At 44.3% G+C, this 72,089-nt stretch overlaps 1 long non-coding RNA gene and 1 pseudogene across 1 annotated transcript; both read right to left on the reverse strand.

Moving 5' to 3' along the window:
- Positions 1 to 469: 469 nt before the first annotated feature.
- LOC132817799 (ferritin heavy chain A-like) lies at positions 470 to 1,000 on the reverse strand (annotated as a pseudogene).
- Positions 1,001 to 12,215: 11,215 nt separating this feature from the next.
- LOC132817800 (uncharacterized) lies at positions 12,216 to 36,842 on the reverse strand. The gene is made up of 3 exons (XR_009644923.1): positions 36,806 to 36,842; positions 30,334 to 30,462; positions 12,216 to 12,706 (listed from the first exon to the last, which is right to left on the reverse strand). It is a non-coding gene; the product is annotated as an uncharacterized LOC132817800 (long non-coding RNA).
- Between the last annotated feature and the right edge of the window lie 35,247 nt (positions 36,843 to 72,089).

The raw sequence follows: 72,089 nt of genomic DNA on the forward strand, positions 1-72,089 counted from the left end.
TCCAGGTTCCCATGCCCCTGCAGAGTTAGTTTAAACCCTCCCAAAGAGCACTAGCAAACCTCCCCCCAAGGATACTGATGCCCCTCAGGTTCAGGTGTAGACCATCCTGTTTATAGAGGTCCCACCTTCCCCAGAAAGAACCCCAGTTGTCCAGAAACCGGAATCCCTCCCTCTTGCACCATCCCTGTAGCCACGCATTTAACTGTTCTCTCTCCCTATTCCTCGACTCTCTATCACGTGGCACGGGTAACAAACCAGAGACAACAACTCTGTTCGTTCTAGCTCTGAGCTTCCAACCTAGCTCCCTGAAAGCCTGCCTGAAATTTTTTTAAAGTGCAATATTGAGCAGTTTATTTAAACTTGGCATTTTCACAATAGAGGGCTGGTCACTTTTTAAAGAAAAGTGACCTTACTCTGCACATCTCCCATTAATACCAAAAAGTTACACAGCTTGCTCCCTGCAGTCATTTCAGTCACTCCCCCCCAGGGTGAGCCTGTCAAACAGGTACTCTCCCAGGCCATTCTCAGGGGCTCCCAGTCTCTTCAGGTTGGTGATGTGATCTCCCAGCTTCTTGATCATCTTCACTTGCTCATCCAAGTAGTGCCTCTCCAGGAAGTCACAAAGATGAGGGTCCGTGTGGTCAGAGGAGAGTTTGTGCAGATCCAGCAGACTCTGGTTCACATCCTTCTCCATCTGCAGAGCTCTCTGCATTGCCTCCAGACCATTGCCCCACTCATCCTGCTCTGGCTTCTTGACATCCTGCAGGAGAACTCGGCCTCCATGTTTATTCTGGAATGCCATCAGTTTCTCAGCATGTTCCCGTTCCTCATGGGACTGCTCCTTGAAGAACTCAGCAAAGTGACGCAGGGCAACATCGTCCCGGTCAAAGTAAGAGGACATAGAGAGGTAAACATGGGAGGAATAGAGCTCCAGGTTGATCTGCTTGTTAACAGCATCCTCACAGTCCTTGTGGTAGTTCTGACATGCTTAGGAGGCCATCTTCACTATTCCTGCTCACTATCACTAAAACTTTTTATAAGTTACAGTTTTATAAGTCTTTGGTTAGGCCAGACGTCAAGTATTATGTTCAATTCTGGTCACCACATTACAGGAAGGATGTGGAGGCTTTAGAGAGGGTGCAGAGATTTTCCAGAATGCTGCCTGGATTAGAGGGTATGAACATATAAAGCGAAGCCAGAAAAACTTGTATTGTTTGTTCTTGAGCAGTGAGGCTAAGAGGAGACTTGATTGGAGACAACAAATTATGAGTTACATTGATTTGGTTGACAGTCAACATCTTTTTGAGAGTTTAAGTGTCTAATACTAGGGGGCATACATTTAAGGTAAGAGGAGAAAGCTCAAAGGAGACATGAGGGATAAGTCTTTTAACACAGAGTGGTAGAAATCTGTAACCCACTGCCAGGGTTGGTGGTGGAGGCAGATCCAAAGGGTATTTAAGACCTTTTTAGACAAGCAAATGAATATGCAAGGAATAGAGGGATTTGGACTTAGGCAGAAGGGAGTGATTTCATTTAGTGACTTGTTCAGCACAACATCGTGGGCTGAATGACCCATTCCTGTGCTGTACTGTTCTAGTTTTGGGCATAGGCCTGACATTACTGATTGCCCATCTTTAATTGCCCTTGAACCAGGTGGCTTGCCAAGTACACCAACTCAAAGTCAAACACATAGCAATATACAGGGTAGGAGCAGGAGTAGGCCTGCAGTCTTTCCAGCCTGATCCTCCATTTAATAGGATCATGTTTGATCTAATTATGGTCTCATCTTCACTTTGTTAAATCATCCTCCCACCCACACAACCCCATGATGCCCACATCCTTTTCTCTCATAAATCTATTATACACACACCATCCTTCACAAAACTCTGAGAAATAGAACTCTCTAACCACCCTCAACTCTGACTTAAAAGGGACACTTACTCTTAAACATTGTCACTTAGTTTTAGTTTCCCTCTAAGAGTAAACATCCTCCAGGGTCTACCCTGTTAAGTTTCTTGGCGATCATAGGTGCTGGATATTTGGTTTGGGGGGCTGGGGTGTGCGCCAAGTCTTGGGAGGAGCGTATCAGCAAAGTGAGGCAGAAACTGGGCAGATGGAAGTTGCGGTCGCTCTCCATCGCGGGGAAAAATCTGGTCATCAGGTGTGAGGCACTGTCATTGCTATTATACGTGGCACAGGTCTGGCCTATTCCCAGAACCTATGCTGCTGCAGTCACCCGGGCCATCTTCCAGTTTATATGGAGTTCAAAGATGGACCAGGTCTGAAGGGACTCGCTGTACAAAAATCTGGGCAACGGGGGAAAAAAACACTCCCAATGCCATCCTCACCCTGATGGCCACCTTTGTGTGCGGCTGCATCAAGCTGTGCGTGGATCTCCAGAACGCAAACACCAAGTGTCACTACGTACTGAGGTTCTACCTGTCCCCGGTGTTGCGAAGGATGGGCCTGGCCTCGCTGCTGCGGAACGCTCCGAGTAGTTGGATCATTCCATATCACCTGTCCTTCGTGGAGAAGTTTATGAAGAAAAACACCTTTGACTACAAGTCCATCAGGAAGTGGTCAGCACGTAGTGTCCTCGAGACCCTTCGGGGAAAGGAGAGGGCGGATCCTATCAAGCGGTTCCCTGAGCAGACTGTCAAAGCCATTTGGCAGAATGCCTCATCGCCAGAACTTTCCAACAAGCACCAAGACATGTCTTGGCTGGTAGTGAGAAGGGCTCTGCCTGTGAGATCCTTTATGAACACCCGGACTCTCAGCCACACCGCACGCTGCTCTCGAAGCGGCTGCAGGGGGGACGAGACTGTCATACACCTCCTTCTGGAATGTGCCTATGCAGAGGAAGTCTGGAGATGAATGCAGTGGTATTTGTCGAGGTTCGTCCCGAGCAGCGCCGTGACGCAGGACTCCGTGCCTGTTCCCCGGGAAGCACATTGAGACGAACGTCAACTGTGCCTGGAGGATCATCAACTCAGTGGAGGACGCTCTCTGGGTAGTCCGAAACCTGTTGATCTTCCAGCTGAAAGAGTTGACCCCGACTGAGTGTTGCAGACTGGCACATTCCAAGATCCAGGACTACGTGTTGAGGGACGCGCTGAAGCTTGGGGCAACTGCCGCCAAGGCGCGGTGGGGAAAGACCACCGTATAACATCTGCCTGCCTAAAGAAGAACAGGGGGCCCATGCAGTCATTTGGGCTCTGCTGACACCTCAGCTAATTATATGGGCATATGATTGAAAAATGTACAGACCTGTGTTAAAATGATAAATTCTGATCTCTGTATGTAAATGTTTACATATGTATGGCATGACCAACTGTACAGACTATCAAATTATTTTATGAATAAAGTATATTTTTGAAATAAAAGAAATACTTTGCAATAAGATGAAATTTCATTTTCCTAAACCTAGTCTCACCTTTTCAACTTTTTCTTCATGAGTCAATCACCCCGGGAGGAGTTAAATGGACTTTCTCTGAATTGCTTTGGACACAATTATATCTTGCCCAAATCCTGTCTAGGCAGTCCTCCAGATGTGGCCAAACCAAGGGCATGTGCAGCTGCAGTAAAGCTTCCCTATATTTATATTCCACCCTGCCCACTGTCAGCAACATTGCATAATCCTTCCTAATTACTGTCCATAGCTACATTCTGACTTTGTGTGATTTATGAAACTCTTCATTTAAGCCACTTTCCTGTTTTTCCTACCGCACACTCTTCCATCTTCCCATTCATTTAATCTGGCTATATCCCTTCACTAGTTCATCTTGACAACTCCCTTTCCCATCTCTTGGTTCTCATTAACAACCTGGATACCGTATCGATAGACGTATGGCTGGAAAAGCACAGCAGGTCAGTCAGCTATCGAGGAGCAGGAAAGTCAATGTTTCAGACTGAAACCCTTTGTCAGCCCTGGGGAGGGGGACCGAGCCTAGAGGTATGCAGAGGGAGGGGATTAGGGCAGGGGGAAGGGTCGGTGGGATGGTCATAGGTGATGCAGGTGGGGGTTTATTGTAATTGGTCAATGAGAAAGGTGCTGAACATGTCCATTTTCCATCTTGTCTATCCACTCCACTCTTCCCACTAACCAATCGCAATAACTCCCCCCTACCTGCCACCTGCATCACCTACCCATCTTCACATTCCCCAGTCCCATCCCACCAGCACCCATGCTGTACACTTCTGGGCTCCCTACCCCCAATCCCCAGTCCTGACAATACGTTTCAGCCCGAAACATAGGCTTTTCTGCTCCTCTGATGCTGTTTGACCTGCTGTGCTTTTCCAGCTTCACACCCTCCCACCTACCTAAGGGTAGGTTGTGCCTCACAAACCTTATTGAGTTCTGTGAGATGGTGACCAAAACAGGTGGATGAGGGTAAAGAAGTTGATGTGGTGTATACTGATTTCAGTGAGGCACTTGATAAGATTCCAATGGTAGGCTATTGCACAAAATACGGAGGCATGGGATTGAGCGTGATTTTGTGGTTTGGATCTGAAATTGGCTTGCTGGTTGATGGGAAATGTTCATCCTGGAGTTCAGTTACTAGTGGTGTACCGTAAGGATCTGTTTTGGGGCCACTGCTGTTTGTCATTTTTATAAATTACATGGATGAGGGTGTAGAAGGATGGGTTAGTAAATTGGTAGATGACACTGAGGTCAGTGGAGTAGTGGATAGTGCTGAAGGATGTTGCAAGTTACAGAGGGACACAGATAAACTGAAGAGTTGGGCTGAGAGTGGCAAATAGAGTTTAATGCGGAAAAGTGTGAGGTGATTCACTTTGGAAGGGAAAGAGGAATACAGAGTACTGGGTTAATGGTAAGATTCTTGGTAGTGTAGTTGAGAGAGAGATCTTGGTGTCCATGTACATTGATTCCTGAAAGTTGCCACCTAGGTTGATAGGGTTCTTAGAACATAGAACGTAGAACATAGAACATAGAACATAGAACAGTACAGCACAGAACAGGCCCTTCAGCCCACGATGTTGTGCTGACCATTGATCCTCATGTATGCACCCTCACATTTCTGTGACCATATGCATGTCCAGCAGTCTCTTAAATGTCCCCAATGACCTTTCTTCCACAACTGCTGCTGGCAACGCATTCCATGCTCTCACAACTCTTTGTGTAAAGAAGCCGCCTCTGACATCCTCTCTATACTTTCCTCCAATCAGCTTAAAACTATGACCCCTCGTGTTAGCCATTTGTGCCCTGGGAAATAGTCTCTAGCTATCGACTCTATCTATGCCTCTCATTATCTTGTATACCTCAATTAGGTCCCCTCTCCTCCTCCTTTTCTCCAATGAAAAAAGTCCGAGCTCAGTCAACCTCTCTTCACAAGATAAGCCCTCCAGTCCAGGCAGCATCCTGGTAAACCTCCTCTGAACCCTCTCCAAAGCAGCCACATCTTTCCTATAATAGGGCAACCAGAACTGGACGCAGTATTCCAAGTGCGGTCTAACCAAAGTTTTATAGAGCTGCAACAAGATCGCATGACTCTTAAACTCAATCCCCCTGTTAATGAAAGCCAAAACACCATATGCTTTCTTAACAACCCTGTTGACTTGGGTGGCCATTTTAAGGGATCTATGTACCTGCACACCAAGATCCCTCTGTTCCTCCACACTGTCAAGAATTCTATCCTTAATCCTGTACTCAGCTTTCAAATTCGACCTTCGAAAATGCATCACTTCGCATTTATCCAGGTTGAACTCCATCTGCCACCTCTCAGCCCATCTCTACATCCTGTCAATGTCCCGCTGCAGCCTACAACAGCCCTCTATACTGTCAACGACACCTCTAACTTTTGTGTCGTCTGCAAACTTGCTGACCCCTCATCCAAGTCATTAATAGAAATTACAAAGAGTAGAGGCCCAAGGCTTTTTGTCATTTACATAAATGATTTGGATGTGAGCATAAGAGGTACAGTTAGTAAGTTTGCAGATGACACCAAAATTAGAGGTGTAGTGGACAGCAAAGAGGGTTACCTCAGATTACAAAAGGATCTGGATCAGATAGGCCAATGGGCTGAGAAGTGGCAGATGGAGTTTAATTCAGCTAAATGCGAGGTGCTGCATTTTGGGAAAGCAAATCTTAGCAGGACTTATACACTTGGAAGCAGATGTTCGCAGGTAAAGGGACGGCTGGAAAATGGGAAGCCTTCAGAAATGAGATAACAAGAATCCAGAGAAAGTATATTCCTGTCAGGGTGAAAGGGAAGGCTGGTAGTTATAGGGAATGCTGGATGACTAAAGAAATTGAGGGTTTGGTTCAGAAAAAGAAGGAAGCATATGTCAGGTATAGACAGGATAGATCGAGTGAATCCTTAGAAGAGTATAAAAGAATTAGGAGTATACTTAAGAGGGAAATCAGGAGGGCAAAACGGGGACATCAGATAGCTTTGGCAAATCGAGTTAAGGAAAATCCAAAGGGTTTTTATAAATATATTAAGGACAAAAGAGTAACTATGGAGAGAATAGGGCCCCTCAAAGATCAGCAAGGCGGACTTTGTGTGGAGCCACAGAAAATGGGGAAGACACTAAATGAATATTTTGCATCAGTATGTGAAAAAGGATATGGAAGATATAGACTGTAGGGAAATAGATGATGACAATCTTGCAAAATGTCCAGATTACAGAGGAGGAAGTGCTGGATGTCTTGAAACAGTTAAAGGTGGATAAATCCCCAGGCCCTGGTCAGGTATACCTGAGAACTCTGTGGGAAGCTAGAGGAGTGATTGAAGGGCCCCTTGCTGAGATATTTGTATCATCGATAGTCACAGGTGAGGTGCCGGAAGACTGGATGTTGGCAAACGTGGTGCCACTGTTTAAGAAGGGCGGTAAAGACAAGCCAGAGAACTAAAGACTGGTGAGCTCGATCTCAGTGGTGAGCAAGTTGTTGGAGGGAATCCTGAGGGACAGGATGTACATTTGGTGGCACGGTGGCACAGTGGTTAGCACTGCTGCCTCACAGCGCCAGGGACCTGGGTTCAATTCCCGCCTCAGGCGACTGACTGTGTGGAGTTTGCACGTTCTCCCCGTGTCTGCATGGGTTTCCTCCGGGTGCTCCGGTTTCCTCCCACAGTCCAAAGATGTGCGGGTCAGGTGAATTGGCCATGCTAAATTGCCCGTAGTATTAGGTAAGAGGTATATGTAGGGGTATGGGTGGGTTGCGCTTCGGCGGGTCGGTGTGGACTTGTTGGGCCGAAGGGCCTGTTTCCACACTGTAAGTAATCTAATCTATGTATTTGGAAAAGCAAGGACTGATTCAGGATAATCAACATGGCTTTGTGCGTGGGAAATCATGTCTCACAAACATGATTGAGTTTTTTGAAGAAGTAACAAAGAAGATTGATGAGGGCAGAGCAGTAGATATGATCTACATGGACTTCAGTAAGGCGTTTGGTAAAGGTTCCTCATGGGAGACTGATTAGCAAGGTTAGGTCTCATGAAATACAGGGAGAACTAGCCATTTGGATATAGAACTGGTTCAAGAAGACAGAGGGTGGTGGTGGAGGGTTGTTTTTCAGACTGGAGGCCTGTGACCAGTGGAATGCCACAAGGATTGGTGATGGGCCCTCTACATTTTATCATTTACATAAATGATTTGGATGCGAGCGTAAGAGTTTCAGGTAGTATGTTTGCAGATGACACCAAAATTTGAGGTGTAGTGGACAGCGACCTCAAATTACAAAAGGATCTGGACCAGATGGGCCAATGGGCTGAGAAGTGGCAGATGGAGTTTAATTCAGCTAAATGAGAGGTGCTACATTTTGGGAAAGCAAATCTTAGCATTATACACATAATGGTAAGGTCCTAGGGAGTGTTGCTGAACAAAGAGACCTTGGAGTACAGGTTCATAGCTCTTTGAAAGTGGAGTCGCAGGTAGATAGGATAATGAAGAAGGCATTTGGTATGCTTTCCTTTATTGGTCAGAGTATTGAGTACAGGAGTTGGGAGGTCATGTTGCGGCTGTACAGGACATTGGTTAGGCCACTGTTGGAATATTGTGTGCAATTCTGGTCTCCTTCCTATCGGAAAGATGTTGTGAAACTTGAAAGGGTTCAGAAAAGATTTACAAGGATGTTGCCAGGGTTGGAGTATTTGAGCTAAAGGGAAAGGCTGAACAGGCTGGGGCTGTTTTCCGTGGAGCGTTGGAGGCTGAGGGGTGACCTTATAGAGGTTTACAAAATTATGAGGGGCATGGATAGGATAAATAGAAAAAGTCTTTTCCCTTTGGTCGGGGAGTCCAGAACTGGAGGGCATAGATTTATGGTGAGAGGGGAAAGATATAAAAGAGATCTAAGGGGCAACCTTTTCACGCAGAAGGTGGTTCGTGTATGGAATGAGCTGCCAGAGGAAGTGGTGGAGGCTGGTACAATGCAACATTTAAGAGGCATTTGAAAGGGTATATGAATAGAAACAGTTTGGAGGGATATGGGTGCTGGCAGGTGGGACTAGATTGGGTTGGGATATCTGGTCGGCATGGACGGGTTAGACCGTAGGGTCTGTTTCCGTACTAGCCATCTCTATGACTATATGACATAGGCTTCAGATTGGTTCCACAGGTCGGTGCAACATCAAGAGCCAAAGGGGCCTGTACTGCGCTGTGATGTTCTATGTTCTATGTTCTGCCTATTGACTCTGGCTCCAGCATCTGCAGTCCTTACTGTCTCCTGGTTCTGTGTATTCTGTCTTCCCCAACACATTAAACTAGATTGTAAACAGTAGCTAACCCAACACTCCCCATTTCTCCTTACTCTCTGCTTCCTGCTATCTAACCAATCCTCTATCCATGCTACACATGATCTCCTACACCATGCATCTTGAACAGAACACATGGCATGTTCTCAAACATATTTTGGAAATCGAAGCAAATCTATCAGTTCCCCTCAATTCACCATGGATCTTACACCATTTGAAATTCTAATAGATTAGTTCTATAAATGCCTGGTAAACTTAAACATTGCTAAAAGGAATGTAGAAATTGAATATTTTCATCTTACATTCATCAGGACACAAGACTTGAAGAAAGACAAAAAAAAGGTACCATTTAGAACAAATCAGAAGAGAGTGCTGAATGGGTAGGCTATAATTGCCAAGGAGATGCAGCAAGAAAAGTGAACTGTCAATCATAATTCTCAGAACTGGCAGGAGATTCTGATTCATCAGAGCATTGCCATGGGGATACAGCAGGGTTTGGCTGTCTCCATGCCCCTTTTTATTTGTAAAAGGCACATTCAATTAGTAAAACATGACCTCCTTTCACAAAAACATGTCAACTGGGCCTGATCACATTTGTGATTTTTTAAAAATTATCCTGCTACGACCTCTTTAATAATGGATTAGAGCAATTTCCTGACCACAGACATTAGGCTATTAATGGTGTCCAGCTTTTTCTCGTTCTCTTTTCATGAATAAAGACTACATTTGTTGTTTTCCAATCCTTTGGGTACCCCCTTCAAGAATCTGAGGAATTTTGGGGGACATTACAATCAATGCATTCACTAGCTGTGCCACCATTTCAAATATAATACAATATGGGCTTCCAACCTTGGAGATGTGTCAGCCTTCAGGTCCAATAGCTTTGCCAGCATTTGTTTCCTGGTGATGGTATGGCTCTGGAGTCACATATAAGCCAGCCTGACTTGCAAATATATCGCTGTTCCTTCAGTGTCGCTGGATCAAAATCATGGAATTCCTTCCCAACAGCACAAGGACTGCAGTGATTCAAGACGGCAGCTCACTACCACCTTCTCAAGGGCAACTAGGGAATGGGCAAAAAATGCTGAATCAGTCAGTGATGCCCAGATCCCATTAGTGAATGAATAGAAAGGGACACAATACAGATATCATGCTCCAGGAGAAGAATTGTAAAATTATTGACATAAACATAGATGGAGATGAAATATTAAGGGATTTAGTACTTTTGAGATTTGAATATGCCACCAAGCTCAGTTATGGGCGGCACGGTGGCACAGTGGTTAGCACTGCTGCCTCACAGCGCCTGTAGACCCAGGTTCAATTCCCGACTCAGGCGACTGACTGTGTGGAGTTTGCACGTTCTCCCCGTGTCTGCGTGGGTTTCCTCCGGGTGCTCCGGTTTCCTCCCACAGTCCAAAGATGTGCGGGTCAGGTGAATTGGCCAAGCTAAATTGCCCGTAGTGTTAGGTAAGGGGTAAATGTAGGGGTATGGGTGGGTTGCAGGTCGGTGTGGACTTGTTGGGCCGAAGGGCCTGTTTCCACACTGTAAGTCTAATCTAATCTAATAAAGTTATCTTAGGCTATGAAGAGGAACATGGGATGGAACAGTCAAAGTAATGGCCATTATTTTCCAATATTTTCTGCTTTAGTCCTGGTGCTGAGGGACTACAGCAACAAGTAAAGGCAAGTCAAGATTGAACCCTCCGCTCTGGGAAAATTACTGGGAAACACTCTGAAAGAGGATTAATTTTAACTTAAAAATTAATTGTAATAGTCAGCATGGATTTAATGGAAGGCTGAGTTAGGCTAACTTGACTTGACTTTCTGAGAGGGATCAAGGAAGATTGATGAGGATCAAATGGTTGGTGTAGTCTCCATGGTCTTTAGCAAGGTCATTGACAGGTCTCCACATAGCAAACTGCTCAGAAGATGAAAACTCATGGGAACCAAGGAAAAGCGGCGAGTTTGATCCAAAATTGGTTGGTCACAGGAAATAACGGCTCATGATTGATGGTTGTTTTTGTAATAGGAAAGCTGTTTCCAATGAGGTCAGCATTGAGTGCCTTGTTGTTCACAGTATAAATCCATAACTGAGACTCAAAATGTAGGTGATCTTCTCCCAAGATTCTATAGACTCTGGATTGGAGAGTAACTAATGTGACTCCTCTAGTTTAAAAAGTAGCTAGTGAGAAACCTAGGAATTATAGAACAGTCAGCCTGAGGTCAAGTCAAGTTAGCCTAATGCTAAAGATTATTATCAAAGATTTAATAGTAGAGTGCTTAGAAAGTAGTGGCAAGATCAGACAGTCAGCGCGGGTTTACAAAGGACAATCATGCATGACCAAAATAGTGGAATTCTTCAGGGATGCAACTTGTAGAGTTGATCAGGGGAGCCAGATAGATGTGGTTTACTTGGGCTTTCAGACGTTTTTGATAAGGTACCACCTAAGACATTCATGTGTAAAATGCGTGGCACGGTGGCACAGTGGTTAGCACCGCTGCCTCACAGCAGGTTCAATTCCCGACTCAGGCGACAGACTGTGTGGAGTTTGCACGTTCTCCCTGTGTCTGTGTGGGTTTCCTCCGGGTGCTCCGGTTTCCTCCCGCAGTCCAAAGATGTGCGGGTCAGGTGAATTGGCCATGCTAAATTGCCCGTAGTGTTAGGTAAGGGGTAAATGTAGGGGTATGGGTGGGTTGCGCTTTGGCGGGTCGGTGTGGACTTGTTGGGCCGAAGGGCCTGTTTCCACACTGTAAGTAATCTAATCTAACCTAAAGCACATGGAATTGGGAGGTCATGTATTGACATGGAAAGAGAACTGGTTAGCAGATAGAAAACAGTGTGTAGAAATAAATGGGACATTTTCTGAATGGCAGCCAGTGACCAGTGAAGTGCCATTAGACCCAAACAATCACAATGGTTTAGATAGGGAATTAAAGGTAATATCTCTAAGTTTGTAGGTGGAGGAAGAGCTGTGATGTGAATGCAGTGTGATTTGGACAGGCAGAGTGAGTGAGTGAAATAACTGCACAGAGGCCGGTGTTCCATCACCGAATCACCCTTTATTTCCATGTGCACAGAAAATGGACTCTGACCAGCCAGCTCAGAGCCAGACCCCGGGCCTTCCTGAAAAACGTTTGGGCATTTATTTAGAACTCCACTCAGGCAGGCATTTTCCAATTGAAAAACGTTGAGCCAATCAAGATGAACCTTTTTTAAACACTTCTGCCTCAATAGGGTTGGTGACGATTTGCCACGGCACATTCGCCGCCGATGATTAGCCACTGCCGGTTCACCACCAGCGTTTCTCCACTGGGGTCATTTGACTTCTGGAGACTATTCTCCACCGGGAATATATACATGTACTGATTGTTTTCCCTCCCGCCTGTTCGTTCATACTTCTCAGACCCCTTTATTTATACAACTATATACTACATATTGATAAAAAAGTGGTAAAATAAATATAATTTTATTAGTTTATATATAAAAATGAGTTACAAACTTTAACCAGAAGGAAATATATTTTAAAAATCTTTATAATGGCAGTAAAATCTCACATTGATATTAAACAATGAAATTTCAGTTCATTTGATAGTTATGCGCTATTCCTCTAAGACATTTCAAACAATCTCTTTCACTGTATTCAAGAACAACGCAACACAAACACTACATTAACCAATATAACGACAATTTTATGTAGTTTAGATATGCTTGTTCTCTAACATTTTGAACATTGTTAAATTTTTAAAAATCTATTAACAAAAATAAATGGTTATTAAAACAAGTAAACGCTACCAACAATATTCAAAATATATGACTTATTTGCATTGGTGAATTGGCTTCAGTGGCCAATGGGCGTTGGCTAAGCGTCCTCAGTGGTCAAAGAGCAGTGGCTTTTCGTCAGCGGCGAATCTGCTGTGGCGAATGGTCCCATCCTGGCCTCAATAGGCCTGAGCTCAAGCCTCTTACTACAATCAGTGGTAACTTCACCATCTGCGGAATCAAAGTTATACTCTTAATCTGTAACCAATGTACCTTCTCAGTCTAGCTGTGGTCTTGTGCAAACTTAAGGGTTGGAACTCAGAAGGAACCTTGTTAAAGATTTGTTCGGCAACCACTGATACAGTTGGATTGCCAACAACCTCCAGAGAACCAGCTGAACATTTAACGATCCTTGGCATTTATTTTGATGGGTTCTGATCTGGATATTGCTAACACGTGTAGGTGGATTCTCCAGGGTGTACACTCTCCTGGATACTGACCTATGAGGTCTCTTACTTAAGTCAGATCTTTGCTGTTTCAAGTCCACATGCTGGCAGCAACCACAATGGCTTGCTGACCTCGAACCTGAATCATTTGGCCTAGGCTCAGCTTTGGTTTGGGATTTGAAGCTAGCAGAAAACAGCTTCTTGTGCCTGGATCAATACCCAAACCCTCGCATAGAGGACTTGTACGCACAAGCAGCTGGTGGGGGGGGGGGGGGGGAGGGGGTGGCGCTGTCCTTCTCAAAGCTGGACGTGAGCCAAGCATACCTGCAATTGTGACAAGATGAGGGGTCCCAAAAGTATGCCACAATATACACTTAAAAGGCTTTGTACAAATATACAAGGCTACCATTCAGGGTATCATCAGCCTGCGTCTGTTCCCAGTGCAATGGAGAACATTTTATGAGGTCTGACCCAGGAAGTCAAGTGGTAAGTGCAGATGTCTTGAGTCATCTCTCACTAGTGGATACATCACCAGTGGTCCCTCTCCTGAAAGTATCCATTCTGATTTCAAAGTTTCTGGACACCCTTCTGGTGACCACTGACAATATCCTACAATGGGCACAAATGGATCCCACCCTGGTAAAACTAAAACAGCTGGTCACCACATGGGAAACAAAAGGGCCATCCCAAAAAGAACCTTCCTTCTCTATGTTAGTGTATTTGCAGTTGGCATCATGTGAAGTCTGGGAAACACATGATGTACGGAACCAGCGAGACCCAATCACTATAGAGAATGGCATATTATTATGGGGAGCAAGAGTGATTGTCCCGAGTAAAGGTCGCAACCAAATACTGGCTCAACTTCACCAGGGTCATCCAGGGGTTTCCAAAATGATGATGTTGTCAAGAAATTATGTCAGGTGGCAGGATTGGATGCCAACACAATTGGTAGGGCAGTGTCCAGAGTACCAACAAGGACTAAAATTACTGCGAACAGCACACCCCCATCTGTGGGAATAGCTGACTATAGCCTGGACTCCATTATTCGTCGACTATGCCGGTCCTTTCATGGGCTCAATGTGTGTTTGAATTGTGGACGCCCATTCAAAGTGGTTGGATGTGCATAGAGTTCATTCGGCAAACTCAAGAATGATGATTGAAAAGCTACAAGTATCATTCACAGCACCAGGGCTCCTTGATTGGCCCAATTTAACAACCTGCAATCAAGGATCTCATAATCAATAAGATCCAACTACCCTTATTCGAATCACCACATTGGGCAAATGCTTGGCAGATGCAGTATACTATGGATACGATCATATAATTATAGAATCATAGAGTACAAACGAAGCCATTCAGTCCTGCACTGATGAAAGTCTCTAAATCTCTCCTAGTCCCACTTTCCCACACAGGGCTCACAGCCTAGACATTTTAAGTGCTGTTTTGTGTAGATTTCTGCCCTTTGCTACCCATCCCAGATTTCCAACACCCCCGGGCACAAAGCCATTTCCTCTAATCCCATCTAAATTTTCTGCTTTTCACTTTAAAATGATATCACCTTGTCACTGATCCACCTTTTTTGTTCACCTAGTCCATGCCCCTCATAATCTTAAACAGCTTTTATCATGTCCCTCTCAACCTTTTCTTTTCCAAAGAAAACAACTCGAGCTTATCCAGTCTCTCTTCATTGTTGAAATACTCCAACATCCTGGTGAATCTACTTTGCACCCTCTCCATTGCAATCACATCCTTTCCATAGCGTGGTGACCAGAACTGCATACAGTTATCCAGCTGTGGCCTAACCAAAGGTCTGCTCTTATAATCTATGCCTCAACCGATAAAGGCAAGCATCCCCACTGCCTTCTTAACTAACAGTCCAGCCATCTTCAGGGATCTGCAGACAAGCACCCCAAGATCTCTCTTTTTCTCTGATCTTCCCAATGTCTTTTCTTTCATCATGCACTCCCTTGTCTTGTTCCTTCTTTCAAAGTGCATTATCTCACATTTATCAGGCTTAGGGACTTAAGGAAAGGCTGAGGGACTTGAGGCTGTTTTTGTTATAGAGAACAAGGTTGAGAGATGACTTAATTGAGACATGTAAGATAATCAGAAGATTAGATAGGTTGGACAGTGACAACCTATTTCCTCAAATGGCGATGGCTAGCATGAGGGGACATAGCTTTAAATTGAGGGGTGATAAACATAGGACAGATGTCAGAGATGATTTTTTTACTTGGAGAGTAGTAGGGGCATGGAACTCCCTGCCTGCAACAGTAGTAGACTTGTAAACTTTAAGAGCATTTAAATGGTCATTGGATAGGCATATAGACGAGAATGGAGTAGTGTAGATTCTGAATGCAAGTTTGTTCGCTGAGCTGGAAGGTTTGATTTGAGAACGTTTCATCACCATACTAGGTAACATCATCAGTGAGCCTCCGGATGAAATGCTGGTGGCATGGTCTACTTTCGACTTTTGTGTTTAGGTTTCCTTAGGTTGGTGATGTCATTTCCTGTGGCTACATCGTTTCCTGTCCTTTTTCTCAGGGGGTGGTAAATGGGATCCAAGTCAATGTGTTTGTTGATAGAGTTCTGGTTGGAATGCCATGCTTCTAGGAATTCTCATGCATGTCTCTGTTTGGCTTGGCCTAGGATGGATGTGTTATCCTAGTCGAAGTGGTGTCCTTCCTCATCTGTATGTAAGGATACTAGTGAGAGTGGGTCATGTCTTTTTTTTTGTTACAAGTTGATGTTCATGTATAGTGCAGGTTAGATGGGCTTCAGATTGGTTCCACAGGTCGGTGCAATATCGAGGGCTGAAGGGCCTGTACTGTGTGGTAATATTCTATGTTCTACGTTCTAAATGCTATTTGCTATTGATCTACCCATCTGACCAATCTGCTTATATCCTACTGTAACCTAAAATCTTTCTCTTCACTGTCAACCATACATGCCAATCTTTGTGTCATCCATAAACTTGCTTGTCAACCCTCCCACATTACCATCTCCACCATTTATAAATACTGTAGCCAATAAGGGAGTCTAATCCTGTGCTACACCATTTCACACCAGGCTCCAGTCAGACAAACAACCTTGTCTCACCACTTTCTGTGTCCTATCTCTGAGCCAGTTTGGATCCAACTTGCCAAACTACCCTGGATCTGTATCAGTTTCTCACTGAGACCTTGTCAAAAGGCGTGTGAAATCCATATAAATTATATTAACTACCCTAATCTCATTTTGGTTATCTCCCCAAAAACTTCCATCAGATTTGTTCTGCATGCCCTCCCTCTGACAAAGTCATGCTGAGTAGTCCTGATCAAACCTTGCCTCTCTAAATGGAGATTAGTTATCTCCCTCAGAATTTTCTCCAATAGTTTCTACTGATGTAATTCCCATGTTTATAATTCCCTGGTTTATTTTCACCACACTTCTTGAAAATCTCATCTCACCCTCAACTTCGCATGCCTTTAACCTGTTACTGATTAAAGCTGAGAGTCAGCACAAAGATGAAAGCAAGAGGGCTGTATTTCCATTCTGCATGACAGGGAAGGATTGATTGCTCACCATTGTCCTTTGAGTTGTTCCCTTCCAAACTTATCTGCTCAGTTATTTGGGAGAGGTACTCATTGAGAGGCTGTCTGCTGTGCAGAGTTATGTTCAGCCTGCTTTTGATGATTTGTAACCTATCTGCCTAATGGGCGGCATGGTGGCTCAGTGGGTAGCACTGCTGCCTCACAGTGCCAAGGACCTGGGTTTGATTCCTGCCTGAGGCAACTATCTGTGCACATGTACATTCTCCCTGTGTCTGTGTGGGTTTCCTCTGGGTGCTCGGGTTTCCTCCCACAATCCAAAGATGTGCAAGCCAGGTGAATTGGCTGTGCCAAATTGCTCAAAGTGTTAGGTGCATTAGTCAGGGGTACATATAGGATGGAGTTATGGGTCTGGGTGGGTTAGTCTTCAGAGGGTCGGTGTGGACTTGTTGGGCCGAAGGGCCTGTTTCCATACTGTTGAGAATCTAATCATCAGCTCTCCAGAGAGTGTGGTGCCTGAAAACAGGGGGGGAGAGGAGAACATAGAGATAAGCCATTCAGCCTGCACCGCTGTTCGTTTTGATCACGGCTGATCACCCAACTGAATAACCTGTTCCCATTTTTTGCTCCTTTGATCCCTTTAGCCCTAAGAACCATGTTAAATTATTCTTGAAAACATTCAATGTTTTGCCTCGATTGTTTACTGTAGCAGAGAATTCTGCAGGCTCACCTCTCTCTCTGGGTGAAGAAATTTTACCTCACCTCAATCCTAAATGGCCTGCCCCATATTTTTCAACCGTGACCTCGTTCTGTCTGGTCCTGTTAAAATTTTATCAGTTTCTCTGAGACCTCTCCTCTTTCTTCTAAACTCCTGTGAGTGTAGTCCTAACCGATCTAATCTCTATATATCAGTACTTCCAAACCAAACTTCATTGTACTCCCTACATAGCTAGAAATCCTTCCTCAGATAAGGAGACCAAAACAACACAAAGTACTCCAGGTGTAGTCTCACCAAAACCCTGTACAATGTTAGATCAATGATGCAAGTCTATATGACCCCACGTAAACACATGGAGAGGTTACCAAGGCAGGGAGCAACAGGAATCAAAGTTGAGAAGATCAACGACATGAGGTACAGAAAGAGGCCATTCAGCCCCATATGTCCTTATTGGTGTTTGTAGCCATGGGAGTCTTTTTTCTCCCGCCAGGGAACCCTATGGGACCAAGAAACGTCAGATGTGTCAACATATCTTAGAAATGAATAGGAATTAACGTAATGACAAAATGATGTTGTAGTAAAAGCAAGCTGTGATGCCAGAATGTAGGAAGTGGAAGACTGGGGTGAGGCTGCAAGGATATGTGAGTGTCTAAAGCAGAATAACTGGTGTGGTCGGGGATGAGAATGGCACAGAGCTTATACCTTAATCTGTCTTAATGATTGATGAGCAGAGAAGATGGTACAACAGTCCATGTTCTCAGTCACAATTTCCTTTCTGCACAGTTGCTGCCTCACCTCAGGTAGGCAATGGCCTCGTTGTATTATCACAAAGCTATTAATCCACAAACTGAGCTGAAGTTTCAGGGATCCAGGTTCAAATCCAATCATGGCAGATGGTGGAAACTGAAATCAATAAAATATCTGGTATTAAGAATTCCTGATGGTTTCATTGGGAAAAATTCCATCTCCCTTGCTAATGTCCTTCAAGGAAGGAAATCTGCCGTCATTACCTGGTCTGATCTACATGTGACTGCAGACCCACAGCAATCTGATTGACTTTTAAATGCCTTTAAATAGTAGCAAGCCATTCAGTTGTAACAATCACTACAAAGACTCAACAAAGGAATGAAACCGGATGGATCACCTGGCAGAAACAGCCCTGTCAACCCTGCAAAGTCCTCCTTATTAATATCCTGGGGTTAGTGTCAACATTGGGAGAGCTGTCTCACAGACTAGTCAACCAACAACCTGACCTAATCATACTCACGGAATCATACCTTACAGGCTATGTTGGGGACAGCAACATCAGCATCCCTGTATATGTCCTGTCCACTGACAAGACAGACCCAGCAGAGTTGGAGGGCAGAGTTGGATATCCTCAACGTTGACTTCCTGACCACATGAAGTCTCATAGCTTTGGGTTAAATATGGGCAAGGAAACCTCCTGCTGTTACCATGTACCATCCACTCTTGGAGGAATAACAATTGGAGGAAGCACTGAAGATGGCAAGGGAACAAGATATATCCTGGGTGGGGGATTTCAATGTCAGAGGTACCAAGTGGATAATCCATCTTGGCCTCCTCCAGTGATCCCCAGCATCACAGATGCCAGTCTTCAGCCGATCACCCTGTGATATCAAGAAACAGGTGGAGGCACTGGATTCTGCACAGGCTATGGGACTGAAAACATTCCAGCAATGTAACTCCAGAACTTGCTGCACACCGAGCCAAGCTATTGCGGTACAGTTACAAAAGTGACATCTATCTGACAATGTGAAATATTGCTTAGGTATGTCCTGTACATGAAAAGCAGGACAAATCCAACTTGACCTTTTACTGCCCCATCAGTTTTCTCTGAATAATCAGTAAAGTGATAGAAGGAGTCATCAACAGTGCTATCAAACATCTTATAGAGTCATATAGCATAGAAACAGACCCTTCAGCCCAACTTATCCATGCTGGCCAGGTTTCCCAAACTAGCCTAGTCCTATTTGCCTGCATTTGGCCTATATTCCTCTAAACCTTTCCTATTCATGTACCTATCCAAATGTTTTTTAGATATTGTTACTGTAGCTACATCCACCTCATCCTCTGGCAGTTTATTCCAAAGAAAAACCACCCTCTGTGTAAAGACATTGCTGTTGAGACCCTTTTAAATATTTACTCTCTCACCTAAAGCCTATGCCCTCTGGTTTTCGACTACCCTGCTGGAAGACCTTTGCTATTCACCTTATCCATGCCCCTCATGATTTTTTAAACCAATATAAGGTCACCCCTCAGCACTCCTATCCTCCAGGGAATAAAATCCCAGCATATCCAACCTCTTGTTACAAGTCAAATTGTCCAGTCTTGGTAACATCCTTGTAAATCTGTTTTGGACACTTTCCAGCTTGATAACCTCCTACGTATAGCAGGGCAACCAAGATTGTACTCAGTATTCTAAATGTGACCTTACAAATATACAGTCACAATATGGCATCCCGTCTCCGATACTCAATGCAGTGACCAATCAAGGCAAGTGTACCAAATGCCTTCTTCATAGAAACACAGACAAAAGGAGCAGGAGGAAGCCGTTTGCCCTTTCAAGCCACCACCATCACAATTATTGCTGATCGTCCAACTCAATAGCCTAATCCTGCCTTCTCTCCATAACCTTTGATCTCAGGTGCTATGGCTAGCCGCCTCTTGATTACATTCAATGTTCTGGCATCAACTAATTCCTGTGGTAAAGAATTCTACAGACTCACCACTCTTTGGGCGAAGAATCCATGTAAGATTCTGTAAATCCATTTTTTAGAATAGAATTAGTCTGAACATTGTGGCACAGACAGTCTCACACAGGGCACCTCACACCTTCAATGCATTATCTGGGCCGACATGACACCATTTGTTAAAATTCACTTGAGGATATAACTTCTAAATGTTTTGCGATTTCCATATGAAAGAACTGAAACCGACATGTTCATTCTAAAAGATGAGATATTTAACAAACAATCCAGGTCTTTTTCAATATATAATTTCAGTTCCACCACACTGTAAACCTTTGCTATAAATTCTGTTTCGTACAATCTTATACTCCACAACCACCTGATGCAGGAGCTCCAAAAGCTAGTGCTTCCAAATCAACCTGTTGGACTATAACCTGGTGTTGTGTGACTTTGTGCCCCTGCTCCTGTATTTGCAATGAAGGAAACGTACCACGTGCCTTCTTTACATTCTGCTGCACCTGCATACTTGCCTTCACCAACTGGTGGACAAGGACAACAAGGTCAAAATGCACTTACTCTTGTCCGAATTTACAGCAATTCAGGTAATAATCTGCCTTCTTGTTTTTTTGCTTCCAAAGTGAATAACTTCACACTTATCTAAATTAGATTGCCCTCGCTACCTGTGACTCCACTTTCAAGGAATTATGAACCTGCACCTCTTTGTTCAGCAACACTTTCCGGGGACACAACCATTCAGTATCCAAGTCCTGTCCTGATTTGCCTTACTGAAATGCAGCACCTATCATTTATCTAAATTAAACTCCAACTGCTGCTCTTTCGCCCACTGACTGCCCAGTTGATGAAGATCCTGTACTCTTAGATAACCTTCGTCCACTGTACCACCACTTGTGGTGTCATCCACAAACTATGCTCACTATATTCTCATCCAAGTCGTTGATGTAAATGATGAACAACAGTGGACCCAGCACTGAATATCATGACGTGCTGGCCCTTAGTCTGAATAACAACCCTCAACTGCCACCCTCTCTCTCCTACCATCCAGCCAATTTTGTATCAAATTGACTAGGTCTCCCAGGATCACATATGATCTAACCTTACTAACCAGTCTACCATGTAGAACCTTGTCAAAGACCTTGCTAACATCTACCACTCTACCATCATCTAGCTTCTTTGTCACCTTTTTAATAAAATCATGCAAAATTGAGAGACATGATTTGCCACACACAAAACCATGCTAACTGTCCCTAATCAGCCCTTGCCTTTCCAAATTTATGTGAATCCTGTCTCTTAGGAATCCTTGCAAACTCCTACCATCACTGACGTCAGGCTCACCAGTCTGTAGTTCACTGGCTTTTCCTTGCAGCCTTTTCTTAAATAATGTTACAACATTAACCACCCTGCACACTTCCAGCACCTCATCAGTAACACAAATATCTCTGCCTGAGATATAATCTGGACAGGGATTGCTTTTCTCTGTGATGTAGCAGGGCCTGCCATTCTCTACCATAGACAGAGGGTCCAATACAATTTCACAGGGCCTGCCGTCCTCTACAATATACACATCAACTGCTGTACCCTATAATGTACACGGGAACTGCTGTTCTGTGCAAAATACAAAGGAATTGCTCTTCTTTGCATGATGCAATACTCTGTTTTCTGTAATATATACAGGGACGTTTGTTCTCTGTAAAGTACACAGGGGCTGCCATTCTCCACAATATTCACAAGGACGTCGGAATGCATCTTGGAAAAATTAACAAACAGCAAAATTCACAGCTGACCTTGCAGGAGAGCTCACAGCATGGGAAAGCTGAGTGTATAGTTTTTGAGTATAACTTTGTTGTATATCTGCAATAGTGAGGAGAGTGAATTCTTTTTGATTATATATTTTATTAAAATCTGACTCGATTAAATTTTAAAAATATAATACATAAATATTACGTTAGCCTGCAGCGGTGCCTTTTAGAACAATATGCTATTGTGTTATTTTCTGGGTCTGTAGATTGTTAAGTAGCAAAGATGGTCTTCAGTAGCGTGATGTGTTCTTCCTATTGGATTAGAGAATTTCCATGTTACTGATGATTATGTCTGTAGTAAGTGTGTTTGGTTGCAAATCCTAGCAGATTACATGGATTGGATAGAGTGGCATTTAGAGGCAATAAGGAAGTTAGAGGAGCCGGGAGTGTGCTGGATGGCAGTTATAGGAAGATAGACACAGATACAGTCAGGTAGATGGGTTACCTCCAGGAAAGGTAAGAGAGGGGGGGCAGGTAGTGCAAGAGTCTCCTGAGGCTATCCTCATCTCAAACAAGTACGCTATGTTGGAAAATGGGGAGTGGTGGAGATGGTGATGGACTCTCAGGAGAATGTAGCATGAACAGCCAACTTTCTGGTAATGAGAATGGCTCTAATATAAGGAAGGGTACATCAGGTTCCAAGCGATTGATTGTGATGGGGGCTTTCTAGTCAGAGGCACAGATAGACATTTCTGCAGCCAGCAGCGAGAAATCAGAATGGTGTGTTGCCTCCCTGGTGCCAGGATCAAGGATATCTCAGAGAGGGTGCAGAATGTTCTCAAAAGGGGAGAGGGACCAGCAAGAGGTCGCTGTACACATTGGAACTAATGACATAGGAAGGGAAAAGGATAAGATTCTGAAGGGAGAATATAGAATGATCTGCAGGCATTTAAAAAGGAGGTCCTTGAGGGTAGTAATATCTGGATTACTCCTGGTGTCAGTGAGGAAAGGAATAGGAGGATACAGCAGATGAATGCGTGGCTGAGGAGCTGGTACAGGGGACAAGGGTTCACGTTTTTGGATCACTGGAATCTCTTCTGGGGTAGAGGTGACCTGTACAAGAAGGACGGATTGCACCTGAATTGGAAGGGGACTAATATACTGGTGGGGAGATTTACTCGAGCTGCTCAGGAGGATTTAAAATAGTAAGGGAGGGTGGTGTGGGGGGGGTGCGGTGTGGACAGTAGTGGGAGGGGGAGGGGGAGAGGATGTTTGGGGGGGCGTGGTGATGGAGCTCAGGGAGATGGTGAGGAAAAAGATCAATCTGAAACTGGTACAGTTGGGAAAATTAGCAAGTCAAATAGGGCACACAGGGACAACGCAGAGAATGAGGTAGGATTGATAAATTAAACTGCATTTATTTCAATGCAAGAAGCCTAACAGGGAAGGCAGATGAACTCAGGGCAAAGTTAGGAACATGGGACTGGGATATCATAGCAAATACAGAGACTTGGCTCAGGGATGGACAGGGCTGGCAGCTTAATGTTCCAGGATACAAAGGGTGAAAGGAGGGGTGTGGTCTTTTTGGTAAGAGATAACATTATGGTTGTAATTAGGGAGGATATTCCTGGGAAGTTATTTGGGTGGAACTAAAAAATAAGAAAGGGATGATCACCTTTTAAAATCCAGGGGATTTCAACTTTCCAAACATAGGCTGGGAGGATGGAGAGGAATTTGTCAAGTGTATACAAGAACACTTTCTGATTCAGTATGTGGATGTACCTATTGGAGAACGTGCTGTAATGTGCAAAACATGACCTACTCTTGGGAAATAAGTCAGGGCAAGTGACTGAGGTGTCAGTGGGGCCAGTGACCATAATTCTATTAGTTTTAAAATAGTGATGAAAAATGGATAGACTGCATCTAAAAGTTGAAGTTCTAAACTGGATGAAGGCCAATTTTGATGGTACTAGGCAAGAACTTTCAAAAGGAAAAAGTGAGGACTGCAGATAATGGAGATCAGAGTCAAAAGGTGTGGTGATGGAAAAGCACAGCCGGTCAGGCAGAATCTGAAGAGCAGGAGAGTCAATGTTTCGAGCATAAATTCTTCATCAGGAATGTGGGGGAGGGTAAGAGATAAATGGGAAGGTGGTGGGGCTAGTGGGGAGGTAGTTAGAAATGCGGTAGGTAGATGAAGGTGGGATGAAAGTGATATGTCAGGGTGGAATGTGGAGCAGATAGGATAGTTCAAGAGAGAAGTGCCGATTTTGAGGGTAAGATCTGGGATAAGATATGGGGAGGGGAGATGAGGAAACTGGTGAAATCGACATTTGTTGAGTGTGGTTAGAGGGTACCAAGGCAGAAGATGAGGTGTTCTTCCTCCAGTTATTGTGTGGCTAGGATTTGTTGGAGGGTCCCAAGGCAGAAGGGTTGATTGGGGGCAGATGTTCGCAGTTAAAGAGATGGCTGGAAAAGGGGAAGACTTCAACAGTGAGATCATGCAAGTCCAGAGACAGCATATTCCTGTAAGGGTGAAAGGTAATGCTGGTAGGTGTATGGAATGCTTGGTGACTAGAGAAATTTAGATTTTGGTTAAGAAAAAGAAGGAGGCATATGTCAGGTATAGACAGCAGAATCGAGTGAATCCTTAGAAAAGTATAAAGGCAGTGGGAGTATACTTAAGAGGGAAATCAGAAGGGCAAAAAGGGGACATGAGATAGCTTTGGCAAATAGGGTTAAGGAAAATCCAAAGAGATTTTATAATAAGGGCAAAAGGGTAACTCGGGACTTATTGGGCCAAAGCGCCTGTTTCCACACTGTAGAGATCCTATATGTAAAAAATTCTATAATTCACTCTATGGGATCTGGTATTCTATGAGTCAAGCATTGTGACCACCTTGATCAATTCCACTCTGTAACTTGCTCTGGAATGTCAGTTATTCTATACTTAATGTACCCCAATCCCCTCTGTTACTCTATGAATAAACACCTCAATCCCCTCAATAAAATTCCAGCCTGTAACTGAATCCATTTATCTGTTATTCCATATGTAAACCACCCTGAATCCTTTGATTAGATTTCAGGCTGTATCTCACCCCTGAGTATCTGTGATTTTGTTTATAAATACTCCAAACTCCTCAATGAGATTTCAGTCTGTACCTCACTCAGTGTACTCACAGCATTGGTTAATCAAAAAGTGAACCAAACTGTATCCCTTGATAATATTCCTGTCAGGAACTCAATCTGTAAGACTACCTGTTACTCTATCTTGGAATCAAGATGCTGTGTTTGGGAACAGAGTATGGCACATGGGATTAGGACAACTGTTCATGTGGACATTTAGAACCAGCAATCTAACAGGTAAGCAAAACAGAACAGGTGGAGTCAAACAAAGAACTTGGTGTTCAGTTTTTGGAGTAGTTCCGTGGGGATAGTCGAGAGTGTGTTTAAGTCGGCCTCTGTTGTCACAGTGTACCTGACTTGACAATTTTTGATTATGACATCCTGAAGGCAGCTTTACTCTGCATCAAACCCAATGCTTTAACTGTCCATGGAGTGGTTTTTGGGGGCAGTGTAGAAGGAGATTTACTCTGTATCAACCCTGGCCTGGGAGTGCTTGAAGGGGATACAGTAAATGTACCTTTTCCACATATCTAACCCCTTACTGTAAGTGTTGTAAAAGTGGGGACAGTGTAGTGGAATATTTATTTTGGAACATGAATATACAATACAGCCCCTCCAGCTGTTCCATCATTCTCTGGGATCATGGCTGGTCTGTAACCTAATCCCACATTCCTTCCTTTGGCCCATATCTGTCAATACCTTAATTTAACAAAAATGCATGTCTCTCAGATTTAAACAGATCCAGCACTCACTGTTGTTTGTGGAAGAGAGTTCCAAACTTCCCCCACCCTTTGTACATCCAAGTGCTTCCGAACATCTCTCCTGACCACTTTGGCTCTCATTCTCAGAGTCTGCTCCCTTGTTCTAGAATCTCCAAACAGTGGGAATCATTGATCTTGATCTACCCTGTCTCGTCCTGTTAATCTCTTGAAGACTTTGATCAGATCACCCCTTAACTTTCCCAGTTGTAGAGGAAACAGGCCTCATTTGTATAATTTGTCCTCAGAATGTTACCCCTAAAGTCAATGATCATTCTTGCAAACCCCCCTAATACACCTTCTGTGGACTCCAACCTGTTAACCACTGCCTCAGTGTTAGCCAAATCTATTTACACAAAGCCATTCAAGGTGGCTATGGATGGGTGCCAGTGCTGTGCTCTTGCAGGAAGACGCCGAGAAGATAGAAACACCTATCAGGTATTTCTCCAGGAATCTGAACAGTCATCAGCAGGAATATTCGACAGTTGAGAAGGAGACTTTGAGTTTGGTGTTGGTGTTACAATGTTTAAATGTTTATGTTACCAGTAATGTATCTGAGACAATCATGTACACTGACCATAAACTGAAGTTTGTAGAGAAATTAAAGGACAAAAATGCCAGACTGTTTAGATGGAGCTTGTTGTTACAGCCATTCAATTTAAAAATTGTGCAAATGAGAAAATCTGATTGCTAATGCATTGTCGAGGCTTGATTGAAAAATGGAAGCGTTAGACGGTAGGAGTACAACAGACTGAAACAGAATGTAATTGTACATGTTTGCATGTTGATAGTCAATGCAATGTAATAAGAATTCCTGAACACCATCAAAGACAACAAGATTGAAGAGGATGAAACACTGGTCTCCTTTGACGTTATGGCCCTTTTCACATCAATTAACATCGACCTGGCCAAAGAAACACTGACATCACTACCTGGAAAACCAGGAGCACAAACACCAGACAGCACCAACTTCATCAGCAAAGACAACATCCTCTAGTGGACGACATCAGACTAGTGGACCTGTGCCTCACCATCCACTTCACATTCTATAACAAAACATACAAACAAGTCAAGGGGACACCTATGGGATCACCAGTAGCAGGGCTCATAGCAGGAGTAATGCAGAGAATTGAACAAGCTGCCCTCCCATTTCTCCAACCCAAACTTTGGGTCTACTACATAGATGACACCTTTGTCATCACAAAGCAGAACAAATTAGAGGAAACATACAACACCATCAACAATATCCTGACAGGCATAAAATTCACAAAAGAGGAGGAGAACAACAACAGACTCCCATTCCTAGACGTGACAGTTGAACGTACAGTTAACGGAGAGCTTCAAACCAGTGTCTACAGAAAAACAACAAACACAGACTAATCTCAGAAGCAATCTTCCCAACACCCACAAATGGAGCTGCATCAAGAGATTATTTCAACAAGCTACATCTCACTGCAGCACTCAAGAACTACAAAAAGCAGAAGAAAAATATCTATACATTTTCCAGAAAAATGGATACCCAACAAAAGCACAATCTGCCGATTCCTCGGACACAAACCCAAACAAGCAGACACAATGCAACCAAAAACTATAGCCAAATTACCTTACATCAAAGACATATCAGAAATGGCTTCCAGACTACTCAGACCCCTTGCATTATGGTAGCCCATAAACCTACCAACACACTTACTGAGCAACTAATGAACCATTAGTCAGGGTTCCATACTTCTATGTTCCCAGCTTTCTCTCCCACATCCCTGCTTCAATCCACATCTCTCCCATCCTTCATGTCTCATTTTTGTTCATCTTCCCCTGTAGATTCCTTTTGTACCACTCTCTGCCTCTTCAATTTTTCTGATTAATCGTTCAATCTCTCCAATCTCCAACCTCCATGCTCACATTCCTCCACACACCTCTCTCTCTGCCCTGTGGGATCTTGCTATTCCTGGCTGAGGATCATTCTATCTGCCTACATCATCACTTTCACTCTCTCTCACACCCTGTCTTCACTCTCTGAATCCCTATTGCTCTCTGACTGCTTTTTACCCATTATCTCCCTTGATTGGTCTCTTTCTCCCCCTTTCCTTCCTGCTCCCTCTCTGGCTGTCTTTTCTCCTTGGGAATTCACTCCAAGTCTTGCCATTTTTGTCACTCTCCCTGACTTGTTCTCTCTCTCTCCCACCCTGTGCCTGTCCTTTTGTCTGCCTCTCTGTGTAAGTTCTCTCTCTCTCTCTTCCTGTGTTAGTCCTTCTGTCAATGCCACCCTCAACACCAACCCCCCCCAAGGGTTTCTTATAATGTATGTCTTGTTCTCTCCCTGGAGAAGGCAGATATGTGGAGTAAGGATTATCAGATCGCGACCTTGATCTCATTCAATGGTGGAACCAACTTGATGGGATGAATAGCCTGCTTCTGCTCCTAAGTCTTATGGTCTTAAGACATGATATAGAGGAGCTAGTATTGGACTGGGGTGGACAATGTTAACAACCATACAACACCAGGTTATAGTCCAACAGGTCTATTTGGAAGCACTAGCTTTCGGAGTGCTGCTCCTTCATCAGGTAGTTGTGGAACAGGACCATAAATTCTGTATATTCTAGAGCTGAACATTATATATTGATGATGGAAGGTGTGAATATTGAAGGTGATAAATAAGGGTGCCAATCAAATGTCGAGCTTACTTGAATGTTATTGAAGTTTTACTCATGTTAGTTATCAAAATTGAGGATCATGGCATAGGAGAAAAAATGGTTGCCTTAGATTTAAAAAATGGTTTTAAGGACATGAACAGACAGATGTTTTAAATATTTGATTTTCAAACTGTAGGCAGTTGTCTTGTGCAAGGTTCATTTCCAGGGTCATTGATTTTAGTATACATTAGACATGGATACTGGAGTATAAAGCAATATTGAAAACATTTCCAAAGATGCTAAACTTAAAAGTAAGGCAGACAACGAGGATGTGAATTGCAATAGGATATAGATTGGCTAGCAAAATGGGCAAATAATGAATGGGACAGATAGAATTCAGTACAGAGAAATGTGAGGTATTGCATTTTGGAGAAGAAAAGAAAGAAATTAGAGACTTGATGGCACATTCTAAAGACTTTGCAAGAAAAGAAGAACTAGAGGTTAAAAAAATATTCAGAGAGTGATTACGGAAGGATTACGGAAGGCTTCATAAGTAGAGCTTTAACTACAAAAACAAAAAAAGTAGCAGTAAACCTTTATGGAGCCCTGGTTAGGCCCACTACTACAGAATTGCATCTAATTCTGGTCAACATACTTCAGAAAGGAGGGTTCTTCAAGGGTGTACAGGAAATTCCCTGTACACCTCCATCCCCCATCACGAAGGACTCAAAGCCCTCCGCTTCTTCCTTTCCCGCCGCACCAACCAGTACCCTTCCACTGACACCCTCCTTCAACTGACTGAACTGGTCCTCACCCTGAATAACTTCTCTTTCCAATCCTCCCACTTCCTCCAAACTAAAGGAGTTGCCATAGGCACCCTCAGGGGCCCCAGCTATGCATGTCTCTTCGTAGGATATGTGGAACAGTCCATCTTCCGCAACTACACTGGCACCACCCCCCACCTTTTCCTCCGCTACATCGATGACTGTATTGGCGCTGCCTCGTGCTCCCACGAGGAGGTTGAACAGTTCATCAACTTTACCAACACCTTCCATCCTGACCTCAAATTCACCTGGACTGTCTCAGACTCCTCCCTCCCCTTCCTAGACCTTTCCATTTCTATCTCGGGCGACTGACTCAACACAGACATCTACTATAAACCGACTGACTCCTACAGCTACCTGGACTACACCTCCTCCCACCCTGCCCCATGTAAAAACGCCATCCTATATTCCCAATTCCTTTGTGTCCGCCGCATCTGCTCCCAGGAGGACCAGTTCCAATACCGTACAGCCCAGATGGCCTCCTTCTTCAAGGACCGCAGATTCCCCCCAGACGTGATCGACGATGCCCTCCACCACATCTCCTCCACTTCCTGCTCCTCCGCCCTTGAGCCCCGCCCCTCCAACTGCCACCAGGACAGAACCCCACTGGGTCTCACCTATCACTCCACCAACCTCCGTATACAGCGTATCATCCGCCGTCATTTCCGTCACCTCCAAACGGACCCCACCACCAGGAATATATTTCCCTCCCCTCCCCTATCAGCGTTCCGCAAAGACCCTTCGTGACTCCCTCGTCAGGTCCACACCCCCCACCAACCCAACCTCCACTCCCGGCACCTTCCCCTGCAACCGCAAGAAATGTAAAACTTGCACCCTTACTTCTCTCCAAGGCCCCAAGGGATCCTTCCATATCCGCCACAAATTCACCTGCACCTCCACACACATCATCTACTGCATCCGCTGCACCCGCCTCCTCTATATTGGGGAGATGGGCTGCCTACTTGCGGAACGCTTCAGGGAACACCTCTGGGACGCCCGGACCAACCAACCCAACCACCCAGTGGCTCAACACTTTAACTCTCCCTCCCACTCCACCGAGGACATGCAGGTCCTCGGACTCCTCCATCGCCAGAACATAACAACACGACGGTTGGAGGAAGAGCGCCTCATCTTCCGCCTGGGAACCCTCCAACCACAAGGGATTAACTCAGATTTCTCCAGTTTCCTCATTTCCCCTCCCCCAATCTTGTCTCAGTCGATTCCCTCGAACTCAGCACCGCCCTCCTAACCTGCAATTTTCTTCCTGACCTCTCCGCCCCCACCCCACTCCAACCTATCACCCTCACCCTGACCTCCTTCCACCTATCACATCTCCATCACCCCTCCAAGTCCCTCCTCCCTACCTTTTATCTTAGCCTGCCTGGCACACTCTCCTCATTCCTGATGAAGGGCTCTGGCCCGAAACGTCGAATTTCCTGTTCCTTGGATGCTGCTTGACCTGCTGTGCTTTAACCAGCGACACATTTTCAGCTCTGTACAGGAAATTAAACAGAATGGTTCCAGAGATGAGGGATTTTAGCTGCATACAAAGAATAAGGTGAACACAAGTCAAACAGGAAACAGCAGTGAATCTCAGTTGACAGAAAGATCTGATGAAGATGTAGAAGGATTAGGTTCAGCCTCATTCATTTTCATTTGCGTCACCTGATTAAAATATCATACTCTTGTTTCAAAGCCCACATGTTTAAGACAAAGTTAGGATTTAAAATGTGATCCAAAGGTTCTCAGCTAAAAACTTGGTGTAAAAATTGATATCTTGGTGTGTCTTAAAATCATTTAAACTGGTATGTGAAGTGGAAGAGAATGGACGATGAGAATATAACAGGAACCATTTATGTCCTGAGCATGCAATGATTTAATATTGTTGTGATTTCACATAGAAAACTGCATTAGATTTCTCTGTACTATTATGTTGTGGCAGTCAAATGACTCACAATGGGTACAGTAACAGAACACACTGTGGGAACAATGGGAGCAAAACACACAGAATGCTGGGACACACAGGGGAACTGCTGATTACAGGAATGAGAGACTGGGGAAATAATCACAGTGGTGAATAGCAGAGTATGGGGGCGATTTCTAATACAGAGATGGGTACCTGATGCCTCGTTCATATTTGGGTCTCAAGCCTGGGTTGCACCTGCCTTGCTGAGAGGTTTTAATTCTATTGAGGTTGCCATAAATGGATGTCTGGCAAGTTTGGTATCCAATTAGAGTGCTGCCAGGTGTCACAAACTGATGGCTGAGCACACTTGGTAAAATTGATACTGATTTGTGAAGCACAGAAGGCCAGGCCTGAGAGGGTCAGCAGCTTCACAGCACAGAGAAATGACCAAATCAACATTCCAACATGTCAACAGCTTTCATCAGGCTACAAGGGATATTCACTTTTTAGAAACTTGGCTACTTTTCTTAGAATATGTAATAATTGTTAAACAAAATGCTTTTAAAATCTGGAGAGTAAAACTCAAATACAGCTTCCCAGCCCAGAGGCTTCAGAGCACACAGACTTCTGATCAAAATCTGAGTCAAAACCAGTTCAGTCTATAGTTTATCAATCTTTTTCACCATTCTCTGGGATTGGCTGGCCAGCACTGGCCTCCCTCTGATTAACCAATGCAACATCCAATCAGCTGCCAGTCCATGAATACAACACATCCTATTGCTGACATGCCTGCAGTGTTATAAGAACAGTAATTAATCTGCAATTATTTTCCCAGGCCAGTTCCCAAAAATAAACATTAGTTTATTTGCTCTCTCTACATTTCCAAAACAGGTTGTTGCTCTCAGTTCAAAGTTTGGTTTTCAACTTCAGCACAAAGTTCCAAACCAAAAATGAGAAGAATGAAGAAAAGCAATGATGGTCTCAACACTAATTTATAGTTAATAGGAAGATGAAAGTAAGATGAAGTTAAAGTAGGTAAAGTGATTTGAAAGTTTAAGGTTAAGACATGATAGGATAATTGAACTAAGAAGCATGTCCATCATGTGGCACTGTTCTTTACACAGACAGACCAACTGAGGGAAATGTCACTGGCTGCACAACCAGGAACTCTAGGTTTTGGAGCTCAAACACTGGCCAAAGTCACTGAGATGTATCCAACAGACAGAGAACTACATAGATACCCTGTTCAGTGAGATGTGGGTTAGGGACAAGCAGGCAGAGAGCACTGAGGTCCCACTCACTAACTAGCTTTTCATTCTGGATATCAGTGAAAGGTAATGGATCCTTGGAGAAGCGTAGAAAGAGCTCAATTCCTATAGCCAAGGATGGCTCAGCTGTCCAGGGGAGAGGGAATACAGCACAAGGGTGGTACTGTTTGGGGTATGACTTGCATTGAAAGGGAGGCACAAACTGTTCCTAAGTACTACAATGTCAAAAATGAGTCATAATAATGAAATGGAGATGTCCTTACAGACACACCAATGGAGAATAAACAGTGATCTACCAGGTGAAGGCACTCCTGAGGTACCTTGTGACATCATTTGGCTGGGTCACGAAATTATGAATGCTGGTCTTTTTTTATGTTCACTTTTGGGACATGGATGTTACAGTATTTATTCCCGTTCCTAACTGCCCTTGAGAAAGTGTGTGTGAGTTGCCTTCTTCATGAGCTACAGGTATACCCACATTCGTATTTGCAAAACACAAGCCAGCATCAGCCAGCATTTTCTCTGGGGATTGCTCCCCAGGATGTACAGTAATGAGGTTTTTCAGCAGCTGCTAAGCTGTGAGAAAACACCAAATTGTAGTAAGATCTGCACTTATTGTTGTTCGGTTTTGGAGAAGAATTCAGAAGTTGTTAGTGGACCAGCAGAGATCCAAACATCCTTAACCCAATTGTTATACCATCATCAAAGTGAGCATAGAATACATTAAGCACATCAGACAGTGATATACTCTTTTCCAATATTCTGCCTTTTCTATGCTGAGAGAGTCCCTACAATATGGAAACAAGCCATTTGGTCCCATGAATCCAGACTGACACTCTGAAGAACAGCCCATGCTGACCCTATCTCTGTAACTCTGCATTTCTCATGTCTAAAAACTGAAAATGTGTTGCTGGTCAAAGCACAGCAGGCCAGGCAGCATCTCAGGACGTTTCGAGCATAAGCCCTTCATCAGGAATGAGAGAGAGTAGCCAAGCAGGCTAAGATAAAAGGTAGGGAGGAGGGACTTGGGGGAGGGGCGATGGAGGTGGGATAGGTGGAAGGAGGTCAAGGTGAGGGTGATAGGCCGGAGTGGGTTGGGGGTGGAGAGGTCAGGAAGGAGATTGCAGGTTAGGAGGGCAGTGCTGAGTTGAGGGAACCGACTGAGACAAGGTGGGGGGAGGGGAAATGAGGAAACTGGAGAAATCTGAATTCATACCTTGTGGTTGGAGGGTTCCCAGGCGGAAGATGAGGTGCTCCTCCTCCAGCCGTCGTGTTGTTATGTTCTGCCGGTGGAGGAGTCCAAGGACCTGCATGTCCTCGGTGGAGTGGGAGGGAGAGTTAAAGTGTTGAGCCACGGGGTGGTTGGGTTGGTTGGTCCGGGCGGCCCAGAGGTGTTCTCTGAAGTGTTCCGCAAGTAAGCGGCCTGTCTCCCCAATATAGAGGAGGCCACATCGGGTGCAGCGGATGCAATAGATGATGTGTGTGGAGGTACAGGTGAACTTGTGGTGGATATGGAAGGATCCCTTGGGGCCTTGGAGGGAAGTGAGTGTGGAGGTGTGGGCGCAAGTCTAACTCACCTAACCAAGATTTGGAGATGCTGGTGTTGGACTGGGGTGTACAAAGTTAAAAATCACACAACACCATCACACAACACCAGGTTATAGTCCAATAGGTTTAATTGGAAGCACACTAGCTTTCGGAGCGATGCTCCTTCATCAGGTGATAGTGGAGGGCTTGATTGTAATGTCACCTCTCCTGACAGCCTCTCCTTATTTTGATTTGAAGTACTTACCTGCTTCAAGAAGACCACCATCATCCCAGTGCCAAGAAAACTCACACTATATACCTCGATGACTACCGCCTTGTGGCGCGGACATCCATAATTATAAAGTACTTCAAGAGGTTAGTCATGGCTCACATGAACACTAGCCTCCCAGCCTGCCTTGGTCCATTACAATTAGCCTATCATTTCAGCAGATTCATAACAGGTGCATCTTCCTGGCCTTACATTCATCCCTGGAATATCTGGTTAATAAGGATACCTACATCGGCCTCCTATTTATGGACTACAGCTCTGTCTTCAACACCATAATTCCAATAAACTAATCTCCAAACTTCCTGACCAAAGTCTCTGTTCCACCCTCTGCAACTGAATCCTCAACTTCCTGTCCTACAAACCTCAATCAGTGAGAACAGGCAACAACACCTCCACCATGATCATCCTCAACACTGACGTCCTGCAAGGCTGTATACTCAGCTCCTTACGTGTACACTCATGACCATCTGGCCAAATTTTGTCCTATCTGTATCTACAAGTTCGCTGATGAGACCACCATTTTCAGTCAGATCTCAAACGATGACAAGACAGAATACAGAAAACAGATGCAGTGCTTAGTGGAATAGTGTAAAGATAACAATTTCTCCCTCAATGTCAGCAAAACAAAACAGCTGGTCATTGACTTCAGGAAGCAAGGTGGAGGGCACACCCCTTGTCTACATTAATGGTGCTGAGATGGAGATGGTTAACAGTATCAAGTTCCTATGAGCGATGATCAACAACAATCTATCCTCCACCGAGGTTGATACAATGTTCAAGAAAGCGCAAAACACCTCTACTTCCTCAGGAGGCTAAGGAAATTCAGCATATCCATGAAGACTTTTACCAAGTTTTATATATGCACCATAGGAAGCATCCTGTCCAGATGCATCGCAGCTTGGTATAGCAACTGCTCTGCCCAGGACCGTAGGAAACTTCAGAAAGTTGTGAACACAGCCAACATAACATCATGCAAGCCAACCTTCCATCCATTGATGCTACCTATATTTCTCGCTGTCCCAGGAAGGCAGCTAACATAATCAAAGATTTATCCCACCCTGGTTATAACCTCTTTCAACTGCTTCCGTTGAGCAGAAGATACAAATGCTTAAGCACACATATTAACAGATACAACACGAACAGCTTCTTCCTCCCTGTTACTAGCCTTCTGAAAGGACCCCTCACATTTTAAACTTTACGTTGATCTCATTCTTTGTGCACTTTCTCTGCAGCAGTAACGTTGTATGCTTTGCACTGTTCTAATGCACTTGATAAAGTATGATCAGCCTGTATTGCACAGGAAACAAAATTTTTCACTGTACCTAGGTACATGTAACAATAATAAATCAAATGAAAATGGGACCCCCTAAAGCAAATGGGGGCTACCAATATAATCATGTCATCATGGACATGGCAACTCATTTCCCAGAGATTGTTACCCTCAGAACTATATGTGTCAAAGCTTCAGCGTATCACCCACAGGCCTGTGACAAGTAGAGTGCCTCAGGAGTCAGTGCTGGGCCTGTTACTGTTTGTTCTCTATAACGATGATTTGGATGAGAATGTACAAGGCATGATTAGTAAGTTTGCTGATGACATTAAAATAGGTGATATTGTGGATAGTGAGGAAGGTTGTCAGAAATTGCGGCAGGATCTTGATCAGCTGGGGAACTGGGCCAAGGAATGGCAAATAGAGTTTAATATAGATAAGTGTGAGGTCTTGCCTTTTGGAAAGTCAAATCAGGTAGGATTTCCATGGTGACCGGTTGGGCCTTAAGGATTGCAATTTTGCAGAGAGATCCTGGAGTTCAGCTCCACGCTTCAGGGCATTGAGTACAGAAGTTGGGAAGATATGTTGCAGTTATACAGGACATTGGTGAGGCCGCACTTTGAGTAGTGTGTTCAGTTTTGGTCACCTTGGTATAGGAAGGATGTTATTAAACTGGAAATACAAGAGAAATTTACAAAGATGTTGCCTGGACTTATTGGTCTGAGTAAAAAGGGAGAGGTTGGACAAGCTAGGACATTATTCTTTCGAGCGTAGGAGACTGAAAGGCAACTTAATAAAGATGTATAACTCTTTACAAAAGTCTTCTTTCAGCCTCTGACACTCTAGGGAAAACAACCCCAGATCCTTCAGCCTCTCCCCATATCTCAAACCCTCCAACCCCCACAAGTTTCCTGCAAATCTTCTCGGTGTGAAACACTTTCAGGTTTTACAGAATCCTTCTGATAGCAGGTGGTTTATATATAGAACATACACCCAGGAGGGACTTACAGAATGGAATTTATTCGAGGGGTTTGGGGTGGTTTACATCCAGAATAACAGATATCTGGGAGTGAGTTCCAAACTGGAGTCTCACTGAGGAGTTTGGGGTGGTTTGTATACAGAATAACAGAGATACCTAGGTGTGAGTTACAGGCTGGAATCTAATCAAGGGGTTTGATGTGGATTACATACAGAACAAAGGATACCTGAGAGTGGCTTACAGACTGGTATCTAATCGAGGGGTTTGATTTTGTTTATATACAGAACAAAAGATACCTTGGTGTGAATTACAGACTGGAATCTAATGGAGGGGTCGGGGTTATTGATGTACAGAACAAAAGACACCGAGAGTGAGTTACAGACTGGATTCTTATCAATGGGTTCAGACCCAATGGGTGGTTTATATATAGAATAACAGATATACAGGAGGGAATTACAGACTGGAATTTAATTGAAGGTTTAGGTTCGTCTATGTATACATAAAACAATTGATACCTGGACTGAGTTACAGACTGGAATCTAATCGAGAGGTTCCAAGTAGGTTTATATATAAAATTAAGTAAAAAAGTACGCTTACATGCTTATTTCCGTCACGACGCATGACCCCGCCCCCACGTCGAGCAACGTCACCACGTCTAACTCCGCCCCTACTTCGATCTCTGTCCCCGCCCCCAGCTCCAGTCCCACACCAGGTCCTAGCTCCCAGCCTTGCCGGATTTTACCCCCACGCTTATTTCCGTCACGACGCATGACCCCGCCCCCACGTCGAGCAACGTCACCACGTCTAACTCCGCCCCTACTTCGATCTCTGTCCCCGCCCCTAACCCCGCCCCCAGCTCCAGCTCCAGCTCCAGTCCCACACCAGGTCCTAGCTCCCAGCCTTGCCGGATTTTCACCATCCCTCCAGATCTCCCCCTCTCTGAGGATGAAAGATCAGTCCTCAGCAGGGGCCTCACCTTCGTTCCCCTACGCCCTCGGATTAATGAGTTCAACACGCGGCGAGATATTGAACAATTCTTCCGCCGCCTTCGCCTCCGTGCCTACTTTCACAACCAAGACTCCCGCCCACCCTCTGACGACCCCTTCTCCCGCCTCCAACACACCCCATCCACCTGGACACCCCGTGCTGGCCTCCTACCCGCCCTCGACCTCTTTATAGCCAACTGCCGCCGTGACATCAACCGACTCAACCTGTCCACCCCTCTCACCCACTCCAACCTCTCACCCTCAGAACGTGCAGCCCTCCACTCCCTCCGCTCCAATCCCAACCTCACCATCAAACCCGCAGACAAGGGAGGCGCGGTAGTAGTTTGGCGCACTGACCTGTACACCGCTGAAGCCAAACGCCAGCTCGCGGACGCCTCCTCTTATCGCCCCCTTGACCACGACCCCACCTCCCACCACCAAACCATCATCTCCCAGACCATCCAGGACCTCATCACCTCAGGGGATCTCCCATCCACCGCCTCCAACCTCATAGTCCCACAACCCCGCACCGCCCGTTTCTACCTCCTGCCCAAAATCCACAAACCTGCCTGCCCCGGCCGACCCATTGTCTCAGCCTGCTCCTGCCCCACCGAACTCATCTCCCAATACCTCGACACGGTCCTGTCCCCTTTAGTCCAAGAACTCCCCACCTACGTTCGGGACACCACCCACGCCCTCCACCTCCTCCAGGATTTTCGCTTCCCCGGTCCCCAACGCCTTATTTTCACTATGGACATCCAGTCCCTGTACACCTCCATCCCCCATCACGAAGGACTCAAAGCCCTCCGCTTCTTCCTTTCCCGCCGCACCAACCAGTACCCTTCCACTGACACCCTCCTTCGACTGACTGAACTGGTCCTCACCCTGAATAACTTCTCTTTTCAATCCTCCCACTTCCTCCAAACTAAAGGAGTTGCCATGGGCACCCGCATGGGCCCCAGCTATGCCTGCCTCTTCGTAGGATATGTGGAACAGTCCATCTTCCGCAACTACACTGGCACCACCCCCCACCTTTTCCTCCGCTACATCGATGACTGTATTGGCGCTGCCTCGTGCTCCCACGAGGAGGTTGAACAGTTCATCAACTTTACTAACACCTTCCATCCCGACCTGAAATTCACCTGGACTGTCTCAGACTCCTCCCTCCCCTTCCTAGACCTTTCCATTTCTATCTCGGGCGACCGACTCAACACAGACATCTATTATAAACCGACTGACTCCCACAGCTACCTGGACTACACCTCCTCCCACCCTGCCCCCTGTAAAAACGCCATCCCATATTCCCAATTCCTTCGTCTCCGCCGCATCTGCTCCCAGGAGGACCAATTCCAACACCGCACAGCCCAGATGGCCTCCTTCTTCAAGGACCGCAGATTCCCCCCAGACGTGATCGACGATGCCCTCCACCGCATCTCCTCCACTTCCCGCTCCTCCGCCCTTGAGCCCCGCTCCTCCAACCGCCACCAAGACAGAACCCCACTGGTTCTCACCTACCACCCCACCAACCTGCGCATACAACGTATTATCCGCCGCCATTTCCGCCACCTCCAAACGGACCCCACCACCAAGGATATATTTCCCTCCCCTCCCCTATCAGAGTTCCGCAAGGACCACTCCCTTCGTGACTCCCTTGTCAGATCCACACCCCCCACCAACCCAACCTCCACCCCCGGCACCTTCCCCTGCAACCGCAGGAAATGTAAAACTTGCGCCCACACCTCCACACTCACTTCCCTCCAAGGCCCCAAGGGATCCTTCCATATCCGCCACAAGTTCACCTGTACCTCCACACACATCATCTATTGCATCCGCTGCACCCGATGTGGCCTCCTCTATATTGGTGAGACAGGCCGCTTACTTGCGGAACGCTTCAGAGAACACCTCTGGGCTGCCCAAACCAACCAACCCAATCACCCCGTGGCTCAACACTTTAACTCCCCCTCCCACTCCACCGAGGACATGCAGGTCCTTGGACTCCTCCACCGGCAGAACACAACTACACGACGGCTGGAGGAGGAGCGCCTCATCTTCCGCCTGGGAACCCTCCAACCACAAGGTATGAATTCAGATTTCTCCAGCTTCCTCATTTCCCCTCCCCCCACCTTGTCTCAGTCGGTTCCCTCAACTCAGCACCGCCCTCCTAACCTGCAATCCTCTTCCTGACCTCTCCGCCCCCACCCCACTCCGGCCTATCACCCTCACCTTGACCTCCTTCCACCTATCCCACCTCCATCGCCCCTCCCCCTAGTCCCTCCTCCCTACCTTTTATCTCAGCCTGCTTGGCTCTCTCTCTCTTATTCCTGATGAAGGGCTTATGCTCGAAACGTCGAATTCTCTATTCCTGAGATGCTGCCTAACCTGCTGTGCTTTGACCAGCAACACATTTGCAGTTATATATAAAATTACACATACAGAGGAACCTCGATTATCTGAAGGACACGGGCAGGAGTATTTCATTCGGTTAATCCAATGCCAGATAACTGATGCCAGATAACATAGCTTAGCCATGCATCTGGACCTTGCGATCTTGTTTGGATGATAGGAAATTCAGTTAATTGGAGGATAGATAATCAAGGTTCTTCTGTACTCAGAAAGGTGTTACAGACTGGAATCTGATCAAGGGTTTCATGGTGGTCTATATATAGAATAACAGATATTCAGGATTTGGTGGTGCCAGTGTTAACTGTGGTGTAGAAAGTTAAAAATCACACAACACCAGTTTATAGTCCAACAGATTTATTTGGAAGCACTCACTTTTGGAGTACTGCTCCTTCATCATGTGGTTGTGGAGTATAAGATTGTAAGACACAGAACATATAGGAAAAGTTCCCGGTGTGATGTAACTGAAATTATATATTGAAAAAGAGCCAGATTGTTTATTAAGTCTTTCATCTTTTAGAATAAACATGTTGGTTTCAGTTCTTACATATGTAAGTTGCAAAACTTTTTTAAAAGTTACATTCTCAAGTGAACTTTAACAATTGGTGTCATGTCAGTCCAGATAATGCATGAAGGTATGAACTGACCAGTGTGAGACTGTCTGTGCCACAATGGTCAGACTGATTCTAATCTAAAAAACTGATTTACAGAATCATACATAAACTCATGCAGTCTTTGAGCAAAGTAAAATGTAATTCTGCAAGTTCAAATTCATCCCACAAACTTATATGCGTATGTGTGCATGTGGGGGTGTGTGTGTTTGGGAGGGGGGGTGTTATGAGTGTCTGTGAGAGAGTGTGTGTATGTGTGTGAGTGTGAAGGGGTATAAGTCTGTGAAAGAGTGCATGTGAGAGTGTGAGAGTGCGTGTGTGAGCCTATGAGAGAGGGTCTGCATGAGTGTATGGGTCTGTAGGAGAGTGTGTGTGTATGTAGGAGTGAGTGTGTATGTGTGCACGCACGTCTGTCTGTCTGTGTGTGTGCAAAGTGCAATGGGGTCACATATAATGTGACATGAAACCAAGGTCCTGGTTGAGGCCCTCCCTATGGGTACTGAACTTGGCTATCAGCCTCTGCTCGGCCACTTTTCGCTGCCTCCTGTCCCGAAGTCCGCCTTGGAGGGTGGTCACCCGAAGGTCCGAGGTCGAATGTCCTGGACCGCTGAAGTGTTCTCCGACTGGGAGGGAACAGTCCTGTCTGTTGATTGTTGTGCAGTGTTGTGCGATTGTTGTGCGAGATATTCAGGAGGAAGTTACAGACCAGAATCTCATTGAGGAGTTTGTTGTGGTATATTTGGTCGGAATAACAGATACGAAGGAGTGAGTGACAGACTGGAATCCAGTAAATAGGCTTCAGGGTGGCTTGTATAGAGAGTAACAGATACCCAGAAGTGAGTCACAGACTGGAATCTAGTCAAGGGGTTTGAAATGGTTCCAAATCTCTTCCACCCTTTATCTAACAAGTGCTTCTTAACATTTTTTCTGAAAGCTTTGGTCCGAATTCTGAATCTCTGCTCCTCTCATTCTCGAATCTTCAACCAGTTGGAATCATTGAATTTGATCTGTCTCGTCCTGTTAATATCTTGAAGACTTTGAACAGATCACCCCTTAACCTTCCCAATTCTAGAGGAAACAGGCCTCATTTGTAGAATCTCTCCTCAGATTGTAACCCCTAAAGTCCATGATCATTCTTGCAAACCTCCTTTGTACTCCCTCTTTGTACTCTAACCTGACAACCACACAGTTGCGTGCACTGAAGTCCATCTGACACATTCACCCAGACTATCAATATCCCTTTGTAATTTTATTGTGCTATCTGTACTTTCTACAATGCTGCCTACCTTTGTACCTGTCCTGGGAAGGTTCGATGGGGACAGTGTAGATCTTTACTCTGTGTCTAACCCCAAAAGATTTCAATGGGGAAGACTTAATTGGTGACATCTTAATGGGAGCTTTAGATTAGAAGATAGAACATAGAACATCAAACATTACAGGGCAGTACAGGCCCTTCAGCCCTCAATGTTGCACTCACCTGCAAAACCAATCTGAAGCCCATCTAACCTACACTATTCCATTCTTGTCCATATGCCTATCCAATGACCATTTAAATGCCTACTTGCAGGCAGTGCATTCCATGCCCTTGCTACTCTCTGAGTAAAGAAACTACCTCTGACATCTGTCCTATATCTATCACCCCTCAATTTAAGGCTACGTCCCCTTGTGCTAGCCTTCGCCATCTGAGGAAAAAGGCTTTCACTGCTAAACATATTTAACTCTCTGATTATCTTATATATCTCAATTAAGTCACCTCTCAACCTTCTTCTTCCTAACAAAAGCAGCCTCAGGTCCCTCAGCCTTTCCTCATAAGACCTTCCCTCCATACTAAGCAACATACGAGTAAATCTCCTCTGAACCCTTTCCAAAGCTTTCACATAATGACCGGAACTACATGCAATACTCCAAGTGCAGCCACACCAGAGATTGGTATAGCTGTAACATGACCACATGGCTCTGAAATTCAACCCCTCTCCCAATAAAAGCTAACACACCATATGGCTTTTTAACAACCTGGGTGGCAACTTTCAAGGATCTATGTACCTGGACACCGAGATCTCTCTGCTCATCTACACTACCAAGAATCTTACCATTACCCCAGAACACTGCATTCTTGTTACTCTTTCCAAAGTGAATCACCTCACACTTTTCCACATTAAACTCCATTTGCTATGTCTCAGCCCAGCCCAGTAGCTTATCTATGTCCCTCTGTAACCTGCAATATCCTTTGTCACTATTCACAACTCTACTAAGCCCCAGTGTCATTCGCAAATTTACTAACCCATCCTCCTATGCCCTCATCCAGGTCATTTATAAAAATGACAAACAGCAGTGGCTCCAAAACAGATCTTTGCCATACACTACTAGTATCTGAACTCCAGGATGAATGTTTCCCATCAACCACCACCCTCTGTCTTCATACAGCTCGTCAATTTCTGATCCAAACAGTTAAATCACCTTCAATCCCCTGCCTCCATATTTTCTGCAATAGCCTACCATGGGGAACCTTATCAAAGATCTTACTGAAATCGATATACACCACATCAACCACTTTACCTTCATCTACCTGTTTGGTCACCTTCTCAAAGAACTTAATAAGGTTTGTGAGGCACAATCTACCTTTCACAAAACTGTGCTGACTATACCTAATCAACTTATTCCTTTCTGAATGTGTATAAATCCTCTCTCTTATAATCTTTTCCAACACCTTGCCCCCAACCGAAGTAAGGCTCACTGGTCTGTACTTGCCAGGGTTGTCTCTACTCCTCTTCTTAAACAAGGGGACCACATTTGCTATCCTCCAGTCTTCTGGCACTATTTCAATGACGATATAAAGATCAAAGGCTCAGCAATCTCCTCCCTGGCTTCCCAGAGAATCCTAGGATAAATCACATCCAGCCCAGGGGACTTATCTATTTTTACACTTTCTAGAATTGCTAACACCTCCTTCTTGTGAACCTCAATCCCATCTAGTCTAGTAGCCTGTATCTCAGTATTCTCCTCAACAACATTGTCCTTTTCCTGTGTGAATACTGAAGAAAAATATTCATTTAGCGCTTCTCCTATCTCCTCAGATTCCACACACAACTTCCCACTACTGCCCCACTCAGATTTTATGTTCCCTCGACTACTGCTCCCTGACTATTTTTTGCACCTCTTCCCAAATGTTGTGATTCCCCCAAAATTTCAGCCCTCCCCCTACATCTGGTGTAATTTCCCCTCCCCCAAACTGTCCCCTTTTTATTGTTCCTCCCTGACCCCCCTCCCACTAGATATAAAATGTCCCCTTCTGTGTCTCCATCATGAACAATATCCCCTCCTTTGCTGAGTCCCAGTCCCACACACTGAGAGAGGAAGACAGATAAACCTTGGGGGGGAGGAGTGCGTGGGAGAGAGAGAGAGAGAGAGAGAGAGATGTGAAGGATGGGAAAGATGGGAATTGAAGCAGAGATTTGGGAGAGAAATGGTAGTATGGAACCTGGACTAATTATTTTACCGCAGATGTGTTATGGACCATGCCAGATCCCCTCAAAAAATTTCAAGAAAATAGCCCAGACCCTGACTTTGATGGTTGTTTTAAGCAGATATAATGTGGATATTCCAGGAGAGATGCAGTTGGTCAAACCATTCCGTTTTAAACAAAACAGAATTTGTTTAAAAGATTACCGAATGAAACAAATAAAAAAGAACAGAATACAGAATACCTTAACCTATCTGAAAACCCAACAGATCATCCCAACCTATTGATGCTGTTCCAAATACTTGGAACATAAACACCCTTTGGTACAAAAGGTAAAATCAATCACAGGGTCTTACAGGAAAGAAGTCAGAGAAAGATCAGCATAGATCTGGTTCTTTTGGGTCCAGCAGCTTTTTTAAGATTACTGTGCTATAACCAAACCAAACCAGACAAAAGCTGAGCTGGGAGAACTGGCCACTCCCCTTTCACTGTACAAGTGCTTTTTTAAAAACTTGGAACTCTTTTGTCTGAGGCAGTACCTGTTAGCTATAATCAAATTGGCCCTAAAACCCTTCAACTTAGACTTTGCAGAGTCTGTGTCTTTTATGATCTGTCTGTAAAAAATAAAATAGCCTTGTGAAAGGAGCAGCTTCATCACACCTCCCCCCTTAAAATTAAATGAACCATCAATATCCATTTTAAAACCCCATTACACTGAATTGTTAATACTCTACAATTAACTTTGAGCTCCAACAATGCATCGACAATGACATTTTCTTGTCCTGCCACATGCACAATTTTAAAATTAAATATCTGTAACAACAAGCTCCATCTGAACAGTCTGTCAAGTGAAGATATTGAGGGATATGGGCCATGTAGTGAATGTGGAGTGAGGCTACAGATCAGCTATGATCCCATTGAATAATGGAACAAGCTCAAGGGGCTGAATGGTCTACTCCTGTTTCTATGTTCCAAAATAAATATCCAGCCACCTGTCAATCATTTTCAGGACAGTTACAATGAGGGGTTTGATACAATGGAAATGTGCATTTAGCCCCAAAAACCACTCCCAGGGGAAGGACAGCATAGGGTTAGATACAGAGTAAATCTCCCTCAATGCTGTTTGTTCTTAAATTTCTCCACAAACTTTGATGGGTTATGGTCAGTGTATATGATTATCTCAGATATGTTACTGAAATGTTGTAATGCCAATACCAAGCTCAAAGTCTCCTTCTCAACTGTTGAATATTTCTGCATGATGAATGTTCAATTTCCTGGATAAATACCCGATAGGTCTTTCTATCTTCTCAGAGCCCTTCTGCAAGAGCACAGCACCGACACCCACATCACTTGCATTGATAGCCACCTTGAATGGCTTTGTGTAACACAATTACTGTGGCTAATTCTGGGGCAGTGGCTAACACAACGTTCAGTCTCCTTACAGTCGGCTGTCCCTAACCTGCAGTATGATGGTCAACTCTTTGAACATGCTGTCCATGTAGTTCTCTGCCTCATGTATCCATCTCAGTGACTTTGGCCAGTGTTAGAGCTCCAAAACCTAGAGCTCCTGGTTGTGCAGCCAGTGACATGTCCCTCAACTGTCTGGTCTCAATCATGAACAGTGTCACTTGACGCGCATGCTTCTTAGCTCAGTTATCCTATCATGTCTTAATTTTAAACTTTCAAATCACTTTACCTACTTTAACTCTAGCTTACTTTCATCTTTCTATTAACTATAAACTAGTACTAAGACCATCACTGCTTTTCTTTATTCTTCTCATTTTTGGTTTGGAAGTTGAAAACCAAACTTTGAACTGAGAGCCACAGCTTGTTTCAGAAATGCAGAGAGGGCAAATAACCTAATGTTTGTTTATGGCCACTGGCCTAGAAAAATAATTGCAGATTAATTACTGTTCTAATAACACTGCAGACATGTCAGCAATAGGATGTGTTGTACTCATAGACTGGCAGCTGATTGGATGTTGCATTGGTTAATCAGAGGGAGGCCAGTGCTGGCCAGCGAGCTACAGAGAATGTTGAAAAAGATTAATAAACTATAGACTGAACTGGTTTTGACTCGGATTTAGATCAGAAGTCTGTATGCTCTGAAGCCTCTGGGCTGGGAAGCTGTATTTGAGTTTTAAGCTCTTGATTTAAAAAAAATTGTTTAACAATTATTACGTATTCTGAGAAAAGTAGCCAAGTTTCTAAAAAGTGAATATCCCTTGTAGCCTGATGAAAGCTGTTGACATTGAGCGGTGACTTTGGAATGTTGATTTGGCCATTTCTCTGTGCTGTGAAGCTGCTGATCCTCTCAGGCCTGGCCTTCTGTGCTCCACAAATCAGTATCAAGTTCCTGGTTGCTGTCTGATTTTACCAAGTCTGTTCAGCTATCAGTTTGTGACACCTGGCAGCACTCTAATTGGGTACCAAACTTGCCAGTCGTCCATTTACGGCAACCTCAATAGAATTAAAACCTCTCAGCAAGGCGGGGGATTGTTGGCATGGTGGCTCAGTGGTTATCTTTGCTGCCTCACTGTGCCAGGGATCCAGGTTCGAATCCAGCCTCCATGTCTGTGTGGAGTTTGCACATTCGTTCTGTGCCTGCATGGGTTTCCTGCCACAATCCAAAGATGTGCAGGTCAGGTGAATTGGCCAAGCTTAAATTGCCCACAGTGCATTAGTCAGTGGGAAATGGCTCTGGTGGGTTACTCTTTAGAGGGTTAATGTGGATTTGTTGGGCCAAAGGGCCTGTTTCCACACTGTCATGCGACCCAGCTTGAGACCCAAATATGAACTAGGCATCAGGTACCCATCTCTGTATTAGAAATCAAACTCCTAACATCTCCCCCATATTCTGCTATTCTCCACTGTGGTTTCTCCATACCAACCATTTTTCCAGTCTCTCATCCCTGTAATCAGCAGTTCCCCTGTGTGTCTCAGTATTCTGAGTTACCCAGTGCGTTTTGCTCCCATTGTTCCCACAGTGTGTCCTGTTACTGTACCCATTGTGAATCATTTGACTGCAACAACATGCCAGTAAAATCTAATTCAGTGTTCTATATGAAATGCACAACAAAATTAAAATCATTGCAAGCTCAGGGCATAAATGGTTCCTGTTATATTCTTACCGTCCAATCTCTTCCAGCGCACAAACCAGTTTAAATGATTATAAGGCACACCAAGTTATCAACTTTTATAGCAGAAAATGTGTTGCTGGAAAAGTGCAGCAGGTCAGGCAGCATCCAAGGAGCAGGAGAGTCGACGTTTCGGGCATGAGCCCTTCTTCAGGAATCATTTGACTCTCCTGCTCCTTGGATGCTGCCTGACCTGTTGCGCTTTTCCAGCAACACATTTTCAGCTCTGATCTCCAGCATCTGCAGTCCTCACTTTCTCCTATCAATTTTTATACCATGTTTTTAACTGAGAACTGTTGGATCACATTTTAAATCCCAAATTTGTTATAAATATGTGGGCTTTGAAACAAGAAAGTGATATTTTAATCAGGTGATGCAAATAAAAATGAATTGGGCTGAACCTAGTCCTTCTACAGTTTCATCAGATCTTCCTGTCAACTGACAGTCACTGCTGTTTCCTGTTTGACTTGCTGTGTTAACCTTGTGACTTCCATGCCATTTTATAATATTTCAATGAAGACTCACAAGTTTAAGTCACTATATCACAGAAGAAGGAGCATTGAGCACATGACAGCTTTTTTTTGGTGGATTCAGTCAGTCTGATTTCCAGGCTCTATCAGCATCATTTTCTTCAGGTTCCACACAGATTTCTTCCAAATCATTGATTGTCGCTGCTTCCGTTACCCTTTTGAGTGGCAAATTCCAGGCTAGAACCATTACTTTGCTCTCCTCCTTCACATGCATCTCATACCCTACACCTTAAATCTTTGTCCATTTGTCCTTGAAGTATACAATAACTGTCTCTCCCTACTTTATCTGAATATTTCATAATTTTGCACATAGCTATCAGTATTCCTCAAAATCTCCCTTGTTTTGAGTTTCTCTAACTATATAGCTAAAATTCCTCATCCCTAGTACCATTCTGTTTTATTTTCTGTATACCTTTGAAGTACCCTTCTTTCTAAAATATGTTGACCAGAATTAGATGCAATTCTGTAGCAGTGGGCCAACCAGAGTTTCACAAAGGTTTGGTGTAGCTTCCTGTTTTTGTACTTAAAGCTTTATTTATGAAGCCTAAGATCCCATATCCTTCCATAACCACTCTCTCAATATCCTTTCAATCCTCAAGGTTCTTTTTTTCCTGCAAAGTCTTGAGAACTGTACCATTAAGTCTCAAATTCCTTTCTTTTTGTTCACAATATTCAACACCTCACATTTCTTTGCATTGATTTCTATCTGTTTAATGGAATGTGCATTATTTGCACATTCCATTAGCCCATCTATATCCTGTTGCAGTTGGCATCCTCACTGTTTGCCTTACTTTTAAGTTTGGCATCTTTGGAATTATTGCTTAATATTCCAATATCATTATCTAATGTACACTAAAATCAATCACCCTGGAAATGAGCTTTATAGAAGACAACTGCCCACAGTGTGAAAATCAAACATTTAAAACATTTGTTTGTTCATGTCATAGAGTCATAGAGATGTACAGCACAGAAACAGACCCTTCAGTCCAACCCGTCCATGTGGACCAGGTATCCTAAATTAACCTAGTCCCATTTCCCTGCACTATCCTATCTACCTGCAACTCTACTTTGAAGGAGCTAATAACCTGCACTCCAAGATCTCTTTGTTCAGTAACACTTCCTAGGACCTTACCATTAAGTGTATAGGTCCTGCTAAGATTTGCTTTTCCAAAATGCAGCATCTCGCGTTTATCTAAATTAAACTCCATCTGCCACTCCTCAGCCTGTTGGCCCATCTGGTCAAGATCCTGTTGTAATCTGAGGTAGCCTTTTTCGCTGTCCATGACACCTCCAATTTTGGTGTCATCTGCAAACTTACTAACCATATAAATCAGCCAAATCATTTATATAAATGACAAAAAGTAGATGACCCAGCACCAATCCTTGTGGCACTCCACTGGTCACAGGCCTCCAGTCTGAAAAACAACCCTCCACCACCACCTCTGTCTTTGAGCCAGTTTAGTATCCAACTGGCTAGTTCTTCCTGTATTCTATGAGATCTTGTCTTGCTTACCAGTCTCCCATGGGGAACCTTGTCGACTTTAAAACCATTCTTTTTAATCTAAGGTAACACTTGATTCTCCTATTCCATGATTCTCAATTTTGATAACTAACATGAGTAAAACTTCAATAACATTCACAAAACTTGACACAATGCAGGTCAAAGCATTCCACTTGATTGGCACCCTTATTCATTACCTTCAATATTCACACCTTCTATCACCAACATATAAAATTTAGCTCTGTACAATGCTGTAGACAGCAATGTTTGCATCAGCAAGATGCATTGTAGCAACCTTGCAATGCTTCTCCAGTAGCACCTTCCAAACTTTTGATCTCTATCACCTAAAAGGACAAATGTAACAGAATCGTGGAAGCACCACCACTTGCAATTTCTTTTCCAAGTCACACAGTATTCTGACTTAAGTCCATAAGACATGGTCCATAAAGCAAGAAGCAGGCTATCCATCCCATCAAATTGGCTCATTCCACTCAATGAAGTAGAATGGTTGAAGATCTGATAATACTCACTCCACTTTTCTGTCTTTTCCCTACAATCCTTGATATCTTTGCAGATTAAAATATTTCTATCTCAGCCTTGAATATACTTAATGACCCAATCTAAATAGTTCTGTGTGGTAATACATTCCACAAATTCACTGCCCTCTGGGAAACAAAATTTCTCCTTATCTCTGTCTTAAAAGGGTGACTCATCATTCCAAGGTTATACCCATGGTCCGAGACTCTCCCACAAGGGGAAACAATATGCATCTACCCTGTCAAGTCTCCTAAGAATCTTTTCTTTCAATGAGGTCACTTTGATTCTTCAGAACACTGATTCCTGAGGCATTCCACAGTTGTTAGCTGTCATCCCTGAAAACACCCCCCTTATCTGAACTCTCTATCTTCTTTAAGGGAATAAAATTGAGAAACATATCAGCCATGATTGAATAACACAGCAGATTCGATGGATTGAATGGCTTAAATCTGCTCCTATATATTCCGATCTTTTTATCTTCTCCAACACACCTCTCACGCTTGAGAGTTTATTTCTTATGCTAAAATCATAATTAGCACAGCTCAGGCCCCTTTGGTTTGAATTCCCACTAAATGTTCAGTGTCACTCACTTAGAAATTATCTCATTCCACTGGTCCCCATGACATACCTATCCCCATGCCCATGCCCCTCATGATTTTTCAATCCAAGAAGCTCAGCCTCCAACATCCAAGCCTACGTAGCCTCCCCTTACTGCTTACAGCTCAAACCCTCCAATCCTAGCAACATCCTTGTAAATTTCTTCTAAACCCTCTCAAGTTTAACAACATCTTTCCTATAGTAGGGAGACTAGAATTGAATACAGGGTTCCAAAATTGGCCTCACCAATGACTTGTACAGTTGTAACATTGATGTCCCAACTCCTATCCTCAATGCACTGACCAATGAGGGGTTGCTGGTTTGCTTTATCAAAAGGATAGATTTATCAAGAGGATAGATGTTATCATGTCTATGCTTAATGCCACATGTGGCTGCCTCCTCTATGAAAGTTAAAGAACAGGTGTCTAGTTTAATATCACCTTTCACATCTCAAGACATGCCAATTTGAAATGCAGTCATTGTTGTAACATAGATAATACAAACATCACTTTGTGCAAAGCAATAACAACATCATCTTATTTTTTTTACTGGTGTTGGCCAAGATGTAAATATTTGATAGGGTGCTTTGAAAATTAATTTGCCCACAAGGGACCATGTGATTTTTGTCCTCTTCCTGAGAGGGTACATTATACCCCTAACAGAACAGCCTTCCTTCAGTATTGCATTGCAGCATCAGCCCGAACAAATTTAACAGAAAATTGGATAGTGCTCAGAGAAAAACTACAGGGGCATTTACTTTGGTGGGGGTGGGGGAGGGGAGGAAGGGGGCGGTGGAACTAACTGCATTGGTCTTCGAAAGTATTGATCTAGACTCAGTAAGTAAAATTCTACTGTGCTGAACAACTCGGTTAGCAGAATATTCCCCTCCTTGGAGGTGGTGAGAACAGTGGCAAGAAGGGGAAATAATTGTGTGAGATGGTCCTGTTGAGAGTCAGACCCCTTTTGTACCACTTCACTTAATTAAATTCTGGGAGGAAGATCCATTGAGGACTTTCTTGACTCATTACCAACTAAGCTTGTCAAGAATGAGAGTACAGACCACCCTGGTAATTATAAACCAGTCAGCCTTACTTCCATTGTGGGTAAAGTGTTAGAAAAGGTTATAAGAGATAGGATTTTTAATCATCCAGAGAGGAATAAGTTGATTAGATTTTGTGAAGAGTAGGTTGTGCCTCACAAACCTTTGAGATGATGACCAAACAGGTGGATGAGGGTAAAGCAGTTGATGTGATGTATGTGGATTTCAGTAAAGCATTTGATAAGTCAGCTATTGCACAAAATATGGAGGCATGGGATTTTGCAGTTTGGATCAGAAATTGGCTAGCTGAAAGAAGACAGAGGGTAGTGGCTGATGGGAAATATTTATCCTGGAGTTCAGTTACTCATGGTGTACCACAAGGATCTGTTTTGGGGCCACTGCCGTTTGTCATTTCCTTAAAAATATTTTAATTGAAGAAAAGCTTTCTTTACGAATTTGTAAAATTATGAAAATATGAAAATATAACATTGTAACAACAGAAATAACAACAACAATAAACATTAAACCAACTACTATACTACTGTACAAAAGAACTCACAGCTGTACTTATTACACATCAATAAATAAGTAAATAAATAATGCTGCTCAGTATAAGACCATAAGACATAGGAGTGGAAGTAAGGCCATTCGGTCCATCGAGTCCACTCTGCCATTCAATCATGGCTGATGGGCATTTCAACTCCACTTACCCGCATTCTCCCCGTAGCCCTTAATTCCTCATGACATCAAGAATCTATCAATCTCTGCCTTGAAGACATTTAGCGTCCCGGCCTCCACTGCACTCTGCGGCAATGAATTCCACAGGCCCACCACTCTCTGGCTGAAGAAATGTCTTCGCATTTCTATCCTGAATTGACCCCCTCTAATTCTAAGGCTGTGTCCATGGGTCCTAGTCTCCTCGCCTAACGGAAACAATTTCCTAGCGTCCACCCTTTCCAAGCCATGTATTATCTTGTAAGTTTCTATTAAGTCTCCCCTTAATCTTCTAAACTCCAGTGAATACAATCCCAGGATCCTCAGCCATTCCTCGTATGTTAGACCAACCATTCCAGGGATCATCCGTGTGAATCTCCGCTGGACATGTTCCAGTGCCAGTTTGTCCTTCCTGAGGTGTGGGGACCAAAACTGGACACAGTACTCCAAATGGGGCCTAACCAGAGCTTTATAAAGTCTCAGTAGCACAATGATGCTTTTATATTCCAACCCTCTTGAGGTAAATGACAACATTGCATTCGCTTTCTTAATCACGGACTCAACCTGCATGTTTACCTTTAGAAAATCCTCGACTAGCACTCCCAGATCCCTTTGTACTTTGGCTTTATGAATTTTCTCACCGTTTAGAAAGTAGTCTATGCTTTTATTCTTTTTTCCAAAGTGCAAGACCTCGCATTTGCTCACATTGAATTCCATCAGCCATTTCCTGGACCACTCTCCCAAACTGTCTAGATCCTTCTGCAGCCTCCCCACTTCCTCAGTACTACCTGCCTGTCCACCTAACTTCGTATCATCGGCAAACTTCACTAGAATGCCCCCAGTCACTTCATCCAGAGCATTAATATATAATGTGAACAGTTGCGGCCCCAACACTGAACCCTGTGGGACACCACTTGTCACCGGCTGCCATTCCAAAACGAACCTTTTATCCCAACTCTCTGCCTTCTGTCAGACAGCCAATCCTCAATCCATACCATAAAAGCATAACAAGACTTCAGCTCTCAACCTTTGACAGCATCAAATTATTAAACTCATGTTTGCTCGAAATTCTTCCTAATTCTTGCCGTAATCACTCGATGTTACCTGAGGAAACTTCCACCAAAAAATGATAGAGAGTATTCACTGAAAGAGTGCTCAAAGCCTGAAGCACCCACTTTCCGTGTCAGATCTATGATACTCAGTCAGGTGCATTGTCTCTTAACAGATAAAATCTCCGATCTGAACAAAACGGAAGAGGTCCCTACTTGATAATCCATACCTATGAATTATTTGATCAAATGACATTAACGTTTCATCTTCAAACAGGTCATCCAGACAAGAGACTCCCCTATCTGCCCAGGACTTAAACCCAGAATCCATTGTCCCTAGCCAGAAACCTGGCATACTAACTATGGGAGTATGGAAAGATGTTTTACACATATTACCCTCCATCTGTCTCATTGCCCTCCATGCTTTTACAGTATTAATAACTATTGGATTGTGGCAATGTTCCTCAACTGTCCTCATTTTGTCCAGAAACAACAGGTTAATAAGAGTACACTTTACCCGGGAGGCCTCAATGTCCAACTATATCGATGTTGGTCTTCACAGGACCAATCACTCACAAATGATAAAAGGAAGCTCAACTGATATTTTCTGACATCTGGGAGATCCACTCCCCCCAACCTCTGGGGCATTTGCAATTACGTAATCATGATAAACGGCCGCTTATGGTGTCAAATAAAATAACTAAACCACCCATTTAATTTCTGAAGCTTTTGTCTAGGAAAATGCAAGGGAAACATCTGCAGAGGGTATAATAAGTGAGGAAGAACATTCATTTTAATCAGAGCAACTTGACCTAGCCATGATATTGGAAGGCCCCCCATCCTAGAAGGTCTTGTTTAATCTTGCCAAACAAATGAACAAAAGTAGCCTTGAATAACTGATCAAAACTAGGGGTAACAGAGAGGCCCACATAAAGCAAGCCTCCCTGTGCCCACTTAAAGGGGAACCTACGTCCGGTATTCCTCCAAGATCTGCCCCTTAGGTATAACATCGATTTTGAAAAATTGATCTTGTAACCTTGTATCAAATAGGCACCGAAACTGCCAGATTCGAAAAAATAATTAGAACATCATCTGCCTTTTAATGTGGTCTTGTGCACCTTTGACCCTAACTTTGGGGCAGCTATATTAGGGTCCTCAGCTCAATCACCAATGTGAAGAGCAAAGGTGAAAGGGGACAGCCTTGCCAACTGCCCTACCAATGTTAAAATTATCAGACCTCACGCCATTAGGACTGTAAAGGAGCCTTACCCATCTAGTAAACACTACACCAAGGCCAAACCTTCAAGGGCACAAAAAAGATACAGCCATTCCACCTGGTCAAATGCCTACGCCACATCCAGGGAAATCACCAACCCTTGAACTGACCACATGAACCATGTTAAGCAGTATCCTAGCATTATTAGAAGATCTGTGACCCTTCATAAAGCCCTTCTGATTCTCTTTAACAATAGAGGGCAACACCTTTCCAACCCCAATGTCAGTCTTCGATAAAATTTTAAAATCAAAGTTTAAAAGTGAGATGAGTCTGTAAGAAGCACAGTCTTCTGGGGTCTTTCCTTTCTTGAGGATAAGAGAGATATTTGCCTCTCTCAAGGATGGCGGGAGGCAATCCCGACTGTATGTCTAGCATCGGTCCTGACAGTATGTTTACAAATTCTATCTCTTGGGCTGTTAACGGAGCACTAAGGAGACACACCAGGAAGATCCAAATTCCTAAAAAAAAAGTCTCTATCTTATCCCATCTGTCCTCACAGCATTCAGACTGGTAAAGTTCCGAGTAAAATCTCTGAAACCCCTCATTGATCTTTTTAGCGTTGTAAGAGTCCCATTCCCTTCCCTAGTAGAACCAAGAGACTGGGAGGCATTCTTCTTCCTGACCAAAAATGCCAAGTATTTGCCTGGCCTATCACTATCCTCAAACAACCTCTGCTTCGCAAAGAAAGGTTCCTTCCTTGCAGTGTGCATGAGCATTGAGTTTAAGGTGGATCAGAGAGCTGTGATCCACTGCAGCTTAGTCACTGATGGTCTACTGCCTTCAGTCATGCCTCTAGCATAAGTCTTAGCAGTCTCCCAAAGAATAGACAGATTACTAGCTCTACCTGTGTTGGTGGCCAAAAAAATCTTCAAATTCCCGAGAGAAGTATTCTACAAACTTGCTGACCTTGAGGATGAAGGGATCCATTCACCAGTACCGTGAGCCCATTGCATCACCTTTAATCTTAACCATTAAATACACCGCTGCATGATTAGAGCTGGCAATATTCCCAATCGAACAGGATACCACCAAATCTAAAAAAGCTGTGGGAGTTAGGAAGTAATCAATCATTGTGTGGCATTTATGAGGATTGGAAAATAACGTAAATTCTCTGCCTGTAGGGTGTAAACGTCTCCAAACATCTACCAACATAGTTGTACTTATAGATCACCCAACTGCTTAGGTTGTGAAGAAAGCTTTGAGGAGTCTTTGGACATTCTATCCAGCACAGGATCCATAAGGCAATTAAAATCCCTCCCAATAATAATATGCTACAATGCCAAGGCCATCAGTTTAGATAATGCATCAATCAGAAATTTAAGGGGGGGAGGGGTGCACAGGAAGCTTTGGAAAGCTTCAGAGGAGATTTACTAGGATGTTGCCTGGTATGGAGGGAAAGTCTTATGAGGAAAGGTTGAGGGACTTGATGGCATTTTCGTTGGAAGAAAAAGGTTGAGAGGTGACTTAATTGAGACATATAAGATAATCAGAGGGTTGGACAGGGTGGACAGTGAGAGCCTTTTTCCTCGGATGGTGATGGCTAGCACAAGGGAACGTAGCTTTAATTTGAGGGGTGATAGATATAGGACAGATGTCAGAGGTAGTTTCTTTACTCAGAGAGTAGTAGGGGCATGGACTCGCCAACTTTAGGGGCATTAAATGTCATTGGATAAACATATGGATGAAAATGAAATAGAGTGAGTTAGGTGGGCTTCAGATTGTTTAGGCCTTACCATCGGTAGTGCAGTCTGTCTGGTAAGTTTGGGCCTGTAACTTTGTCCGGTACTGCCTCTTGGTAACCCTAATGGATTTGCAGAGGTCTTACCTGGATTTCCTGAATGAGTCTGGCCCATTTGACGTAAATGTTGGCCACCTAGTCTTCAGTAGGACGTGGAGTTCCTGGTTCATTCAAGGTTTACGGTTGGGGAACACTCGGATTCATTTCTTTGGCATGCAGTCCTCTACATTTATTTGTTATTGAATTCTATGATGGCGGGGGTGTACTCGTCTACATTTTTGCTAAGTGGGTGACGCGGTAGCTCAGTGGTTAGCACTGCTGCCTCACAGTGCCAGGGACCCGGGTTCAATTCCAGACTCAGGCAACTGTCTGTGTGGAGTTTGCACATTCTCCCTGTGCCTCTGGGTGCTTCGGTTTCCTCCCACAATCCAAAAATGTGCAGGTCAGGTGAATTGGCCATGCTAAATTGCCCATTGTGCTCAGGGATGTGAAGGTTATGTGCATTAGTCAGGGGTAAATGTAGAGTAAAGGGGAGTGGGTCTGGGTTGGTTACTATTCAGAGAGTCAGTATGGACTTGTTTGGTCGAAGGGCCTGTTTCCACACTGTAGAGATTCTAAGATACTACCTGAATACGGTTCAATACACCAATTCCAAGTAATCCTGAAGAGGTCTTCCCTGGCCTCAGACCAACATTGTACTTCCTTTTGTGAAGATCCTCCTGTTTCAGCTTCTGCTTCTACTTATAAGTTGGGAAGACAAACACAGCGCCATGATCTGATTTTCCAAAGTGTGGGTGGGGATGGAGCGATAGGCATCTTTGATGGTTGTGTAACAGTTCAGTCATCTTGTGGGGCAGGAGATGTGTTGGTGGTACTTTGGCAGCAATCAAGGATCGGTGCTGGGTCCACTGTTTTTCATCATTTATGTAAATGGTTTGGATGTGAACACAGGAATTATAGTTAGTAAGTTTGCAGATGACACCAAAGCTGAAGAATGGACAGCAAGTAAGATTACCTCAGAGTACTATGGGATTTTGATCAGCTGTGCCAATGGCCTGAGGAGTGGCAGATGGAGTTTAATTTAGATAAATGTGAGATGCTGCATTTTGGAAAGGCAGATCAGGTCAGAAATGATATCTTTAAAGGTAAGGTCCTGGGGACCAACAAAGAGACCTTGGAGTGCAGGTTCATAGTTTATTGAAAGTAGAGTTGCAGGTAGATAGGATAGTGAAGAAAGCGTTTGGTATGCTTCCCTTTATTGGTCAGAGCATTGAGTACAGGAGTTGGGACATCATGTTGCAGCAGTGCAGGACATTTTTGAAGTATTGCGAGCAATTCTAGTCATCCTCCTGTTGGAAGGATGTTGTGAAATTTGAAAAGGTTCAGAAAAAATTTACAAGGATGTTGGCAGTGTTGGAGGGTTTGAGCTACAGGGAGAACTCAATAGGATGGGGCTGTTTTACTTGGAGTGTCAAAGGCTGACAGGTGACCTTACAGAGGTTTATAAAACGATGAGTGGCATGGATAGGATAAATAGGCAAGGTCTTTTCCCTGGGGTAAGGGAATCTAGAACTAGAGGGCATAAGTTTAGAGTGAGAGGGGAAAGTTTTAAAAGGGACCAAAGGGGCAACCTTTTCCCATAAAGGGTGGTACATGTATGGAATGAGCTGCCAGAGGAAGTGTCGGAGCCTGGTACAATTACAACATTTAAAAGGCATCTGATGGGTATATAAATAGGAGGGGTTTGGAGGGTTACGGACCAAGTGCTGGCAAATGGGACTAGATTAATTTAGCATATCTGGTTGGCGTGGACAAGTTGGACCAAAGGTTCTATTTCTGCACTTACATCTCTATGAGTCCTTTGAGGTTGGCCTGGTTGATGTTGCTGGGCACAATGAATCGGGCCTCAGGGAATTTTATCTCTAGAGTATTTGTGGCAGTGCAAATCATGTCTAGAGCAACTTTCACATCTGCATTGAATGGAATGTGGAATGCTGTCAGGATGGCAGAGGTGAACTCTCACTGTAGGTAGCAGGGACGGCATTTTGCTGGAAGGTATTCTAGGTCCAGGGGAGCAATGGCTTGTCAGGTCACTATGCCTGAGCACCAGGTGGCATTAACCAGGAAGCATATCCACCACCTTTCGCCTTGCCCAAGGATGCTGTGCATTCCATGCAGCATATGGAGAACCCGTCAGCTTGTAGGGTGTAGTTCGGAATAGCAGGGCTGAGCCAAGTCTCAGTGAGTGAGCCTCTCAGCTCCCACTGGAAGGTAAATCTGGATCTGAGTTCATCCAGTTTATTTCCAATAGCCTGGACATTTGCTAGTAGAATGCTGGGGAGAGGTGTCTTGAAACTGGGTTGTTTTCATCTCACCTTTGGGCCAGCACATTTTCCTCAATTTCCTTGTACGTTTCCTGCACCTGGATGGGGTCAGTTATGCAAGTCTCCTGCTCCAGAAGATAAGTGAGTCCAGTCTGGTCAGGCTGAGCCTCCCCAGGGGCTGGAGGTCACAAGGTTGTAGGTCAGATCCAGGTTGGTCTGGTCTGCTCAGGGGCTAGCCCCGGTGATGGACTTTCTATTCTTCAGCAGTCCCGGGTTCTGATAGAGCAAGTCTTCACTTCCCACAGATTAGTGTTGGGATTGATCAGACCAAGCTTCCACGGATTCTGGTAGACATGGGATCAGGGGCCAGCCTAAGGACAGTTGGGGCATCACCAAGGCCATGCTGCTACTCGTCTCAGGTCAGTCGGGCCTCCACTGGGTCGAGGAGCTGTCGGGGCCGATCCCATTGGCGGCATGGTGGCTCAGTAGTTAACACTGCTGCCTCACAGCGCCAGAGACCCGGGTTCAATTCCTACCTCAGGCAACTGTGTGGAGTTTGCACATTCTCCCCATGTCTACGTGGGTTTCCTCCGGGTGCTCTGGTTTCCTCCCACAGTCCAAAAATGTGCAGGTTAGGTGAATTGGCCATGCTAAATTGCCCGTAGTATTAGGTGAACGGGTAAATGTAGGGGAGTGGGTCTGGGTGGGTTGCAATTCGGTGGGTTGGTGTGTACTTGTTGGGCCGAAGGGCCTGTTTCCACACTGTAAGTAATCTAACCTAATCATTCCGGGTCGTGGTCTTGGGTTGGGTTGGTGTTTTCATAGATTCTGCAAGAAGCCACTTGGTCTGCCCTGGGCCTGCGGGTCTAGCGTTGCCAATAATCAGGCCTGGATGACACGAGGATCATCAAAAATGCAAGTTGATTTAAAAGAACATTATGAGCAATGTTCACACATTTGGTTATGAGAAATGTCAGTTAGAAGCTCGCTAGGAGTCGCATGGTGTCTGTGTCATCTTGGATCTACTTGTCCTGGATGTCAGTTCCACTTTGACAGGGAGCTTCATCACCCCTCACATTATTTTAGAAAAGAATCCAAACTATAAGAGGTATAATTTGATTTAACTGGATCAAAGGATTTTGGTCACTTATAGTTTGTTTATTTAAAAGTAAGTGCTTTACAGAATATTCTTACCTTTGCATCCTAATTGAATAAATACTTATTAATTTTTTTCTTCCGGCCACTATAGCTGTGTGAGTTGATGGAATCCTGCAAATTGTTTTACTGCCTTGCCAAAGAAGATTTTGGGAATGATACACTTGTGGCACAGTGCCTAGAGAGGCCTGGCCTGTGTGACTTTCCTGCACAGGCATAGGTGCACATGCAATTTCCTCAGCCTGACGTGGTGCAACATGGCACCTCTAAGGATACTTCCTTGGTGTCTCTCTGTCACTCCTCCTTTCTGTTGGTGTTTAGGCCACCTCCCACACTTTTGGGACACATGGAGTGAAGTTCCCTATTGCTGAGATACTGATTGAAACCGTGCAAAATGAAGATTTTGAGATACCAGTGTTAGACTGGGGTGTACAAAGTTAAAAATCACATAACATCAGGTTATCGTCCAAAAGGTTTAATCGTAAGCACTAGCTTTTGGAGTGCTGCTCCTTCAACCACCTGAATTAAACCTGTTGGACTATAACCTGGTGTTATGAGATCTTTGACTTTGTGCTAAATCAAGTGATGCAGTGAAGGCGCAACTGATGGCGCAACTGATAGTTCTGGGGTTTTCGTCACCGTGGTGGATGTATTCAAGTCCATGGAGACAGGTGAAGTGGAATGAGTATCTGGATTAGTGGTGCTGGAAGAGCACAGCAGTTCAGGCAGCATCCGAGGAGCAGTAAAATCAATATTTCGGGCAAAAGCCCTTCATCAGGAATAGAGGCAGAGAGCCTGAAGCGTGGAGAGATAAGTGAGAGGAGGGTGGGGGTGGGAAGAAAGTAGCATAGAGTATAATAGATGAGTGGGGGAGGGGATGAAGGTGATAAATCAGGGGGAGGTGAGGGTGGAGTGGATAGGTGGAAAAGAAGATAGGCAGGTAGGACAAGTCATGGGGACAGTGCTGAGCTGGAAGTTTGGAACTGGGGTGAGGTGGGGGAAGGGGAAATGAGGAAACCATTGAAGTTCACATTGATGCCCTGGGGTTGAAGTGTTCCGAGGCGGAGGATGAGGCATTCTTCCTCTTAGCGTCTGGTGGTGAGGGAGTGGCGATGAAGGAGGCCCAAGACCTCTATGTCCTTGGCAGAATGGGAGGGGGAGTTGAAATGTTGGGCCACGGGGCGGTGTGGTTGATTGGTGGGGGTGTTCCAGAGATGTTCCCTGAAGTGCTCTGCTAGGAGGTGTCCAGTCTCCCCAATGTAGAGGAGACCACATCGGGAGCAACGGATTCAATAAATGATATTAGTGGATGTACAGGTAAAACTTTGATGGATGTGGAAGGCTCCTTTAGGGCCTTGGATGGAGGTGAGGGAGGAGGTGTGGGCGCAGGTTTTGCAATTCCTGCGGTGGCAGGGGAAGGTGCCAGGATGGGAGGGTGGGTTGTAGGGGGGCATGGACCTGGCCAGGTAGTCACGGAGGCAAAGGTCTTTGCGGAAGGCGGAAAGGGATGGGGAGGGAAATATATTCCTGGTGGTGGGGTCTTTTTGGAGGTGGCAGAAATGTCGGTGGATGATTTGGTTTATGTGAAGGTTGGTAGGGTGGAAGGTGAGCACCAGGCGCGTTCTGTCCTTGTTACGGTTGGAGGGGTGGGGTCTGAGGGCGGAGGTGCGGGATGTGGACGAGATGCGTTGGAGGGCATCTTTAACCATGTGGGAAGGGAAATTGCGGTCTCTAAAGAAGGAGGCCATCTGGTGTGTTCTGTGATGGAACTGGTCCTCCTGGGAGCAGATACGGCAGAGGCGGAGGAATTGAGAATACGGGATGGCATTTTTGCAGGAGGTAGGGTGGGAAGAGGTGTAATCTAGGTAGCTGTGGGAATCGGTAGGTTTGTAAAAAATGTCGGTGTCAAGTCTGTTGTCATTAATGGAGATGGAGAGGTTGAGGAAGGGCAGGGAGGTGTCAGAGATGGCCCAGGTGGCGCCAATGCAGTCATCAATGTAGCCACTTGGTGCTCCCGCGAGGAGGTTGAGCAATTCATCAACTTCACCAACACATTCCACCCTGACGTTAAATTTACCTGGACCATCTCTGACACCTCCCCTTCCTGGACCTCTCCATCGCCATTAATGACAACTAACTTGACACCAACAAGTATTACAAACCTACCAACTCCCAAAGCTACCTGGATTACACCTCTTCCCACCCTACCTCCTGCAAATATGCCATCCCGTATTCCCAATTCCTCCGCCTCCACCTCCACCGCAGGAATTGCAAAACCTGCGCACACACCTTCTCCCTCACCTCCATCCAAAGCCCTAAAAGGAGCCTTCCACATCCATCAAAGTTTTTCCTGCACACCCACCAATATCATTTATTGTAGCCGTTGCTTCTGATGCGGTCTCCTCAACATTGGGGAGAGTGGACGCCTCCTAGCAGAGCGCTTTAGGGAACATCTCCGGGACACGCCCACCAATCAACCACACTGCCCTGTGGCCCAACATTTCAACTCCCCCTCCCACTCTGCCGAGGACATGCAGGTCCTGGGCCTCCTTCACCGCCGCTCCCTCACCACCAGACGCCTGGAGGAAGAACGCCTCATCTTCCGCCTCGGAACACTTCAACCCCAGGGCATCAATGTGGACTTCAACGGTTTCCTCATTTCCCCTTCCCCACCTCACCCTAGTTCCAAACTTCCAGCTCAGCACTGTCCCCACGACTTATCCTACTTGCTTATCTTCTTTTCCACCTATACACTCCATCCTCCTCCCTGACCTATCACCTGCATCCCCTCCCTCACTCACCTATTGTACTCTATGCTACTTTCTCCCCAGCCTCATCCTCCTCTCACTTATCTCTCCATCCTTCAGGCTCTCTGCCTGTATTTTTGATGAAGGGCTTTTGCCCAAAACATCGATTTCGCTGCTCGTTGGATGCTGCCTGAACTGCTGTGCTCTTCCAGCACCACTGATCCAGAATCTGGTTTGCAGCATCTGCAGTCATTGTTCTTAAGTAGTGGAATGAGTAGTCCAAATATTGGAGTCAGACTTAAATAAACTGCTTACAGCCTTCTTTTAACACCAAACTCTCATGATTACAGGGAATGCTCCAACAGAGTTGCTGGTGCAGAGAATGATTTGGAGATGTCGGTGTGTGACTGGGATGTACAACAGGTTGGACTATAACCTTGTGTTGTGTGATTTTTAACTTGATGCGGAGAAGGCTTCACACCAGGTTAAACCCATACCTGGAGGATTGTGCTGAATCAGCATTGGGAATGCCAGTGCTGGGCGCTAGATTCTTTTAAGTGAGAGAGCTAGTTTACCTCAGTGGACAGGGAACTTTGGTGCCGAAACCAAGGACAACTTTGGACCCCAGAGATTTACAATCTACTTAAACAACTTGAGTACAAGTTCTTTGTGTCAGAGGCCTTAGCATTAGAATCTTACATTAGATTACTTACAGTGTGGAAACAGGCCCTTCGGCCCAACAAGTACACACCGACCCGCCGAAGCGCAACCCACCCATACCCCTACATTTACCCTTTACCTAACACTACAGGCAATTTAGCATGGCCAATTCACCTGACCCGCACATCTTTGGACTGTGGGAGGAAACCGGGGCACCTGGAGGAAACCCACGCAGACACAGGGAGAACGTGCAAACTCCACACAGTCAGTCACTTGAGGTGGGAATTGAACCCGGGTCTCTGGCACTGTGAGGCAGCAGTGCTAGCCACTGTGCCACTGTGCCGCCCTGGATGTTTAAATCTTTAAATCTGTATTGATATTACCATTCTTTCTTGCTGTTCCTATTTATAGTCAATGTTTGTGCTGTGTGAACATAAAATGGCAGTTATGACCAAATCTGCCTGACTGACTCATTTAAGGCTGGAATTCTGTTAGCAAGGGAATGTGTCAAAAGCCATTACCATTCATTGTTCCTGAGGTAGGAAATGGAGACATCTCTTTGAAATGGAGACACCTTCAACATATTGTCCAGCTATCACCATTGTTGGCAGCTAACCCGAGAATGCAACTTTAAAAAGAAGGGTTTTGTGATTTACACATGAAAGAAGTGAAACTATCACTGTATTCTAACAGATGAAAGGCTTAACAGACAATCAATTTTTCAATGTATAATTTCAGTTACATCACACTTTAAATTCTGTGTTACGATCAAGCCCTCCACTGATGAAGGAGCGTTGCTCCGAAAGCTAGTGTGCTTCCAATTAAACCTGTTGGACTATAACCTGGTGTTGTGTGATTTTTTTAAACTTTGTACATCTCTTTGAAGTTGATCAAAATGCCAACCCCAGAATCTGTTTACATAAATGCCTGAGGCAGTGTCACATTTCAGTAATAAAAGCAAATTACTGCGGATGCTGGAATCTGAAACCAAAAGAGAAAATGCTGGAAAATCTCAGCAGGTCTGGCAGCATCTGTAAGGAGAGAAAAGAGCTGACGTTTCGAGTCTAACCTACCTTTGCCAAAACTAAAAAAAGGGAGAAATAGGGAGGTATTCATACGAGGCTGAGAGAAGGAGAGTCATGGCTCCAGAAGCAAAGGTAGCAATAAAGAGATGACAATGCCAGTGCCTATACACAGTTAAAAATCGCACAACACCAGGTTGCAGTCCAACAGGTTTAATTGGAAGCACACTAGCATTCTGAGCGACGCTCCCGCTCCGAAAGTTAGTGTGCTTCCAATTAAACCTGTTGGACTATAACCTGGTGTTGTGTGATTTTTAACTGTGTACACCCCAGTCCAACACCGGCATCTCCAAATCATGACTACTAGAGAGATTATAGGGTGATTAGGAGCTGGGAATGAACTGAGGCTGAAGCCAGTGCTCTGTGACAAAATATGTGGGGGATGGGGGAATGGGTGAAGCAGAGGCAACATGGAAAACAGGGGAGAAGGGTAGCAAAGGGGGAAGAGGAGAGGAAAAAGGTGATGAGAGAGTGGGGAGCGAGAGAAAGACAGACAATCAGGAAATAAGAGGTACAGAAGTGAAAAAAAAATTTAAAAGATATAAATAAAATAAAATTATGGAGCAAAATGAAAACAGAAGGGTCGAGATGGGATAATCATCTGAAGTTGTTGAATTCACTGTTGAGACCGGCAGGCTGTACTGTGCCTAATCGGAAGATGAGATGCTGTTCCTCCAGTTTGCATTGCAACGTTCCAGTGTAGATCGTTTTGCTGAGCACCTTCGGTCTGTACTCAATCAGGTCCCGGACCTACCCGTGGCTTGCCATTTCAACACACAATCCTGCTCCCATGCCCACATGTCTGTCCTTGGCCTGCTGCAATGTTCCAGTGAAGCTCAATTCAAACTGAAGGAACAGCATCTCATCTTCCGATTAGGCACAGTACACCCTGCCGGTCTCAACAGTGAATTCAACAACTTCAGATGATTATCCCATCTCGACCCCTCTGTTTTCATTCTGCTCCGTAATTTTATTTTATTTAGTTTTAAATTTATTTTCACTGTTCTGTGCCTCTTATTTCTTGATTGTCTGTCTTTCTCTCGCTCTCCACTTTCTCATCACCTTTTTCCTCTCCTTTTCCCCCTTTACTACCCTTATCCCCTGTTTTCCATGTTGCCTCTGCTTCACCTATTCCCCCCGCTCCCCCACATATTCTTGTCACATAGCACTGGCTTCAGCCTTGGTCATTCCCAGCTCCTAATCTCTCTATGCACTGGCATTGTCATCTCTTGCTTGCTACCTTTGCTTCTGGAGCCATGACTCACCTTCTCTCAGCCTCGTATAAATACCTCCCTATTTCTCCCTTTTTTTAGCTTTGACAAAGGGTTAGTTGGACTCGAAATGTCAGCCCTTTTCTCTCCTTACAGATGCTGCCAGACCTGCTGAGATTTTCCAGCATTTTATGCTGCCTTATGTTTGCAAGCTTGAAACATCTGAAAGATTTGAATAAGCACAAGGCTTTGTTCAGAATCAGTCGCACAGTGTGAATGTCTGTGGCTAAGCCTCATGCCAAAATCAAGTGTTATCAAATTCCACATTGAATAATTTGAACCTAGAGTAGGTCAAATTAATATTTTCATTGAAAGAGGAAAACAGAGGTGGGGGGCAGGGGGCAGTGGTCAAAGTAAGCAAGTAGGGAGTCCTTCAAGTAGTTCAGTTTATGACTTCATCACAAAGGGCTATGCAACATGATTGAGTTTTTTGAAGAAGTAACTAAGAGGATTGATGAGGGCAGAGCAGTAAATGTGATCTATATGGACTTCAGTAAGGCATTCGACAAGGTTCCCCATGGGAGACTGTTTAGCAAGGTTAGATCTCATGGAATGCAAGGAGAACTAGCCATGATGCAGAACTGGCAGAAAGGTAGAAGACAGAGGGTGGTGGTGGAGGGTTGTTTTTCAGACTGGAGGCCTGTGACCAGTGCAGTACCACAAGGATCGGTGCTGGGTCCACTATATCATTATGTAAATGATTTGAATGTGAGTATAAGAGGTATAGGTAGTAAATATGCAGATGACACCAGAATTGGAGATGTAGTGGACAGCGAAGACGTTTATCTCAGATTATAACGGAATCTTGATCAGATAGGCTAGTGTGCTGAGAAGTAGCAGATGGAGTTTAATTCAGATAAATACGAGGTGCTACAGTTTGGGAAAGCAAATCTTAGCAGGACTTATACACTTAATGGTAAGGTCCTAGGGAGGGTTGCTGAACAAAGAGACCTTGGAGTGAAGGTTCATGGCTCCCTGAAAGTGGAATCACAGGTAGATAGGATAGTGAAGAAGGCGTTCGGTATGCTTTCCTTTATTGGTCAGAGTATTGAGTACAGGAATTGGGAGGTCATGATGCGGCTATACAGAACATTCCACTGTTGGAATATTGCGTGCAATTGTGGTCTCTTTCCTATCGGAGAGATATTGTGAAACTTGAAAGGGTTCAGAAAAGATTTACAAGGTTGTTGCCAGGGTTGGAGGATTTGAGATATAGAAACAGGTTGAGTAGGCTGGCGATGTTTTCCCTGGAGCATCAGAGGCTGAGGGGTGACCTTTTAGAGGTTTACAAAAATATGAGGGGCATGGATATGATAAATAACAAAGTATTTTCCCTGGGGTGGGGGAGTCCACAACTAGAGGGCATAGGTTTAGAGAGGGGAAAGATATAAAAGAAACCTAAGGGGCAACTTTTTCATGCAGAGGGTTGTACGTGTATGGAATGAACTGCCAGAGGAAGTAATGGAGGCTGGTACAATTGCAACATTTAAAAGGCATCTGGATGGGTATATGAATAGGAAGGGCTTGGAGGGATATGGGCCAGGTGTTGGCAGGTGAGACTAGATTGGGTTGGGCTATCTGGTCGGCATGGTTGGACCAAAGGGTCTGTTTCCGTGCTATACATCTCTATGACTCTAAGTTTGCCATTGCTTTGAGCAAAAGGAAATTAATCACAGGTCAGTTTTAACTTTTCAGAGCAGACTTTCAATAATCTGATGGCTTTTCCTCACTATCCCATATTAATACCTGATAAAATCTGGGAATACAGCATTTGTCCTCCTAAACGTTGCCTGAACCAGCAGGTTAACTTCCTATGATTTGTCCTGTTTCTGTTTTATTTTCCAAGCTATCTCTGCTTGGTTACTGTTTACATCTAAGACTGTCTTGATTTGGAACTCCAAACATCTTTCTGTCCTTTCCTGAATATTGATCACTATGTGAACCTGTTTCTCTCCCATCTATCAGAATGAATGTAAACCTCCATGCACAGTAGTTGAATCCTGTGTGTTGGATTCAACACATTTTTGTGTTGGATCACAAGACCATAAGACATAGGAGCAGAGATGAGACCTTTCAGCCTAAAGAGTCTACTCCACCTTTCAATCATGGCTGATTAATTTCTCAACCCCATTCTCCCATGTTCTCCCCATAATCCTGATCCCCTTGAAACTCAAGAACCTATCTATCTCCATCTTAAATGATCTGCCATCACAGCCTTCTTTGGCAATGAATTCCATAGATTCACCATTCTCTGACTAAAGAAGTTTCTCCTTATCCCTCCCTCTAAAACGTTTTCCTTTTATTCTAAGATTGTGCCCTCGGGAGTATCTGTAATTTTACTTAGAAACACCCCAAACCCCTCAATTAGATTCCAGTCTGTAGCTCACTTCCCAGTACCGTTTAATGAATATGTGAAACACTCTAGCAAATATTTATCCTTTGGCCAACACTAGTGAGAAAAACAAGACTATCTTGTTATTGCTTTGCACAAAGTGACTTTTGTGTTTTTTTATGTTACAACAGTGAGTGCACTCCAAATTGGAATGTCCTGAGATGTGAAAGGTGATATTAAACGAGAAGTCTGTTCTTTAATTTTCATGGAGGACGCAGCCACATGTGGCTTTGACATACTTATGGCATTGTCTATCCTATTGTTAAAGCAAATGAGCGCTTCCCTCATTGATCAGTGCATTGAGGATAGGAGTTGGAACACCATGTTACAACTGTACAGGGTAAAAAGTGAGGTCTGCAGATGCTGGAGATCAGAGCTGAAAATTTGTTGCTGGTTAAAGCACAGCAGGTCAGGCAGCATCCAAGGAACAGGAAATTCGACGTTTCGGGCCAGAGCCGAAGGGCTTTAACCAGCAACAAATTTTCAGCTACAACTGTATAGGGCATTGGTGAGGCCACTTCTGGAAAACTGCATTCAATTCTGGTCTCCCTGCTATAGGAAAGATGTTAAACTTGAAATGGGTTAGAAAAGATTTACAAGGATGGGATTGGAGGGTTTGAGCTGTAAAGAGTCGCTGAATCTGTTTGGGTGTTGGAGGGTGCGGGTGACCTTATAGGGGTTGAAAAATCATGAAAGGTGAATAGCCAAGGTCTTTTTCCCAGAGTAGGGGAGTCCTAAACTAGAGGGTAAATGTTTGAGGTGAGTGTGAAAAGATTTAAAAGGGATCTGAATTGCAACGTTTTCATGCAGAAGGCAGTGCTTGCTTGGAATGAGCTACCAGGGGAGGTGGTGGAGGTGAGTACCTTTATAATATTTAAAGGACAGCTGGTATATGAACAGGAAGGGATTTAGAGAGGCATGGGCCAAATGCTGGCAAGAGGGACTAGATCAGTTTAGGATATATGTTTGAATTGAAGGGTCTGTTTCTGTGCTGTGACCTTCTCCAACAAAGCTCCCATGCAGTAGAGGATTAAATTACAATTTTAAAACACAAATCCTGCAAACACTATTCTTGATATGAAACAAAACCATCCCATTTCCAAATGTCAGCTGGCTAGATATATTCAGTACCATCTCAATCAGGGTATTTATTGGCATCCATAGCAATTGAATGAGGAAATGGGACATCTCAGCATGGGGGACCACCTTATTGCATCTCCCGATCTTGTAAGTGACGGATAGAGATTTCACCCTTAACATGGAAACCCAGAGAATCGGGGAAATGGCATATTTTCAAGGTCCACAGAACCATTCATATGGTTAAGAATGAAATCCCGAGTACCTGGTTGCTAGGGAGCTAGATGGCAAGTGGTTTGCTTCAGTTATCATTAAGATTATGTAAACAATAGCTCATTGTTTTATTTCAGTGGCATTAAATATATTTTAAAATCACACAACACCAGGTCATATGAGAAAGCGAGGACTGCAGTGCTGGAGATCAGAGTTGAGAGTGTGGTGCTGGAAAAGCACAGCAGGTCAGGCAGCATCCAAGGAGCAGGACAGTTGACATTTCGAGCATGAGCTCCTGCCCTCTGAATGCTGCCTGACCGGCTGTGCTTTTCCAGCAGCATATTTTTCAATACCAAGTTATTGTCCAACAGGTGCATTTGGAAGTACCAGCTTTCGAAGTGCTGCTCCTTCATCATATATGCCACAATGACTCAATGGTTAGCACTGCTGCCTCACAGCACTATGGACCCAGGTTTGACTCCAGCCTCGGGTGACTGTCTGTGTGGAGTTTGCACAATCTCCCCGTATCTGTGTGGGTTTCCTCCGGGTGCTCCGGGTTCCTCCCATACTCCAAAGATATGCAGGCTAGGTGAATTGGCCATAATAAATTACCCATACTGTTCAGAGACATGTAGGCTAGGTGCATTAGTCAGGAGTAAAATATAGGATAATAGGGTAGGGGAATGCGCCTGGGTGGGTTACTCTTTGGATGATCATTGTGGACTTGTTGGGGTTGCAGGGCCTGTTTGTCTGATTCCATGGGGTACTTAGTGGGGCTACATCTCGGGGAGGTTAGGTGTCAACATGGACTGGGTCAGAAGACCATTTTTCTGTACTTTTTAAACCATTTATAATTTATTCCTGAGTCTGCAATGCTGGACCATTTTTTAAACTTCTCTATTTTTCCATGAATTATAACTGGAAAAAGCTGCACTCAGGGACTTTTGTATCTCAGTCAATGCTGTAAGTGGCGACTGAGCACAACTTTCACTGTGACATCAATTCACTTGTGACATCAGTATGTCCTAAAATACCATAGAGCCAATCAAGTAATTTTTGAACTGTTATCATAAGATCAGGAATAAATTATTCAGCCTTTTGAACCTATTCCGACATTAAATTAGTTCATGGCTGATTCATATCGTATCTTTAATATCCACCTTGGTTCCATATGTCCACTCAATCTGGAATTTCCCACAACTGACAATAGTTTCTTTCTATCTGTCATACCAACCCAATTAATAATCTTAAATACACCAAATAAATCTCCTCTTAATCTTCTGTATTCAAGGTAATAGAAGCCTATTTTATGACCAATGCATCTATAATTTAAAACTATTAGCCCTAGTACAGGCAGTCACTGAGTTGCGAATGACTTCCATTCTCGTGTTCGTTCACAAGTGGATGTTTATGCGATAGTGAGAAGTGAAACGTCTGTTAACATATATTGAGTTGATAAATAAATATTGTCTGGGTGTCAGAAAAACTTCACTACTCTTTGCCAAAATAGCACAATTGGATCTTTTACATCCACCTTTGAGACGTGAATTGATTCCTCACATAATCCACCAACCAACTAGAAATTCAATGATCAACCAACTGACTGAAAAGTCAGCTGCCTTGCAACAATATTGCACACAGAGCGGTTTTGAGTGTTTCAGAATGAGATCTTTATGTCTATCTGGCAAGAGGTCCTACCTTAGAGTGCCATCAGCCAATAGAATGATGGCCGCCATTCTATTGTGGTGGGACTACAGCCTGTCTCAGAGATAGAAAAGTCATGGAACCTGGACTCAGGTTAATCCAGTATTTTGGATGGGCCCAAACTTGGAGACCCCAGTGAGAGTATTTGGTGTAGTGTGTGCTGTTTTGATTGTCACATTACCAGAAGGAGGTGGAAGCTGTGGAAAGAGTGCATAGAAGGTTCACCAGTATGTTGTCTGGTCTTGAGGGTATTAGTTATGGGGAAAGGTTAAAAAGATTAGGATTGTTTCCATTGGAAAGATGGCAGCCCAGAGGAGACTTCATCAAGATCCACAAAATTGTGAGAGGAATGGATAGGGTGGTTAGTCAGAGGCTTTTTCCTGCATTGATGCTTCAATTACAAAGGAGCACGGTTTCAAGGTTAGAGGGGAAAAGTTTAAGGGAAATATGCGAGGGATGTTTTTCACACAGAGAGTGGTTGGAACTTGGAACACACTGTCAGATGAGGTGTGGAAGCAGGTACATTGGCGACATCTAATAGACATCTGGATGGTTACATGAAGAGGGAGGGAATAGAGGAATACATATCGAATAAGGGCAGAAAATTTGTTTTTTAGTTTAGTTAGGGCATGATGATTAGCACAGGCTTGGAGAGCTGAAGGGCCTGTTCCTGTGCTATACTTCTCTGTGTTCTTTGTTCTGCCCATCACTCAAATACTCCACCTTTGTAAATCTTTTCTGAACCCTCTTCAATTTAACAATATCCTTCCTACAGCAGGGTAACTAGAACTGTACACAGTACTCCAAAAGTGGCCTCACCAATATCCTGTACAATCACAACATGATGTCCCAAATCCTCTACTTAATGGTCTGAGCAATGGAGGCAATCTTCTTCATCATCCTGTTTACCTGTGACACAACTTGCAAGGAACTATATATCTGAACCCCTAGAGGTCTCTCTCCTTTTCTGTTCTGCCAGGTATTGGCGGTCAGGTGGTTGAAGTTTCAGTAGGAGATTACTTGGGGAATGCTGATCATACTTTCGTAAGTTTTAGAATACTCATGGACAAAGATGAGAGTGGTCCTAAAGGGCTAAATTGGGGGAAGGTCAACTATTGCAAAATTTGGCAGGATCTGGGGAATGTAGATTGGGAGCAGTTGTTTTAGGGTAATTCCACATTAGATATGTGGGAGGCTTTTAAAAAGAGGTTGATGAGAGTGCAGAACAGACAAGACCCTGTAAAAATGACAGATAGAAATGGCAAGATTAGGGAACGGGTGAAATTGTGAAACTAGCTAAGAGGAAAAAAGAAGCATACATAAGGTCTAGATTAACCTTGGGAAGAATATTGGGAAAGTAGAACCAATCTGAAATGAGGAATGAAGAGGGTTAAATGGGTCATGAAATATCTTTAGCAAACTGGATTAAGGAAAATCCCAAAGCATTTTATTTGCATATAAGCAGCAAGAGGGTAACAAGAGAATGGGATGGCCCATTCAAGGACAAAGGAGGAATGTTACATGTGGAGACAGAGAAAATGAGTGAGATTCTTAATGAGGACTTTGTATCGGTATTCACCAAGGAGAGGGACACGGTGGATGTTGAGTTTAGGGATAGATGTTTGATTATTCTAGGTCAAGTCAGTAGAAGGAGGGAGGAAGTGTTGGGCATTCTAACAGG

Source organism: Hemiscyllium ocellatum, chromosome 8 (genome assembly GCF_020745735.1).
Source record: "Hemiscyllium ocellatum isolate sHemOce1 chromosome 8, sHemOce1.pat.X.cur, whole genome shotgun sequence".
NCBI lineage: Eukaryota > Metazoa > Chordata > Chondrichthyes > Orectolobiformes > Hemiscylliidae > Hemiscyllium > Hemiscyllium ocellatum.